The sequence below is a fragment of the Ascidiella aspersa genome, chromosome 7 (assembly GCF_963924565.1).
Source record: "Ascidiella aspersa chromosome 7, kaAscAspe10.2, whole genome shotgun sequence".
Lineage (NCBI taxonomy): Eukaryota > Metazoa > Chordata > Ascidiacea > Phlebobranchia > Ascidiidae > Ascidiella > Ascidiella aspersa.
The window spans coordinates 2487904-2559992 of record NC_139453.1 but is presented as its reverse complement, the minus strand read 5'-3'; the positions used below and the strand labels follow the sequence as shown (position 1 = coordinate 2559992).

The following is a 72089-nucleotide window of genomic DNA, read 5'->3' as shown; positions in this document are numbered from 1 at the left end:
TAGCAGCTACTGGAAGTTGTACTGGAAGTAAACCATCCATATTTAGTTTGTGGCCGTCAGCATTGGCGAATGACAGGGTCTCGGGGCACTTCGACAAGTTACGTTTAACTTTAGCCTTTAAACAGTTCCATACTTTTCCCGTAATGATGGTAACTGCTGAACCCGTATCAACAAGGGCGCATACTGGCAGGTTCTCGATCATAATATTTATGAAGGAATGAGGCCTTTGACCAGATGCGATTTGTACGATAGACTGTTTAGTTAAATCACCAAGGTCAAACCTGCTGACGTCCCTGTCCAGTTGTTGGTATTGGCCGGAGCAAAGGTCGGCTACCTCTTGTCGTAGATGGTCGATAGTTTCCATAAAATCACCCATTGGCGTTGGAATTCCATTTGGAAAGCTGCAAACGGAGTCTGCAGCGACACTCTCCGTCGTAGCATTACTGCTAATGTGGCCTACATCCTGTGAGGGCTGGCACGCAATGCTGGCGTGGACAGCTATCTTCGCAGATTTAGTGAAGTCGCGCTTTATTGACGCGTCCTTACTCATTGCAGTTGCGAGTGTTCTGTCGCTCAAGCCGCGCAGTAGAGCCAGATACAAAACCTCATTTTTTATAGGCTTGTCGCCGCCGTCTGGGTAAGCTTGTTCGCCAAGGATTTGCAAACTATAAACGTATTCCCTTATGCTTTCTTTAACCATTTGACCCCTTTCTAGGAACTGGTCACGTTTATCATAGCCACATTTTTTGCCGTTGGCCGTTGAAGCAAGTTCAATTATAGCGCTAGACGATAGTTCGTACAGGCTACTTGCGCCATCACTAATATCAAACAAAAAATCACGGTCGAGACATGTCAATAATAAATGTCTCTTAACAACTTCATTGGCTGCGATGCTCTTACAATACGATTCAAAAACTGGTAAAATCGATTTAAAATTGTCGCCTGATCTATAAAAAGGCGGTGGCAACGTAAAAGACATGCTGCATGTAGCGCTTCTCCCCTCGGCTGTAGAGTCCTGGCGTGCTCGCCATTTTGTTACGCCAAACTAATCCAGAACTCTACTTAACGGCCTGCCGACTGCCAAGCGCTACAACGCGTGTCTTTTACTTGTATTAAAATAAGCGACAGTGAAATGCTAAAACACTGAAACAACGAAAAGCGGCCAACGCCTAAAAAGGTGACTTAAACGTTAATTCCCAGGGTTTTCTACAATGCAATGAACTCAAGCTAGACCCCAAACGCGACTGCCCACATTAGATTTCGTGCACCCATTCACTACAACCAGAGAAAAAAGATGTGCGTGTCAAACGAGGTGCCAACCGAAAACGTGATAAGATAAGAAATCAAGCGTGAAAGGTGAGGTGCAAAAGTGGAAAAGCGATATAATTTATGTGAGTGAGAAAGAAAGAGGAAAACGAAAACACGCGTTCAGACGATAAAACAGAGAAACAATAACACACATAGAAGATATAAATAATCGGTGCAACAATAATAATTCATTATAACCGAAAAACCATAAATCATTTCGACGAATGTACTAACGTTTGCTTCGCTCAGTACAAAACAAAGCCGAATATAAACAAATACCTTTCCATCATCAAGCTTTGTAATCACTAAATATATTCACTTAAATTAAAATAAGTGATATGTTAAATTTTGGAGAAACTAAGTGCATTGATGCGTTGATTAATGGCTGTATTTCTTAATAACGTGGAGAAGTAAAACAAGAAAAACACGCAGAAACAATGCTAAATATTTTAAAAGCATGGGGGCCACGAGGGTTGGGAGCCTTTTAAAGGGGGCCACGAAGCATAAAAGGTTGAGAACCACTGATCTAAGGTATAACGGCCATTTTTAATTGCAATTTTACTAACTTAGAGATATACGATAAAATTCATCCACCGTTAGATCTATTTTTTAATCATATTTTATATAACAGGCTAGCATCAGGGGGACTCGAACTTTTATCGCGATCGATGTTTTTTTGCAATTTTGCCGTTGTATTGTATGTCGTCACATCTTTTGAAACACGATAACGCAATGTTTAATTTTTTCGCTTGACTATTTTATTTGCGCTCGACATCACAGCCTTACAACTGTGGAGTAAACTCACAACACGTTTGTCAAACACAACACGTTTGTCAAAATCAGCTCGTGCACGAGCAATTTGTTGTGTGCCCAATGAGAAAAGCCTCCTGAATTTACAGTTTAGCTCCAATTCAACCAATTAAACTCAATTTTTGTCGCGCTTTTAATATTTTCAAGTTGTCTCAATGATATTTCATTATAAAAGACCCAATTGCGTTTCGTAGGGGGTGTAGGGCATAGGAAATTTACCAAAGGGGCGCGGCTGATAAAAGGTAAAGAACCACTGGTCTATGCCATATACAGGTGGTTCTCAGCAGATGCTTTCATTTTTCTTTATTATTCTTTACGTTTAGATAACCATAAGGCGAAATAAGCTATAAACTATAATGCCGAAGAGAAAAACTCTGTTTACTGATGTTTTACTGCTACGCCAAAAGTATCCTTGTTTCAGAAAACGACGTATTAATTTCGAAGCTGAATGCATTACCTTTGGATATGGCACGTTTTTCTCAAACGTAACAGTTCTACTTTCGTTTTACTTGCAGGCAAACAATGTCCTCTTTTTGGGTGCTGAAAATATGGTAGCCCTATATTTACTGAGCTTGGATTTGTCATAGATTTAGATGAAAACTATACACTTGGCTCGCTGTGTTGTTAGGTCATATACCACAATTCATCATTGGAAAAGTACAAACTGAAAAGACACAGAGACGCAAGCATTTTGAACACAAAAACAAGTCGAAATCCTTTTTCAAACATCAAACACGACATTTCGCTAAGCAAAAGCAAAAATTTGATCAATTAATGAAGGCATTCTCTTATCAAACCTCTGTATGCATAACTAAAAATAGCTCATGTCCTTATGTCTCAAAGGCAGCCCATTTACTTTGGCAGTAACCGTTGTTAAACCGTGTTTAGAGGTAGCAGCACAAGAGATTCATGGAAGAGCTAAAGATGTGGCCAAAGTGCAAAAGCTAGCATTGTCCGATAATACGATGCAAAGGAGATGTTCAATGATTGCTGCATCACTAAAAAATGTTCGCTTTCCAAACACAGAACGCAAGAAAATTTTAGATCACTATCTGTTTTGTCTTTCTACTGGCATAGACACTACTGCTTTAAGTATATTTTCAAAAGTAAACAATTACTTCTCCGAACATGCAGTAATGTGGTGCAAGTACAAGGCTGTATCCACCGACGGCGCCAGGCTATGGTCAAAGTGCGTAACGGGGTAGTTGCTCTCATAAAGCAAGTCACAACGGAGGTTGTGTATATTTCAACAGGTAGACATGACCACCGTGCTATCTGAACTCCACTATATCGAAACTAAACAAACCGTCATTGCATTCCAAAAGGTATAGTGTCAGGTCGCTTATAGATTTAATGTACGTTCAAATAATTCAGCATAGCTCGCTTTAAATGAAATAGCTTACAGCGCAGTAAAAACACGTGTTGCCAGTAAGGAGTACATCGTTGACTGGATTGCAGTACAATTCGGATACGACTAACGTCCAGGAAAAACGAATGCGTTGGGGATTAAAACTGGCCAGTTAACGAGCAGGATGCAGGGAAAAGAAAATGTGACAGAAAGACTTTAGCAGAATTTTAGCACACGCACGACGAACACAGTAAATAACAAATACAGACGCTGGCTCCTCTACAGTTGTATGTATTCACTGCATTTTACACCGCGAAGCATTGATAGCCAAAAAACTTGGCAATGAAGATGAAAACTGTCAACTCGCGATTTCTAATGTCATGAAAATTGTGACCACAATACTAAAAACAAAATCGTATCGCGCTTTTAATGAACTTGTCAGCGAAATGGAAGATGATGGGCGTCTTGTTAATTATTCCAAAGTTAGGTGGCTCTCTCGTGGAAGAGTAATGGAAAGAGTTTAGAAACTGCGAGGGGAACTTGTTGTTTGGTTCAATGTACAAGACGACAATAGAGCTAATTTGTTTCAAGATTTGTTTTGGCTAGATATGCTAGCTTGTCTTGTTAAAATATTCGATATGCTTAATGAGCTCAATACCACTTTACAAGGAAAAGGAATTGATAAATTCAAAGCTACCTCCAAAATCGCATCATTCAAGCAAAAGTTCAATGTTTGGAAAAAGAAATTTCTAGTAACAACCTGAACAGTTTGAAAACCCTGCAGACCTTCGTGTCTGCATGTAAATGAAAAAACAGAGAATAAGCTGGAGCGACGTATCATCAAGGCGGCGAGCTCTCATTTGTACACACTGCTCGAGAGGTTTGAAACTTATTTTCCAAGTCATCAGGCAACAGAAATAAAATCAGAGCTGTGGATTTTGAACCCCTTTGGCGAACAGCAGCCTCCGGGAACTTTAGATCATATTCTTGAAAAAGGCTTACCATATGTTCTCTTTTAGGAGGATTTGTCTTCTTTTTTCAAAAAAAGTGAACGGTCCTCCGAGGACGCTTATACATGCCCAAATGCCCTTTTTTGTCATTTCGAGTTAGTTGCCTATACTTTCAACAGGACGTTTAGGCGAGACGTATTTATTTCCAAAAAATACTGCAGCCATGAAACATGCTAAATTGCTTGTTTTAAAAGGTTTTACAACAAATTACCCTACTAGCCCTACCTTCCTAATTGTTATTGCAAACATTGCGCCAAAAGAATTGCAACAGAACCTCACATGTAAAAACAGCTTCTCACATGTTTTGTACCTTTCTTTGCTTTGTTTTTGTAACTTTTGCCTCCAACTACTAAGGAACTGAAAACATCATCAAAGTCAAAGATAACAATTTTACTTACGTTTTACTTGTCGTCAAAAACGTCATTTTTGGGTGCTGAAAATCTGGTAGCCCCATCTTAAAAACGATTTCCGTCAACAAGCGTTTTTTAATCGTGAAAAACACTCTGAATGCTTTTGTTCCCAATTGGGCTGAAATTTTCACAAATAAGCAGCAGCAAACGAGTCATTAATCACGTACATTAATGACTGCTAATTCTCTTTGTGTATAAATGGTCGTTGTTATTCTTGTCGTTGTTAATTAAGGTAAATCTATTGCAGAATATGCTATCTATATTTATATCGGTAAAGGCTCACGGTTTTAATACACAAATACTTTCATTGTTATTTTACAATTAGGGGAAACTAAAGGGTGCAAACTTACTGTGCTTGTTTCGTGCGGATGAAACTTTTCCAAAAATAAAGTGCGGACAGTTCTTTTAAAGATTGAAAAGCGCTACACTAGGAAACAGTCATTCGTTTTTCTGGCATGCGATACTGATGAGCTTGTATAGCACAGTTACCTTGGACATAACCTTTGTAGTTTTGCCATAAAAAATTTAAAATAACAATAATAGAGAATTACTTTCTGCTCTTAAAACCATATTAAATTGGCTTTTAATTTACACATTATATCTCTGTTTAATTACATTATTTATTTGGTCTTTTATTTAAAGCTGTTTTAGGTAAAAAGCAGTTTCAAAAGTAAAATAAATCAAATATATGTGTTGTTTTAAGTAAAATAAATGCTAAAAATGACCCGAAACTATTTGTGTTAAAATGTTATATCGCAATTAAATTAAAATTGAACATCAACGTATTTAAACAGGGTGGAAATGCACCTCAGCTTCCACCAGCAAACAACCAGCCAATCAATGTGCTACCTGTAAACATTGGTGATGTTTACGGTCATCAAGGTCCCATACAAAACCTCCAAGGCGACGTTCATATATATGGCCAGCTACAGGGACCTGGAGTAGCTTCCGACTCAACAGCGACCTCATCTGACAACGGTTGGTGATAACTTCGATTTAAAACTAATGGCCAAGTGTGGGTTGCACTACAGCAGGGCTGCGGGTCGGACTCGGGACTCGAGTAAGACCACGTTAAACTACTATGAGTCCCGAGTCGGACGTGCGCATGCGCAGTACCATATTACAAAACTGAAATGGTTACCAAATGTAAATCGTAAAGGCTGAATAGCATATGGTGTATATTTTCCAACCATGTGTTGTGAGTGGATGAAGTATATGAACCCCTATAAGTGGTTGCAGAAGAACCAGCATATTTAATTACGTAATGGGTGAAATAAAGGCTGTAGAGTCAGGGCTGGACTCGGGACGAAATCTCACGCTTAAACGGACTCGGGTTTACTTTATTGGCCGGTGTCGGACTCGGGTTATTTTTAACCGACTCCGCAGCCCTGCACAACAGTAGTGATATCTTTGCGTGCATTGAGCCCAACCCCTTAAACGCGACTGTTTTTGCGAGTTATCATTATGGAATTGAAAAATATTTATTTTGATAGATTTTGTTGACATTAAAAGCGGCTACAATAGAGCAGCGTAACCACATAGTGACATCTTTGCGTGTAATTAACCCAACCTCTTAAACGCGACTGTATTTCAAGTTGCTTGTGTTGAACTTCAAACACATTTGGTTTTGATCGGCCTTTCTTAAAGTTTGAAAGCGTCTAGAATGAAGCAGTGTGTTTAGCCAGGTTGTATTTCACCGTGCGTACGAATTGACGTCAGTCGGCAATACCTTTATGACTTATCATGAATACAAACTGATAAAACACAATCATCATATACTAGTAATTAGGCCTAAAATTATGATTCGCATGTAGCTTTAAATCGCCTTAGCAGCTGGACAGCAATGGTTGCGTTGTTTGGAATACAAAAATTAAAAAAAAAATCCCAATTTTAAACAATATAATAGTATCCCCATTTTAAACAATATAATAGTATCCCCATTTTAAACAATATAATAGTATCCCCATCTTAAACAATATAGTGGCATCCCCATTTTAAACAATATAGTGGCATCCCCATTTCAAACAATATAATGGCATCCCCGTTTTAATCTTTTTCCCGACAAAAATAAGTGTTTTTTAACCGATTAGTGTCATTTTAAGGGTTTTTGCATTTACCTATAATTAACGGCAAAAAGTAAGTCATGGGGGAGGGGTATTCCCTCGTTTCATTTAAATTGTAATACGATGGCGTTAAATTAGTCCCATAATGATGGTAATGTCGTTTGCTACAACGATTTCCGATATTGCTGATCCCAGTATAAGCCTTTTGCTTGTTAAAGAGTTTTTAAGTTGGAGATACATCAAAAGTGATTAGCGATTATACAATAAATAAAATAGTGTAGGTAACTTGGTATAGGCCCTAAAGCAGAATCAGTTGCTGACAAAATAACACACATTAATTTTGGAAATAAAAAAACGCGCTTACTAATAACTGAGCAAAGCCAGCCTACGCTTACAGAAGGCATTTCTAGCTTATCGCTTGCTCGCGATTCGAGTTGAAGTAAATTAAACACTAGGCGTTAACCATTTACTAACTGTTCGGTGGCTGGGATAAGCTAAGCGTGCAGAGCAAAATGTTACGCTACATATTCTACCAAGAAAGTTATACATTCATATGTGCTAGTTAACTCACGTCATAAAACAAAATGTTATATATTCGTTTTATTCCTGCCTGGTTAGCGTTCATCTTCAAAGAATAGTTTTTTTCAGCAACATCATGGCAAGAAAAGTCCCAGGAAGCAGCTGAAAAGGTCATCGGAACTCTACCAAGAAACCCAGTTCCTCTTGACATCATTCGGGATTCGCAAGCACCATTGGAGGAGTTTGGTTTAAAAGGACTGAAGCAACTCAGAGAAAAACAGGTCAACTCAACCATGCTTCAACTCAACCAACTATTTACTGCTGCAAAACAAGAAGCAATCGATGAAGCCAAAAGTAAGAAATTTAGAAATAAAGCAGCAAATGACGATTACGTGGAGAGGCATGGCAATGTGGTCGGTATGACTGGAATAGCTGGAATTGGAAAAACTACAGCTATTATACAGACACTAACGGAGCTTGCAGGTAAATTACCTGCAGATGAAAAGGGATATTGGCTTTTTAAATACCTAAAGACTTTAGATCTGAACAAAGAAATGGGCGTTTTGGAATTGCTGTCATCCAACCCAAACTTGAAACACACAAAGGAAATAGATGATCAAATACTGGAAAGACTTTCCAAATCCAACAAGCTGTTTATCTTCCTGGATGGTTTGGACGAACCTAGGTTCAAGGATCTTGACTTGGATGCTCCAGTGATCGGATTGTACGATCGCGCAACGCCGGTTGTCATTTTGCAAAACCTACTCCGTGGCGACATTCTTGCCAATGCTCACAAGTTGCTTACCTCACGACCGGGAGCTTTTCTCAAGCTACACCCAAGCTGCAAGCCCCACTTTGTAGTCAAGGTAATCGGCTTCAACGAAAGCTCTCAAGATTTGTATTTCCGACAAATTTGCCCGAAGCAAGAAGATTATGAAAAGGTCACTAAGTCACTTGATAAAAACCCACATGCAAAGGCTTTGTGTTTTCTTCCTATATTTGCCAAAACCGTCGCACCTTACATCATAAAGCATGGCACTAAAGATGGCACTTTTACGCTCACAGATGTGTTTGCGGCTTTTGTGGCTGATTGCATTCGCTCGCCTAAGTTTAAGGAACATCCAAGAATTTTGCGCAAACTTTCAGACTTGGCTTTATACGGAATGCTCAATGACAAGATCTCATTCGACGAAGAAGACTTTGATGAAGTCGGACTTGATGCTGAAGGAATGGAGGACTTTCTCAACATGCAAGCTGTCTCCAGCGACCTCAACCTTCGTATACTGGAAGGGGATAAAGTATTCTTCTTCATTCATCTTCTGTGGCAAGAATTTTATACATCACTCAAGCTGTTGTTCGATACAGACCTGGCTACATTTTCTGGGCAGCTGCAAAGCATGGAAAGTAATACGTGGGAAATGGTTCTTCGGTTTCTTTTCGGGTTGCTAAACACGGGACTCCACCGTAAGCTAAAGCCTATTTTTAAAATCTCTTCCACCGATGTTGCTAGCAAGAGAGGTTTGCTAAAAGGTCTGATTGATTCGCTTGGATCTCAACTTTTATCAAACGATGGCGAGAGCTTTAACTCCAATTTGTTTAAGCTTTGCAGTTTGGCGCAGGAATCAAAAGATGAAGAAATCACCGCGAAAGTGGCCGATTCCCTCCCTGGAGAGCTTCATATAAAGAGGGGAACGATCCTTCCCAGTGAAGTATCAAGTCTCTGTCACGTGCTTCGAGCAACACAAAGAGAGCTGGTCATCAGCATCTACTCAGTCACATTTACCGGCAACGGTTTAGAAATGTTGATGGAGACAATGGCGAGAACCAAACACAGGGTTTGTGAAGTTTTACTGTTGTTTTAAGTTTTAATTTTTATACACTATTTTCAAATAAATGCAACAAAGCAGCGGTAAACGCTAAACGAACCCTGCACCGTTTTGAAGCCACACAACATTTAACTTTCTGAAGAAGGAGTCGGTAACCTTTTCTAGTCGCGGACCTGACCAAAATTTAAAAAGGGCTCGGCGAGCCGTAATAAATATAAACTTAAATTTTTCCTAAAATGTTGAGTCTTCAGCGTTTCATTATAATAACTGTTAATCAGTGGCGACCTAGTTTTTTTTTAGTTGAAAATCAGCTTTTATCTAACGCTAGACGAAATGCCCGGCGTTTCCCATGTTAAATAGAATATTTACCGGTTATTCTCACTGGTTAAAAAATAATTACATCTACAATAACCATCATAATGTACGAAGTCTACCTAAATTTAATCTAGTTAAACAAAATGAAACAATCCATCCTACTTTGGCTCTTTATTACTATTGCACATTACGTTGTACCATGTTAAACTGACAGCCTCATGTTATAGCCTATAATTATGGAATCAGCAAATAACCCGAAAGTTATGTTACGGATAGCGTATAAGTTCTTAAGAGGCATAAATAATGCAAACATATTTTTGTAATGTCATAACAAATTTGCTTATGCCTAAACGTTTGTACTGCGTGTCACTAAATAGAAAATTCAAATCATGTCATATCGTATGTCTAAAATCATTTAACCTAATGCTTTTCCACAGTCAGAGTAACACCCCACAGCCTGTGTGAAAGCGGCATTAATAGAATGTCGTGTTTAATTATATGACTTATCTGCGTGGCTCTAAAGATCTAATTCTTTGTCTCCGTAATTTCCCAATACTTTTTTAATTTGTTTAACACAATCTAAAGACTAAAAATTAACGTAGGCCTGTAACCTAAAAAGCAGTATCTAAAATTTTGTGTTTGAAATAGGTCACTAAAGAAAAGTCGCGCTGTGGCCATATAATTACTAATTCACGTGTTACCAGCATAGTATAAGCTTTCTGAAGCCGCAAAATATAGCCGATGATTTAAAAAAAATATTAGGGTATTTAACATCAAACCAAACTGCAACGGTGTGTGTTTGTTTTAATTGAGGTACTAAACACACAGGGACGCCGGAGAGGGTGGGCGCGTTTGGGGGGGGGGGGGGGGGAGAGTGGGGGCCAAAAAGTGCCCTTTTCATAAAAAGTGATATATTGCTTTCACAACGTTAAATATTATGCGACGGAAATCACAAAGGGGGTAAGGATTGAGCTACGGAATAATGCAAAAAAATTCGTAAAATGACATGCTTGACATTTGTTAAAACATTTTTAGTACCATTTTAAGCCAATCTAGAGGGCGTGGCTGCAATAATTTTGCCGGGGGAATACCCCCGCACCCCCCAATATTCGCAATATTTTACCTAACGAAAACCCGTGACATATATCGATGGAAAATCGCTTAAAAAGTAGTAGCAGCAATTATTCAAATTGGCGAAATTCAAGCAAATACGTAAAACCCATACTGCGTCAAACGAAAGAAAATCCTCTTTTAAAAGTAAATTTGCTTAAAGTTCAAACCGCTACAATAAACGCGATATAAACTTTTCCACATGAAACTTTATTTTTACCAAGGCAATTTACTTCACGCAGGTTATTGCCTTATAAATGTGTGAAAAGGTTTAACCCGTTTCGTCATAAGGTTTTGCAAGTCGCACGCCCGCCCTTTCAAGGTAACATGCAACCAATGTTGTGTGATGTTTTTGAAATGGTATAAAAATTGCTCACCCGTGACCGGTTCGCGACGGCGTTCGCTTGAGATGCGAGACTTTCTCTCATAGAAAGAAACGAATTTTTTTCTGTCTGGGAGCACACGAGTTTCCTTCTATTTTACCGACTTGCCAGGCGACTCGCTTAAGAGGAGCAATAGGAGCCATACGTTTCTCTGTCTGTTTCCCTAAAACGCGAACATGCTGACCCACAAACTTTTCCATTTTATATATTAGATTTGAAAAAACGACGGTAAAGCGTTTGCGCCAAGCGCGAAGAAAAGCTATTGTGCAAATATTTGATGTTCCCCTGGGGTAGCGAAAGGACGTGAGGTTCATCGAGTGTGCTGCCGCCGATAAACATAGTTTAATCATAACCAACAATAAAAGTGAAAAAAAAGATATGCGGAAAATTTAATCGTTAATCTATGATGTAATTTGAATAGGATATGATGTAATTTAAATAGAACCGTTAAAATGTCGATATAGTTTATTTTTATATTTAAACCACACAAGAACTATAGTGTGCAGCACCATAAAATACAATCAGACATACTAAGACCCAGCAAACAAAATTACGTTTATTAAACGTTTTTTTTAAGACTTTTCTAACTACCAAAAACGTTCAAAGATGAGGTTGTGCGGACGTGATTTTGTGAACAACCAGCTACGACTTTAAAACGTAGATTAAAACGTTAGAAATACACGTTGTATAAACGTTCAGATGTAACATTTGAAAAGTAGGTTCGTTGAACGTTGGACTTCTAGGTTGCCTAAACGTTTAAAGATAAGGTTGTGCGGACGTGATTTTGTGAACAACCAGCTACGACTTTAAAACGTAGATTCAAACGTTATAAATTTAGGTTGTATAAACGTTGATTTCTTATGCTACCTAAACGTTTTGCTAAAAGGTTGTACGGACGTGATTTTGTGAACAACCAGCTACGACTTTAAAACGTAGATTCAAACGTTATAAATTTAGGTTGTATAAACGTTGATTTCTTATGCTACCTAAACGTTTTGCTAAAAGGTTGTACGGACGTGATTTTGTGAACAACCAGCTACGACTTTAAAACGTAGATTCAAACGTTATAAATTTAGGTTGTATAAACGTTGATTTCTTATGCTACCTAAACGTTTTGCTAAAAGGTTGTACGGACGTGATTTTGTGAACAACCAGTTACGACTTTAATACGTAGTTTCAAACGTAACGAATATAGGTTGTATAAACGTTTAGAAGTAACATTTGAAAAGAAGGTTCGTTGAACGTTGATTTCTTATGTTGCCTATTGGAAAAGCAAACGGGTGTCTGCTACTACAGTCCGTCATAAACTTTCCTTGGGTGAATCAAGAAGCCTCAAAATTGTCTCTAGTTAAGTTGCCGACGCTGTTAAAAAAGGCGACTACAAAAGAAAATTTTGGATTTGTTCCAACTTCTTTTTATTTCAATCAACAAATGCACATTAATCATAAAATGAAATCTGCTTCACTTTCGAAGAAGGTCTGTATGAAAAAACATAAATATAGTTAACAATCAAATGTTATTTGAATATAACTAAAGCAGCACCATTAATTTCACAGCACATTACAGCTAAACAAAACACATTATTTTGGGCATCCTATACAGCAGTGTTTCCCAAACTTTTTTTCTCGCGTACCATTTTGAGCTTTTGTACAGTGTCCATGTACCACCTAAGTAACATCCGACTAGAATATTTCAAACTATAACTATTTTAGCATATAGATAAGAAAACTAGCATGTAGCTGTATTAAAGTTTAACAAACGTCATTCCAGATAGACATAAAAGCCATAAATTAAACAGCTGGTCAATGCATACGAGCGACAATACTATACTGCTGCTATCAGTTCATGCATACTAAACCAGCTAACAATTAGGGTTTTATTATCTTGAACAAGATAAGTGTTACGTCATAAACGTGTAAAACCTCAAATTAAAGGTAACCAAAACGCAACATTACAAATTACCCAATCTTAAAGTTTTAAAAGTTGAAAGTTTTCGCAAATTTATACGTATGCTGAAGTTAGTCGCGTACCACCTAAAAGCCTCTCGCGTACCACAGTTTGGGAACCACTGCTATACAGTATAGGCAGCACCGTTTGAAGTCACGTATTCAATATTCAACAAAACTATAGTTCAAGGTAATGCAAATTATACATACCCTAATCCGAAGAGGATGAGAGATATGTTTCCGTTTCAAACGAACTGTTGGATGACGAAGCAGACTTAGTTTTCTGCAAAATCAAGCAATAGTATATTTAAAACTGTATTACAACTAACAGTATCAAATTTGAAAAAATTAAATTTTAATAGTCGGACTTCAAAAATTAAAATTTTTAACCTTGTAACAGGATCCGCCAGGCTTGTATGGCGCATGCTTTAAAAATTCTTGCACTTCCTTTTCAATGGCCATTACAGTATTTGCCTTGTTCTGAGCATGACAGCCTCCTAAAACAACAAGGTTCTTTTTAATCACCAAAATTACCACACAAGCTTTAACTTTGTAGGTAAAAAGTATTAACAAAAACCTACTTAAAATAACTTTGCACAATGTATACTGACAGAGTGCTGTCTTCCCCTTTCTTCCCCTGTAGCTAAAATTTGACCAAAGTCCAGCTGTGCCAATAGATTTCATTATTCTTCGCACGGTGTCGCCTAATGTTCCTCCACCGATTCCTGTTAAAAACCTTACCTGCAAACATCAAAATAAAAACGTACTTTTACTATGGATCAATTTAAGTTGGTTTACACACACATATATGTGTGTAACTTTAGCCCTTCTGAAAGATATCTTTGACCAACGATTACGGCTTACGTACTAGTACACTGAAAGTCATCGCAGACTAACGGAATCTGTCGATCAATGATGCGGCTAGTTGTTTCTCTAGCCTGCCTTGCTTGCATCATTGATCGACCAATTCTGTAATCTGCAAAATCTTTCGGTGTAATTTATATAGCATCATAATTTTTAAACTGCTGATAACACCCTGTGCTCACCATGTTTTGACGAAGAGTTTTGTTTTCTTTTATACTTTCTTCTAATTGATTCAATTGTGACATGCTATCCATCGGCTCTTCAAGTAAATCAAATTCTAGAGGTTGGTCTGTTTTGGGAATATTTACTAAAGCTCTTCTAACTTGCTTGTCCAGTTCTTTTTGCATTTCCAGAAGAAGATCAATTTTGACTGTAAAAGGAGAAAACAGTTACCCAACGTATATTTTTTTCTAGAATGACAACTTGAAAAGGGTTCATCCCATAAAAGAATATAAGTTTACAGAAATTTAAAAGGAGACCATTTCTTAAGTTGTTGGGTGGCATGGACGCGCTTAGTAATTCTTCCCAATTTCTATGTTTTTGTCAAGGAAATAGTAACAGAATTACATTTTAAGGTGTGTATCTAAGCACTTACAGCTTAATATATAACTGCAATTTGCAACAATGGACTGAATCACTAGGGGGGAATTTGTGTTATGTGTTATTGCTGCATTCGCTATATATGAGCTAAAAAAATGAAAGTTCTTGTATAATTGATTTAAAGTGGATACTCAAAGAAATTTCGAGAAAAGAAAAAAGATAAAGCTTTGCACTTGTTTACGAATTATTAATTTGCAAGTCTAGGTCACTTGATGATTTGTGACGTCATATCTAGAGATACAATCAAGAGTTTAATTTCTGTTGTAAGAATTACATTAAAATATTAATGTAAACAATATTTTAGCAAACTTAATTTGTAAGGGGGAATTATATTTGAATATCGACTAAAATGGTGCACAGGAGAAAAAGGTTTGTAACCACTGCACTAAGCTGTATAAAAAATTACATTTTCCTTAAAAGTGTTATACAAACAATAAATTTACCATTTAGTCTTTCCTCTTGAGTAGTTGCCTTTTGTTGTGACGCACAACTATCATCCATTTCTGATTTAAAATAACTCTAAATTAGCAATTTAACATTAGAAAATAACATGAAAAATTTTTAATCCAGAGTGCAAAAACATTCAACCTAATTTAAATATCAAGAAAACCAACATGGAAAAATTGATGCAGGAGTGAAAGGCCAAATTGGCACACAGTTTTTGGATATAGAAACACTTCTAGTAGACAGATCTGTTGTATTCGTGTTATTTCAATGACATACCAATGCATAAATTTTGGATAAAAGGTACAGCGGTCTGAGATCTGGTTACAAATTGAATTATTACTCTGGGGTTTCCACATATTTTTATGAAATAAATTTACAAGTAGAGACTTAAAAAAAATAATGATCACTGGCCATGTTATGAAAAAATAAAAGATAAGAGTGCAAATGCCGATGGTCAACACAATTAAAAATAGTTTTTTTTACTGTTAAAGTTATTCAAGTTAAATGGCTACATAGGGGCATCGCTAAATGCCTATTTTAATTTGGTATCGGACAAGTACCACCAATACTACTATGATTTGGCATAGAATATTGGTTCCAATCCTTCATTATCATACATCTTATTTTATGGTACCCAATTCTTAAAAAAGTCAACCTATCATGGTTAAAAAAAATTGTAAAAACTTAAATTTTATATTTCTACTGACCATTATTTTCATCTTCTGGTATTTCTTTTTGTTTGTCAAATTCCACTACAAAAAGTAAGCAAAAGATTATGGATTTATATAAATATAAACACACCTTAAAATTCTATAACACAATGTACATATTTTGTGTTTATCAAAACATTTTCAAAGTGTTTATCAAAACATTTTCAAAGTGTTTATCAAAACATTTTCAACCAAATTTGTTATTGATAAAATATTTTATTCATGTTACAACACAGGCAAAAGCATAAAGCAAAACTATTAATACCTTCTAGAAAACTAATTGGACTTTGTACTCTTAAACGCCTACTTGGGACTTCATCATCACTTTCTAAATTTGACGTCTCTACAGCCTTAGTGCACAATTTTTGAGCTTTTTCAAAGCTATCTGTGGAAAAAAGTAATATTATTGAAATCTGAGGTTACACAGCAATATGATAATGCTTGTACACCCTTTTCAAATAAATGGACTAGTTTCAAAAATTACAGAAAGGGTCTAAAATGCACACTTGAGAATCTATAGTTACCCACAGTTTTATAAACCACTAATCACAATGAAAAATATAATGGTAAAGACTCAAAACAAAATTATGCAAAAATTATTATTTGACATGTATAAAAACAGGTATTTAAAATAAACAAATGCTGAAATAATAACTTTCACACCACGGTCAGGCATCAATGATACATCAAACATACAAACTAATAATTTACCTGCAAACTTAAAAATTCGAACATTGAACAACTTCCAATTAGGGTCTGGTGTTTCCAATCGTTTTGCTTTTTGCCTAGGAGAGCTGTTTGGCCAGTAGGATTTAAACTAAAATGTTTGCATAATTTAAAATCCACTAATATTAGCTAAAATAGATATTTAGGTGTAAAACTGTACTAAAAAGTATATAAATTATTCTACACAAATCTTATGGTGTCAAAATCATGCAACATCTCCGTCAACTACCAAAAACTTTACCTACATTTCACCTTTGAATGTGTATGTGATTTAACAGTTATCTAAGTAAAACTTAAAACAGAAAAAAAACCTGCTCATTTCTTTGCACAATCCAAGTTGATGGCACAATGTCTACGCTTCCTTCTTCAATAAACTCTACAACCGAAAAGGGCAGCTCCATTTTCAAGTTAATTTTACCTGGTATTGATTAAAGGTTGCACATTAGTGTGAGTAAGATTAATTCAAGGTTTAATTATAATGTTATTGATTTATAGGTATACTAAAACACAAGCATTGATATTTAAGGAACGTACAGTTTTGTTATTAGGGCTTGAATGATTACACAAGTGATCCTCACAACTTACAGCAGACTAACATTAACAACATAACATAACAATAAAAATACAATTATAAATTTTAATATTATACGCAAGAAGTTAATTACTATAATATTGGCAGTTAACCTGTAGTGTATATTTAGGCATAGTATGCTTGAATATCTAATTGTAAAACATTATTTTATAAAGTTATTGAAAGTTTCATGACACATTGTGTAAATGGGTACACTATGCTCAGATCTGTAATGTAGCTTGATAATAAATTGCAAAGCCAAAAAGGTAAAGTTGATCGCGATCTTATTGATTATTAAGACGTTTCGATACAAGCTTGTATCATCTTCAGTTAATGTGACTGAGAAGCAATTGACAAGGGTCAAAGAACACAGAGCCAATGAGAAATCAGAGGTCTACAGCCATCTTCTGCAACATTCCGATCATAAGGTTGATTTTTGCAAACCCAAAGTTCTCTGATGATGTCGATCTACTCAACCTTTTTGGCTTTGCAATTTATTATCATGCTACATTGTGTAAAGTTTGAGAACAATATGCTTTTGTCACAAAAATAGAATGGTTTATCTAAGCTTCGTCATGAAGTATGGCTAAAAAATATAGTTTTTTGTTGTTCTTAAAACAAATAGCTTTGCACTTTAAGACATCTGAAGGAAAATATTCAATATAAGTGTTTCAAAAATAACCACAGTAAGCACCTATCACAGAAGAGTCACACGGATAAGTGAAGATTGACTGCAAATTAGTATACACCCTGCACTTATAATTTTGAACTTTATCAGAATTATATATATCGATTATTTCAACACAACGGTTATTTGAACTAGTGATTATAATAAATGTATTGTCAGGATAAAACTGAGACAAACAGTTTAACTTGGAAACGTTAGGAATAGTAAAGATTTTTTCTTCTTTTATTCGTTTTATGACTTGAATAAGTGGACTCTTTTCTGAACGAATCAACTTTTTTAGCTTCTGCATATAATTTTCAAATTTAAAAGCACTGCACATTTCCAAAGATTTAAAGTTCCTGGCTTCCACTGCCAAGTGGGTCAAACTATGTACATTGTATACATAGAATTCATCACCATAAATTGAAGAACATTTCGAAACAAAATTAACTAAAAGCTTGTGTGCAAAGTGACAACCATAATAACCAGAAAAACTTTTCGTACATTTAACCATACAGCGTGCTGGTGCATCACATACGACACTGTGCAAAACAACCCCAATATGACACTTATTAACAGTGATACCATTTGTAATGAGTAATTTTAAATCATCTATAGTTTCCAATAAAAAGTCCAGATTAGTAGGTTTAGAACAGTGGTTCCCAAACTGTGGTACGCGTACCACCGGTGGTACGCGAGAGTCTTTCAGGTGGTACGCGACTACGTATAAAATTTTCAAAGCATCTGTATACATTTCCGAAAACTTTCAACTTTGAAAACTTTCAGATTGGGTAATTTGCAATCTTGCGTTTTAGTTACCTTTAAGTTGAGGTTTCGCTTGTTTATGACGTAACACTTATGTTGTTCAGGAAAATAAAACGTTAATTGTTAGCAGCTGGTGGAGAAAAAACAACTACATAAATCGCATTAAAACTATTTGCTGTGTTTTGTTTAATTTATGGCTTTTATGTCTTCTTGGAATGACATATGTCAAACTTTAATACAGCTACATGCTCATTTTCTTATATGCTAAAATAGCTATAGTTTGAGATATTCTAGTCAGATGTAGGCTTAACTTAAGTGGTACATGAACACTGTACAAAAGCTCAAAATGGTATGCGAGAGAAAAAGTTTGGGAATCACTGGTTTAGAAGAACCATAGGCAATAGCAATTGGAAAAACGGTTGCTTTACCTATATTTACAATCGAACAAAGTATTGGCCAGAAACACTTGTTTTAAAAATAGGTAACCCATCTTTTAAAAATAGGTAACCCATCTATGTTTAAAGACAGTTCAACTACATTCAGGCAACTCGATTGTAAATCAACATGCTGCTTAAATCACTTCTGTTAATTGAAAATCCAGTCCAAAATAAAAGTATTCCATTCCAGACCTACGCACAACATTTATCTCTTTTGGTGTAGTCATCAGGGTCCGACAAGTCTGTGGCAGTTTTTCTAGGCCATGCTTTGACAACAGTTTTAAGAGAGAATCTACCGCATTTTGCTTTACTTGAAATTTATTAACCCAGTCAATCAAATCACATGTTACATTACAGTCATTATTCTCTGCATCAGAAGATGCGGAAGTATCAGATAATTCCCTTGTTTTGTATTCTGGTGACCATAAAAATGACTGATTGTCTAATGCTTCAGTATTGGAATTCAGCAAGGTTGTAGCACATCTTGAAGTATTGAATTTAGAATCTAAACTTGTCAAATCAACTACATTAGAAGTACAATGCCTTTTATTGGGAGATAAAACTATACTGAGTAAAGGACACTTTTTGAAAAATGGGTTGAATTTCGAAATCTTTTTGCTCTCATCCAGTGACGCCTATAGGCAGTTCGATCCATGCTATTTTACAGAAATTATAAACAACAAAACTATGCAAAATTCTAAAAAAAAATATTAAAGATATTCATGGATGTTCATTGCTTAAGATTATTCTAAGCCGCTGTTCTAGAATCCTACCACAATTAATAGAGCAATGCACAATATTTGGACTAGGCCCTAGGTCAGTGGTTCTTAACCAAGGTTCGATCAAACCCTTGTGGTAAGTTTGGGCAATTTAACCTAAATGCGAGTTTATAATTTGATTCTACTCAGTTTCTGCTGCTAGGAGGAAGAAACGAATACTGTGCAAAAATTAGGGGTTCTACGAACGCTTGCACAATAACATAGGTGTTCGACAAGTTACCAAAGGTTAAGAACCACTGCCCTAGGGTGTCAGTTAGGGTCGGTTTAAGGGTGGGTCAAGTATTATAATATTTTATAATAATACTTGACCCACCCTAACCTAAACACTAACCCGCATCCTTATTCCAAGTTTGTGCGCTGTGTTAGGATACTAGAACAGCGCCTTATTCGAATATTGATAACAGACACCTTTTAAAAAAAAGTACAGGTGTCAGTCTGGGTGTAACTATACAATAAACTGCGTATTACAAAAAGACATATTAAATCGTTTTAAACTTGTTAAAAGGCTTTTAAATAAATAACGGATGTTGGTGTTTTACCAAACTTTACACAATAAGCTATTTACCCAGCTTAGAAAGCTAAATTTTGACCTAACATGTAAATTGCGACTTCTTTTGTGAAGTCAAAAAATGTTAGCAAAATAAATCCCGAAACAAAATGTGGTAGGATTCTGGACTAACGCTAATAAATCTAGTGAATAACGCAAACTGAATTAACCGTCCCTGATACCACTTAACCCCAAACGCAAAGTCCAACCCTAAGCTAAAACGCAAACAGAACTGTTTAAATTCAATCCAACAAAAACATATTTTAAACCTTTTTTAACTTAATGCATTAATTAACATAAACAGTTACAAGAAGATTTATGTTTCAATTAATAAGATTATTTCGGATAAGTTATAAACCAACAACGAGAAAATCCTACTCACCATGCGACAGCCGCGCTGAAGAGAAAGGAATTCATCATCATCGTCCAGTTTTTGGCAATATTACAGCTAGAGGGCGCAACGTTACAAATATTTTTGTAAGGTTGAAAACCAAACAATTGTGGTTCATATTTATTGCCAATTCCATATTCCTTTCTAAATAAATTTTATTAAAGCAAAATTCTAATTTATAAAATTTCTTCAATTCAGATTTAATGTTTATGTTACTAAATCTAATATGTTTTGGCCTAACCAGTATTCAGGGTAAAACTAACTTATAAATCCATATACTGTATTTATTGTGTTATTTTTACCAGGAAAGTGAACTGAACGATATATACTACCTTTTGGAATCAACGTTTTTTTTAAACGCATTCTACAAACTTTGCCGTTGCTCAGTGTTACTTTTAGGTCCACACAGTTTATGTGTCACATAAGTATTTTTGCAATGTTTGCTTAACGTTACAACTTACCTTTTGGAACCAACGTTTTACAAACGTACTTTACAAACTTTTCGATAGAGTTGTTTTTAGGTTATTACAGCTAAGTATTCTTACCATGTAGGCTATGTTTAATGTTATACCTTACCTTGTCCAACGTTTTTAAACGTACTTTATAAACGTTGTGACAGTGTTATTTAACAACGTTGGTTTAACGTTACACCTTACCTTTTAGAGCCAACGTCTTCTAAACATACTTTACAAACTTTTCGATAGAGTTGCTTTCAGGTTATCACAGTTAACGTTTTACATAAGTATTCTTACAATGTAGGCTATTCTTAACGTTATACCTTACCTTAACTAACGTTTTTTAAACGTACTTTACAAACATTTTGGTAGTGTTGCATTTAGGGTTTTACATTTAACGTGTCATATAAGCATTTTAACAACGTATCTTAAGCGTTACACCTTACCGATTAGAGCCAACGTTTTATAAACGTACTTTACAAGCGTTTTGGCAGTGTTGCATTTAGGGTTTTACAGTTAACGTGTCATATAAGTAACTTTACAACGCTGGTTTAACGTTATGATTGACCCTTTGAGACCAACGTTTTATAAACGTACTCTACAAACGTTGTGGCAGTGTTGCATTTAAGGTTTTACAGTTAAAGTGTCATATAAGTAACTTTACAACGTTGGTTTAACGTTATGATTGACCCTTTGCGACCAACGTTTTATAAACGTACTCTACAAACGTTGTGTCAGTGTTGCATTTAGGGTTTTACAGTTAACGTGTCATATAAGTAACTTTACAACGTTGGTTTAACGTTATGATTGACCCTTTGCGACCAACGTTTTATAAACGTACTCTACAAACGTTGTGGCAGTGTTGCATTTAGGGTTTTACAGTTAAAGTGTCATATAAGTAACTTTACAACGTTGGTTTAACGTTATGATTGACCCTTTGCGACCAACGTTTTATAAACGTACTCTACAAACGTTGTGGCAGTGTTGCATTTAAGGCTTTACAGTTAACGTGCCATATAAGTAACTTTACAACGTTGGTTTAACGTTATGATTAACCCTTTGAGACCAACGTTTTATAAACGTACTCTACAAACGTTGTGGCAGTGTTGCATTTAGGGTTTTACAGTTAAAGTGTCATATAAGTAACTTTACAACGTTGGTTTAACGTTATGATTGACCCTTTGCGACCAACGTTTTATAAACGTACTCTACAAATGTTGTGGCAGTGTTGCATTTAGGGTTTTACAGTTAAAGTGTCATATAAGTAACTTTACAACGTTGGTTTAACGTTATGATTGACCCTTTGCGACCAACGTTTTATAAACGTACTCTACAAACGTTGTGGCAGTGTTGCATTTAAGGTTTTACAGTTAACGTGTCATATAAGTAACTTTACAACGTTGGTTTAACGTTATGATTGACCCTTTGCGACCAACGTTTTATAAACGTACTCTACAAATGTTGTGGCAGTGTTGCATTTAGGGTTTTACAGTTAAAGTGTCATATAAGTAACTTTACAACGTTGGTTTAACGTTATGATTGACCCTTTGCGACCAACGTTTTATAAACGTACTCTACAAACGTTGTGGCAGTGTTGCATTTAGGGTTTTACAGTTAACGTGTCATATAAGTAACTTTACAACGTTGGTTTAACGTTATGATTGACCCTTTGCGACCAACGTTTTATAAACGTACTCTACAAACGTTGTGGCAGTGTTGCATTTAGGGTTTTACAGTTAAAGTGTCATATAAGTAACTTTACAACGTTGGTTTAACGTTATGATTAACCCTTTGCGACCAACGTTTTATAAACGTACTCTACAAACGTTGTGGCAGTGTTGCATTTAAGGCTTTACAGTTAACGTGTCATATAAGTAACTTTACAACGTTGGTTTAACGTTATGATTGACCCTTTGCGACCAACGTTTTTTAAACGTACTCTACAAACGTTGTGGCAGTGTTGCATTTAAGGTTTTACAGTTAAAGTGTCATATAAGTAACTTTACAACGCTGGTTTAACGTTATGATTGACCCTTTGCGACCAACGTTTTATAAACGTACTCTACAAACGTTGTGGCAGTGTTGCATTTAGGGTTTTACAGTTAACGTGTCATATAAGTAACTTTACAACGTTGGTTTAACGTTATGATTGACCCTTTGCGACCAACGTTTTATAAACGTACTCTACAAACGTTGTGGCAGTGTTGCATTTAGGGTTTTACAGTTAACGTGTCATATAAGTAACTTTACAACGTTGGTTTAACGTTATGATTGACCCTTTGCGACCAACGTTTTATAAACGTACTCTACAAACGTTGTGGCAGTGTTGCATTTAGGGTTTTACAGTTAACGTGTCATATAAGTATCTTTACAACGTTGGTTTAACGTTATGATTGACCCTTTGCGACCAACGTTTTATAAACGTACTCTACAAACGTTGTGGCAGTGTTGCATTTAGGGTTTTACAGTTAACGTGTCATATAAGTAACTTTACAACGTTGGTTTAACGTTATGATTGACCCTTTGCGACCAACGTTTTATAAACGTACTCTACAAACGTTGTGGCAGTGTTGCATTTAGGGTTTTACAGTTAACGTGTCATATAAGTAACTTTACAACGTTGGTTTAACGTTATGATTGACCCTTTGCGACCAACGTTTTATAAACGTACTCTACAAACGTTGTGGCAGTGTTGCGTTTAGGATTTTACAGTTAACGTGTCATATAAGTATTTTAACAACGTATGTTTGGCGTTACAACTTACCTTTTAGACCCAACGTTTTTTAAACGTACTCTACAAACGTTGTGGCAGTGTTGCATTTAGGGTTTTACAGTTAACGTGTCATATAAGTATCTTTACAACGTTGGTTTAACGTTATGATTGACCCTTTGCGACCAACGTTTTATAAACGTACTCTACAAACGTTGTGGCAGTGTTGCATTTAGGGTTTTACAGTTAAAGTGTCATATAAGTAACTTTACAACGTTGGTTTAACGTTATGATTGACCCTTTGCGACCAACGTTTTATAAACGTACTCTACAAACGTTGTGGCAGTGTTGCATTTAGGGTTTTACAGTTAACGTGTCATATAAGTAACTTTACAACGTTGGTTTAACGTTATGATTGACCCTTTGCGACCAACGTTTTATAAACGTACTCTACAAACGTTGTGGCAGTGTTGCATTTAGGGTTTTACAGTTAACGTGTCATATAAGTAACTTTACAACGTTGGTTTAACGTTATGATTGACCCTTTGCGACCAACGTTTTATAAACGTACTCTACAAACGTTGTGGCAGTGTTGCGTTTAGGATTTTACAGTTAACGTGTCATATAAGTAACTTTACAACGTTGGTTTAACGTTATGATTGACCCTTTGCGACCAACGTTTTATAAACGTACTCTACAAACGTTGTGGCAGTGTTGCGTTTAGGATTTTACAGTTAACGTGTCATATAAGTATTTTAACAACGTATGTTTGGCGTTACAACTTACCTTTTAGACCCAACGTTTTTTAAACGTACTTCATAAACGTTGTGGCAGTGTCCTGTTTAGGGTTTTACAGTTAACGTGTCATATAAGTATTTCTACAACGTTTGTTAAACGAAATGCAAAACCAGAATGCTAGACGTCGTTTAAATGTTCCATTGGGGACATCAGCAACGTTATTTTAAGGTTGTAGAAGCAAACGTTCTCCAACACTGTTGTATAAACGTTGTAAATAACTTTGGTAAAACGATATTTTTGACGTTGGTTGGTTGACGTTTTATTCACATTATATTAAGACCGCTGTACAACGTAATATACTCAACGTTGGTCAAAACCTTTCCAACAACTTTTAGATAGAAAATATTTTGTCAAAAACTTCTGTAGCACCAACATACAACGTTGCGAAAGTTGTCTAAACGTTTTGTGTTTGCTGGGAGTAAGCAAAAAAGAAAAACATAGTTCGGTTGCTTTAGTCTAAAACTAAGTTGTAAGTGATAAACAAACAAAATAAAACTCTTAACTTACCTTTTCAAAGTAGACTTGCAGCTTTCATCAGCAGCAAACTAAAACACAACACAACTAGCTCAACTGATGATCAAATACTTTTTCGTGTGATTGCTTACGGCTCATTCTGCACCAAACTGATTGCGCTTGCTTCGGCGCCTTTAATTCATTTAGCTCAACATAAATCGGCCAGTTTAAATGGCCGCTTTCAAATCAGCCGTTTTTTTTCACCAGGTCTTGCGGTTTTATATAAGGCACAAAACGCGGCTGAAATAATGTAGTCGGCCGATTGCATTGCAAGCCGCGACTCCAAGTAGGACAGGAAAGTATAATAGCAATTATTACAAAACTCAAAATAGAAATTTGAGAGACTGTGATTTAAACGCCTCCTGTGCAAGGCCAAAAGTAATATAACTTAAAATGCATGGAAGTTTTCGAGATGACGTAAGAACAGGACGTCTAAAACAAGCAACGTTCGGAAACTGGACGTTGTGGTTCGATGCAGTGCACAAATATGCAACGCAGACCTAGTTTAGAATATTCAGGCAGATGGTGGGATAGCGTGATAAAAATTTTCTTACTAACGCAGTTCCGACTTTCATCACTGCTCGGGTTAGGGGGTGCAACCAAAGGCGTAGGGGGGCGGAGGGGTATATATGTCCCCGGGCGCAAAAATGAGGCTAACAAATGCCAAAATGAGGCTGCTTGTTCTTTAAATACAATGTTCTATTTAAATTGGAATTGTTTTGCCGTATAAAGCAAGGTGTATTATGTTAATGTAATAAAAAATATGATTAAATATGAAGGAGGGGCCGCCAATTTTATAGTTTGCCCCCGGGCGCAAAATACCCTGGCTATACGTCTCTGGGTACAAGCAAGCCCTTATAAGGTGTCAATAAAAATCAGCATTTTATCCTGATTGTGTTATTTCGGTGTTTCTCAACAAACCTTGGCTCAAGTGCTACGTAATATCGTAAATGCCAATGGAACGCGAGGAATTTTAAGTTTTATGCGTGAGTTTAGCAAAATTAACGCAAATGTATTAATATTGCAATTGCCGTGAGTTGTATCCTCTATCTGCCACAATAACTTGGCCTTTAATATAAAATCGGATGTCACTGGAAGCTAGGTTTTTCAATTTGTTACTTTGGTCTTGTGTTAATTCAGGGGTTCCCAACCTTGTTACGATCTCGTACCACTTGGACGCTCTGTACTGTCACGCGTACCACTTTAGCAGTAAAATAATCTAATTGAATCATATTTTTATCCATTTTTAGCTTACAAGTAGCATTATTCAACGCTATTTGTAGCTTAAGGCTTAATCTATAAAACAGTAGATTATATCTATCAAAAAAGCAATCATTTTTTCAACCTACGCGTACCATTTGTGGTTCACGTACCACAGGTTGGGAACCCCTGTGTTGATTGGATCAGAATGGCTTGCTGTGAAACCCGGCGGTACGCAGCAAAACTAAAAGCCACTATGCGTTGAACACTGCCGGAAAAACGCACAAAAACGAGACAGTGACTTAAATGTACGCCAAGGCTACCAGGCGCGGATCTAGGATGTTTGTTTGGGGGGCAATGAATTGTTTCGAATATGACGTCACACAGCTGCACAACTAACCTCAAGAAAACCAAACAGTTGGTTTATTTCTAGGTTGTAGAAGTGGTGCTTTTAATACAAAAGTCACATTACAAAGCTGTAGCACGAAGCGAAAAATTGCCTTTATATCGTTTAAGTTGTCAAAAGCATTTATATGGGATGATGAGAGTAACGATGCCTTTAAGCTAAAGCAACTTAAATAAAGCGGGCCAAGAGATATACAAGAAGCTTAATTTTGAGATTCGCGAATATTTTGCATTTTATAGTTATCCTAGTGACAAAAATACCGTTTTTTTGGAAGCCATTTTGTGGTAACCAGAAAAGTACCAGAATATTACAGCTATTAATTCCAGTATAATATGAAAAGCAACTAAACCATAACACATGCCTAAAAATCGGCTGTATTTACAAATACGATGCGTTTCTACAAAGTATTAAAATCGTTGTGATTTTTACAGTTACCTACATTTGGGAGGCATTGAAATAGAAAAACAAAGTTTATGTTAACATTAAAGAACAAGTATAAAGTAAAGTGTAAGCTTTGAAACAGAACAATAACGAAGAAATAATTACACAGTAAAAATGGAAAAGTTAGCATTTGCGCAAATGGATGACAACACTAAAATATTTGTTCTTCCTGTACAACATACCTTCTGCATAGCTGTGCAAGCCCAGAATACAAAGAGCTCTATTGCGATGAGATTCGAACCAAACGAAATCTTTACACGCGGCAAAATAAAACCGCTCAATGCTTCTTTGTAAGCCCCGAGAGAATGTCAAGTGAGCCTCGAAACTTTTTGTAATATTGGAAAAGAAATTATTTGTATTACCAATATGCATAGACACAATCGTTTTAGACTTAAATACGCACTATCCATGAAAAATTATTAATATTGAGACATTTAGATACAGTTTGTCGTGGATTTAGGTTTTTGCATGCCATAAAGGTAAAACCCACTTTAGGTTTTGCAAGTCGTGGCTTATGTAGAACACAATGAATCGTGTTGCGATAAAATCGAACGCAAAGAGAATACTTGTGAAGTTATAGAAGGGCGAGTGAGTCGCCGATGAACTCTGTGAGTTGCCAGAGCGAACTCGTCAATCCACTTGCAACGGCGAGTCCGCAAACTCCTAAGGCAGCTCCCGAGTAGAAGCACTTCTCAACCAAACGCAATCTGAACAAATTAAACACAAGGTTAAAACGGGCTCAGCCATCTAATCGCATTTTAAGATAAAACGCATATATAAACTTTGTTTATTTAAACTTTTTGTGTAATACTTTCTAATAAGACCTCAAAAAAAGCTTAAATGGACACATTTTGGCGCCGATACTACGTCAGTATCGGACCAGTAGCGATACGATAAATCTGATAATCGGACAGACAAAAGTAAAAGCATAAAAAACGGATCCAACCATCCAATAGAGTTTTAGATAAAAAGGAAATTCGGTGATGAATCGGCGAAACTAGGATATGAACAAATATGAAGGCAGATTCTAGGGATTTCAATATTTTGGCGAAAAAAGTGTGATTTAATGAAACCACTACGAATTCTAGGGCAGTGGTCAGCAAACTTTTTTTGTCGCGGCCCAAAGTATTTTTTTCAGAGCTATTGTAGGCCCACTACTAAAACCACTACGAAGCAGTGTCGGATTCTGAATATTTGATTTTTAGGTGAAATATTACACGGCGCCTTTATGCCCAAAACTCTGCCATACCATATTATAAAACATACTATACAACGAAGAATATACGCGCATAGCGAGAAAATTTTTTTAATTACACATAGTTAAAGTTGACAAAAATATATTTCGACAGGCATTTAGGACCACATTGGCCACGCGAGTCTTTTCAAACTGAGCCAAATTAAAAATTCTATGCCACACCAATATTTACAATAAAGTGCAATGAATGTAGGGCTATCACGCGGCCCACAACTACATGATATCACTCAGCTGCTCAAAAGTAACTCGCGGCAGACATCTGGGCCGCGGCCCATAGTTTGCCGACCACTGTTCTGGGGATTTCGATTTCGATATTATGGCGAAAAAAGTGTATAATGAAGTCACTACGAATCTTCTTTAGAAAAATGCATTGTTTTACGTTTACAGTGTCATGTCACAAATAAACATGAAAGTATTTATAAGATCACAATTTCTGGTTTTAAACAAAAGCTCCACAAGCATAAAGTTCCTTACTTGGTTAGTTTTTGTTTCGATTGTAGATCGTTGTTCTTCTGCTTTAGAATGAACTGGTTGCAACCGGCGATGTAAGTTGTGAAGTAATCTTCCCACTGATAAACCCCACAATCAAGGTTGTAAGCCTGAGAAACAATTAACAAATAGCTTGATAATGAGTTTTAATGCCAAAAAGTTCGAGTAAATCCACATCATCTTGATTAAGACGTTTCGATTCACACTTGTATCATCGTCAGTTAATCTCATTGTTTTTCAACAGCACTTTCTGAACACATTACTTATACTGAGCATAAAATTAATTCAAAGACTGTTCGAAAAACGTTGGAAAATAAGGTTCCACAAAATCTAGGGCTTTTTTCAAAAACTGATGATGCCAGATTGGCGAAATATATTTCTCTATTAACAAATAGTCTAGAACTTATAAATGACTAATTATGACTCGGACAAGAAAGTCTATAGTAAGTTGCTACCATCCACTTGAAGTTATTGTCGTCACTAACGTGTATTAGGGCGAGGAGATATCTTCTTTTTTACATATTCAATTTGCGTTCTACAAGACTTTTCAACACTCAAATCAATTCAAAGGCATTTAAACGCTTTTAAAGATTCAAATAATTTGTAACAAACGTACAACACACAAATTTAACCCTATGATTAGATGCTCTGAACTAGAAGACCTTGTAATATTTCACCTTTTGATCTTCAGCATTCAGTGAGGAACGCAGTTGATCGACATTCGTGTTGCTGAACTTGAAGTTCGTCGTGAAAAAGAATTCCATCACTTCCATGGCGCTCATGATCTTTTCATTGAGTCTTGCCATTCTGAAAAAATAAAGAAATATTGAAGTCTTTGCCATTCTGAAATTAAACATTATATTTTGTAGGATTAGCGTAGCATTGGGTTCAGAATAAAGTATATTTGTGAACTGGGACCAATAATTTCAAGCTAAAAAAAATCCTATATTCTTGCCTAAATGGTGATAGTCATTCAAACGAGTAATCCAGAAAAAAACCGACAATTGTTATAACATAATAAAGGAAGTTTAAATCCTAACAGTTTGAGAGGTGTAAAGACAGGTTGACAAAAAGCTAGATATTGAATGATAAAATAAAGTTCCACCTAGACCATTGCCTTTAATATTAAAAAAAACTAAAAAAAAAACTAGACAAAACATTGCACGATTCAACAAACGAAAATTTCAAGAAAAGCAAAAATTTCAAAACTGTTCAATCCACAATAAAGCATAGGTGGCAAACTAGAGTTTTTAGCACCTGCTTGGACTTTATTTGAAAGTATAACTCACTTTTGTTATTTTCTCATAAGAGCTAGACCGGCATCCATCGCATGGGCAGGAATAGTTTGCGAATAAAAGGTGGTGAGCTCGTACAGCTTTCTGCATATAAATAAATAAAATGTTTAAATCCATGAACACGCCTTTGCCGAAAGTGTTGCAATAATGAAAACTATATTTCTTCAAGTTGAATAGAGTAATCAGATGGTACTATATAAAAAAATTGTATTTAATAGCTTTCGCACAAGAAACTCTTTTTTGGAAAACTATATTTAGCATTTTTGATAAATTGTGACAATCACTAAAGCAAAACTAAAAAATCTATTTTACCTGTTATTCGTGCATAACACCCAAGGGGCACGGAATGGGTCGCTTGGATTGTCTGCCACATTGTTGATTGCAAGCGAAACTGAAAACAAAAATAAAAATTGTAAATGATGAATTTAAGCCAGGGTTGTGGAGTCGGGACTCAACAGAGTCGGTTTATTTTGCTGGAGTAGAGAACACGGGGCTTAAGTTAGAAGTTAGACTACCTTATAGGTTAATAAATTATATGACACACTACGAGTGGCATGTTAAACATACCTACCTAGTTTTCGTTTAATAAATGTGTGAAATACAGGCTGTAGAGTCGGATCCGGACTGGGGACTCGCAGAAACAGGACATTTGGTCAGAGTCGGACTCCGGATTGAGTAAGACTACGCTAAACTAAGACTACACAAACATAAGAGTCCCGAGCCAGACGTGCACAGCACCAAATTTCAAAACTGATAATGTCACAAACTGTGAAGTGCAAAGGTGAAATACCATAAGGTAGATAAAGTCAATTTTTTTTTTTTTTTTTTGTTTATAAGATCCATATCTTTGACTTTGCCTTAAATTTTCCCTTCGGCAAAACTTTGCCCAACTTAACTGAAAAATTTTAGATATGTGAACTTCTGCAGCCTGGAACCCAACAAAATCAACATGGCAACACAATTTTTCCCATTGGTTAAGAAACACTAAAACCTACATTTACTGATGTAACACTTTTAGTTAAAGTTGTCCATTCTTACTCAAGCGGTCCATAGCAAGGCCATTTTTGATGCCAGAGTTGACGTGGTAGATGGGAAGTGATCCATTGACCCTCGGAACTCGGTCGCAAGTAAAGGAACTGGTGCTTTCATTGTCCGAAGATGAATCCCCTGGAAATTCATGTTTAACCGGTTAAGTTTTAAATTGATCAACAATAAATATAGGTGGAATTAGTTCTTCATAGTAAACAGCCTGAAAACCTCTTGGTAATATAGAATGACTACATTAGAGTAAAAATGCAGTTTTGGAACAGATTTTTTATACAGGACTCAAAATACAAAAAGAACACAACAACAATGAAGTAAAAAAAATTTACATGTTTTCGAACAGGGGTTTATTTATCAAATTAATACAAAATTAGTGGTAATAAATGCAAACACTGGCTAGATACAAGCGTTTTTTTCTCAAGCATAAAATAGTTTTGTACAAATTAAAACAAAGTAAATTGTAGAATGAATATCAAGGCACGTGGATAAGTAAGTAGCATTTTGTGGAAATTTAAAAAAATTCTTTGTTGATTTTCACATGGTCAGATGACAAAATGCAACCTACTTCTGTATGGGCTTTGATATTCATTCTACATCTAACTACAACAAAAGCGGATATGAACAAAAACGCCAACTTTTTGGTAATCTATCTGTATTTACAACCTTGTAAGCCAATTTCCCCAAGCGATGAAACTGCACTGTCACTCTCGTAGCCGAGCGAGCACCTTCTTTCTGCTGAGTCACAAGCGGTCTTCATCGCCGCGCAAATCACGCCGTTGACAACAAAGTCGACCGGTATGAGGTCACAGGTTATGGAGTTGTAAACAATCACAGAACGAAGCACACCCTTGGCGTATGCTATTATGAAAGCGGTGGGTCCGTACACGTTTGTACACCAACCCTGGAGAAAAAGCAGAAATTTTTGATATCAAAGACTATAATGCAGTGAAATTTGAAACACTATTAAGCAGTACACTGGTAGCCTTAAGTAACCCAGTGGTTTTGGGGTGCAATTTCAAAGCTTGAAGTTGAAATTTTTTAAGAACATAGTTTTTTTTCTATTTGAAAGCCTCCTAATACAACTTTGTGTATGATTTGGGTACAATAAATCAAATGACATTTTCCTACATGCATAGAGTTGATTGCGATGTCCCAGTTCCGTTTTTAGTGACACTACAGAAATCCACTCAACAGAAATTCAAGTCGGTATTTTATAGTTTCTTTGTAAACCATAAAACGTTGGGAACCACTGGACTAACCGATTCAGTCAATCCACTAAGGATTTTTGTGCAAACCAGAGGTCAGGCTAGAACCATTTGTGTTATTTCTGGACTGAAACCATCAAACTTATACTTACACTAGAAACTTACCGGCAAAGGTTCTTTGTAAGCTGGTATTATCATGCTGGGCCTGACGATGCAGATTGGAAGATGAGATCCTTCTCTTGCAACGACGTCCTCAGCAAGCGCCTTCGTCAGCGTGTAAGTGTTCGGTCTGAAGCAAAAACGCAACGTTTATGTACAACTTCAAACCAGTAATTCTATTACACCAGAAGCCTTTGTCAGCGTGTATGTGTACGGTCTATAAAACCAAAACGCAGCATGTTGTATAAAAGTCACGAGAGGAATTTTGATACAAAATTAGTCTTTTTTGAGAACTTTTGGCTTAGTTATTTTAGAAAAATGTTGTATTTGTGTGATGTGATATGTATAAATTGTTTATTGGAAAGTTTGTATGGTCCCTGTTCTGAGGCAAATTTTTTTTTTTTAGATTTTCGTTTGCTTAACAGTTTTCAAGTTACGTCAAAATATGACTTAATAAAACAATAAATTTATAAAAAAAAGTTTTTCCAGCGAACTTGTGCGCAAATATGCAGCTGAACAATAGTTTAATTGTAAAGGGTGAAAAAATTTTGTATTTACATAGCAAAAGAACTTGACAAAAATATAGTTATGGGGGGAAATTTGCCAAGTAGTCTCTGCTAGAAACTAGAGAAAAGTGTTATGAAGGTCTAATGGCCAAGGTATCTCAGGCAGTGCATATTAAATATGTGTAAAACATTCTAGCTTGTGGCACATTAAGTATAAAGTATTAGGCATTGTTTTCTCCTAGCAACACTTTTAAAACTTGGTAATTGTCATTAATATATTGGCAAGAACACGGTTTAAAGCAGGGGTGACGAACCTATTTGCTGTCGCGGCTTTGTCAGTTACCGCTGACGGCGCTGAGTACAACTGTTTACTTATACTATGATCAAACCAAACTAATCGACCCATGCGAACCATACAGCTGAAATTATATAACGCAATATGGAAAAATAAAATAATAAAAAATAACAAATAAACATTTAATGAATTTTGTTGCTCAATGAGAAATTTGGAACATTTTTGCTTTGCTGAGCGCTTGATATTAGGACAAACTGCGATGTGGCAACTCTCAACTGCATACTAAGATTTTCATCTGTTAGCCTTGACCTGTAACAACTTTTTGTGATGTTAATTTTAGAAAAAAAATGATCCCACAGATATGTGCCAAAAACCTGCGGGCCACGTTTTCGTCACCCCTAGTTTAAAGGATTAAAATAAAAACTTAAGCAGTGTAAAAACGAAATAATGCAAGAGTTCTTAACTTCTTAGGCCACTTCCAGGTTAAACAAACATTTATTTCAAAGTGACCTTTTGTCAAAATGTCCTGATAACTAACCTAATGAATTTAATTTCGCTTCGAATCAGCAAATATGGTCGCCTACCTCTTGCCAAGAAGTTGCGGCGTGACCTTGGTTATAAGGTCATCGTCAATCCGCCGGAGGGAGCCCTCAAGGTCGAGGTAATCGATTCCAACATCGTAAAGCTTTTCATCGGTTTCTTGTCGGTTGCAATGGCTGGACAAAAATTCTCTAGATATTAAACAATACAATGGTTTACATATAGATAAAAAAGTTAGAGTTGAAAAAAAAACTTTTTTTTATAAAATATATATTATAGTTTACACAAAAAAAGTGTATGACAATAGCACTTTATAAAGTAGTTACAACGTCAAAACAATTTTCTGGCTTTTTAATTAAATATATTTAACCTTATCCTTAAACAAAAATATATAAGAAAAAATGAAGGTTTAAATTACAATTTCTTGCGACAAAATTCCATGGATGGGGGAGAAGTTAAATCGGTAGTTTCTAAACTTTTCAGCTTGCGGCACAATAAAAAAATAAAACTTTTTTTCATGCCACACCATGTACAAAATTTATTTTATTTCATGCCACACCATGTACAAAAAACAACAAGTTTAACAGATAAATGTTTAAAAAAGGTCTATGAAATAAAATGTCTATCTTTGCTCTTTTATTTTTGATACATAGAATTTCGGAATCTTTGTAACTGTTTTTTAAAGTATTGTCAGTAGTGAATGAAATTTATAACTCTACGACAATTTTTAGCTTGCTACATGATTATTTAACTTTCCTCATTTAAAGATAATTTAATAAAGTTAATAAATATTGACAAAAGAGTTACACCTGGTCTGCGCTCGTACATCCTAACAGTTAAACGACCTGCGATGGTCAGGCCCAACAGTTACCCACCCTTCAGAAAAAAAAAATGGTAACCCTCGGCCTAGTGTGTGGAATATGGGTATATTTACCCTATAATAGAGTAACCTTAGCACAAATTTACAAAGTTAATCACATAAAGCATTTGAAAAAAATGTGATTTTGAAAGCTTTATCATTTAATAAAACAGCAAAATTGAAATTATTTGTGTAACACTGCATATTGCTAATACACACCTGTGGAGATGTGAACGAATGCTTGGAGGTTGTTTTGTTCAGGTCAAAATATTTTGAGAAGCCTCCTCACACACTGGACGTTTATCTCGAAGGCCACCTGTAGAAATTGATAAAGAAACCAGTGGTTAACAAGCTTTTTTAGACGGCAGGAGACTAAACAGACAAAAAACAAATTATGGGTATACTTTAAAACCATCATGTAATTAACACTTAACAAGCATGCGGGGCATTATGAATTACACATAATTTAATTCAGTAACTGTGATATTAAAATGTACATACGATTTTATATAAGTAGACATTTATATACAAATCAATATCATTGCATTAGTAACTTAGCAAAACTGAGTGACTACATATGAAGCAACAAAATTTAAAACAATAATAATAATCGCATTTTTTTTATTCCAGACCGGGGGTAACTCCTTGGTAGCGCCCATGCACACTTAAGAATCAGATGTATGCGCTGGTCTACAATCCTACCACAGCGTTCAAACAATTAAAGCAACGCAAAATATTTGGGTTAGGGTGCAGGTTAGTGTGTGGGTGGGGGTGGGTCAAGTATTATTTTTATTAGTGCCTTAACCTACCCAAACCCAAACGCTAAGCTGCACCAGTGTTGTAATGACTTAAGTCAATGACTTAAGTTACTGTTTTCAAATGACTTGACTTGACTTGAGTCTTTTGGACTAATGACTTGACCTGACTTAAGTCATTTGGGAAAAATGACTTGACTTGACTTAAGTCTTTCGGACAAATGACTTGACTTGACTTAAGTCATTTGGACAAATGACTTCGGTTAAAATGAAGCATTTTTTTCAAGTATTTTTTATAAAATTGAGCTATTTATCCAAATTTTAGCACATAAAACAAATTGCTTGCAATATGTTGCGTTTTTTCTTATTTTTTAGTTCAGTTGTTGCTCATAATCATACAAATTTAAAAATGGACATGACTTGAAATTGACTTGCTCTAATTATGACTTGACTTGGACTTAAGTTGTTTTACAAATGACTTGACTGGGACTCAATTTAAAATGACTTGTTTACAACACTGAGCTGCACCGACCCTAACTCAAATAATGTTAGTTGTGGGATCCTAGACCAGCGCCCAGTAGCTTGATTATTTGGCGCTCTTTTACTATTGTACGCAAAAATTAATAAAAAAAAAAGTTTCTTCAAATGCCGCATACCACAACACATATTGTTTGGGTTAGGGTGCAGGTTAGCTTTTGGTTGAGGGTGGGTCAAGTTATTATTAATAATAAACATAATATTACTTGACCCACCCTCACCCAAACGCTAACCCGCACCCTAACCCAAACAAAATGCGTTGTGGTATGCGGTATTATTATTATTTTTTTTTTTGCATAACTTTTCACGTACAATAGTGAAACAGCGCCGATTATTTTGAAAGCGTAATACTTTTGCCGAACATAACAAATAACAACAGTAGATCGTAATTAAATACAAAGTATCGGAAATCCTGAGACGTTGTGTATACTTAAGTGCCCTAACCCGAGGTGTTCATTGAACTTAAGTGCCCTAACCTGAGGTGTTCGTTGAACTTGAGTGTTGCAGCGCAGTGGATGAAAACCTGGCACTTCTTCTGTAGAATCTCCCTCGAAGCTTGATCCAAACCAAGATCTTCAGCGCCAAGGTCGCACGAAACAAATTCGAGCTTCGACGCAAAATTCGGCTGCAGCTCATGAAGAACGTCGAAAGCCTGGAAGGGTAAAAGGTTTTAACGTCAAATGACTCAAAGAGATTTAAACCAATGAGTGGAAGGTGGAGAAAATGGCGAATTTGTTTGGTCGTCTGTCACGCTATGGTGCATATGAAGAAACAACAAAGTTTAGAGTAGACTCGTTTACTCGTAGTTCTGTTTGTGCCATCAACAGCCTCTGATTGGTACAGGGTTAAGCACCTTTTTGCCTCGGATCGCCAAAAAAATGGTTGAACAGATTGGCATGGCTTTTCAACTCTGATTTGAGTTCAGGCTAAGTAATTTAGCCGCGGTATATAATACTACCACAACGAACATTATTTGGGTTAGGGTGTGGTGCGGGTTAGCGTTTGGGTTTTGGTAGGTTAATCAGCAATATTGTTAATGAATATCAATAATACTTGATACGCCATCAACCAAACACTAACCAACACCCGGATCAAAATATTGTGCTTTGCTTTAATAGTTGTTTTAACGCTGTGGTTGGATTCTAGAACAAAATCGTACCACAACGAAGCGAGCCAAAATTAAAATATTCAAAGAAGAATTCTGTAGTAATCTGTAGTATATTTATGGATTCCTTAGGCCTTGCAATTAAAAGCAAGTCCGCTTGTGAGAAGCTGAGGCAATCTGGCTTACTTTGTTTGCCAAGTTCTCGTCTTTTAAATGATTACAGGTCCCATATTAAATTATATATTTTTAGTTTAAGAAAAATATATAAATATTTTGTAAACAAAAGCGAAGGTGGTGTAGAATCCTAACCCAGATGTCTCTTTCAATGACTAAAAAGGTAAAAGTTGTTAACGTAAAATCCTGGAATGGTTAAAGTTTTAACTTTAAACACCAAAATCCTTTAAAGGATAGAGGCTTTAACGTCAAAATCAAGAAAGGGTAATAGTTTAAACGTCAAAATTCTAAAAGGGTAGGCATTTCAACTAATATCAACTCTTGGAGAGATAGATGAAAAAACGTCAAAATTCTGGAAGATTAGGGGTTCATCCCCAGGGTTTAAGTTTTTAACGGCTAAAATGCGACCCCGAAAAAACACTGCGACTAAGATATACAAACGTCGCAAACATGAAAAGGGAAAGAGCTAACGTCAAACTCTTGGAAACGTAAAGACTTAACATCAAAACCTGGAAGCGTAAGGGTCTTACGATTTGTTCGCTTTGAGCTTAAAACAGTTGAGTGAAGAGAAATTAGGTCGCCAAAGCTTCGATGTTTTACTTATGCCTATAGTATTTGGGTCGCAACCACAAAAAAGGTTCAGAAACACTGTTGATCACAAGAACAACTGAACATTTAACCCAGGGGCTCTTGAACTTTGAAACGCGGACTCATGGGGGTACGTGGACCAATTTTCGAGGTCTAAGCATGCCGAGGTAAAATCGTAGTGTATAATAAAAATAATAGAATAACGAAAAATTTAGTTAAGAAAAATTATTCCTTAGTTTCACATTTGCTGAGCCGAATACGCAACCAATTATTTTTAGTGGACTGCTTTAAAAAAGTTAAAGAACTCCGGTTCTTTGCCGAACAGCAACGCAATTGATATGACCGAATCGTAAAAAGTCTCTTTCTAATAATACCACCGACTTGAAAATCTAAACCAAAGTCTGATGGACACAACCATAACTCAGGGGTGGCGGTGGGGTACATATGTCCCCGGGCGCCAATGTTCAGGGGCGCCGAAATGAGGCTTTCAAATGCCAAAATGAGGCTGCTTCTTCTTTAAATACAATGTTCTATTAAAATTTGAATTGTTTTGCCGTATGAAGTAAGGTATATTATGTTAACGTAATAGATAATGTGATTAAACATGAAGTAGGGGGCGCCAATTATAAAGTGTGCACCCGGGCGCAAAATACCCTAGCTACCAATCTGCTTGGAGTTGGAGAATAGAAAACCAGGGATAAAAAACAAGAATGCATAGAGTTACTTTCTTAAGACGAGGTTTTTGGGTAAACGAAATCCGTAAGATGAGGTTAGTTAGCCTACTTCCCGCATTTCATTAACGTAATGCTGGTCCATATGCTATTGCTCATTGCTAAATTTGCAAGAATTCAATAAATTCATTTGGACACTTTTTGAAACTTGGGTGAAGTAAGCATTGGGTACTTAAGGTATTATATTTAAATATCCTTGCAAACTATTGATCGCGTGGGCTCCAGAAAACGATTGGTGTTGAAAGTCTGTAAAAACACTTTTACATTTGTAAAAAAAAGTGCGTTTAGCGGATACATTGGTGGCAATCAGGTATAACTTAGTTTCTTTAACGTTTTTATTGGATCGAACGAATTTCGTAAGAAGATCCTCGGCATGATTTTAATCAGGGCTTTCCAAAATGTTCTCTCTGCAAGTAATTTTACTCGAAATAACTTAAGTCTTGACTTAAGGGCACCAGCATCGGCCGAACTCGTTGCGCGCTTTGTCGCCACCCGGCGGCACCGCCATAAGAAATTACCTGGAAAAAAGCGGTCACTTGAAGCGTGAGTGAGCGCACGAGGTGCTCGTATCGCGTGACCCGATCAATCGGCGGCCGCCAAAGTTATTCAAGTTCTTAAACGCATTTAAAAGCATTGACTTGGGTCATTGCAACACTGGTTATTTATCTTAATTTTGGAAGATAAAACAATTCAATTGCTATATGTTGCGTTTATGTTATTTTTTCCTTAAGATTTTGCTCATATTCGCACGAGTTTACCAGTTTTGTGGTTTAATGTTTACTTTTTAGACAAAGAATTATATTCAATTTGACATGCCTTAATCATAACTTGACTGAGAATTGAGTTGCTATTTATTCTAAAATACTTTATTTAGATAAAAACGTAAAGGTGTAACGGCGGGAAACTAAATAGGACAAAAAGTGAAGAGCAGTGAAGCAAATTGAACAAACAAAAGGAAACTTAAAAAACAAATTTAACTGCATTTTGACGTAATACAAAGGCAGAAATGATCGCGATCTAGTTAAAAGCAACAACATCCTGAAAATAGAACTTAGGGCAAACGGGGCATAGGCGTAGCCAGGGTTGAGCCTCAGAGGGCATGGCCCTTCCAAAAAACTTTATAAATATTTTACTCTTAATAATTTGTTATTTTAGCATTTATGAGCAGTACAACCTTCAATTGTCATGCTCTGTTACGTCACAAACAATGTAGTAAATATAACGTTTGCTATACGTTAATGCAGTGTTTCTCAACCTTTTTAACCCCAGGGCGCACTTGTAAACCTTTCAAAACGCGGCGGCGCACCTTACGGTCGAGGCGACTGCAAACTTTGTTTGGATATTTTGTTTTTTGCTGGCAGTTTTTATTACATCAGGCTCCTAATTTTATTATCTATAAAGAAGCCTGCGGAGTCGGTTAAAAAACATAATCCAACTCCCGAGTCCGACTCCGGTCAAATGTGTGATTTCGTCAAATTCCGAGTGCTTCTGCCTCCCTACAGCATTTATTTTTCCCATTTACGTAACTAAATTAAGGTGGATTTTCAACAATCCCCTCATAGGGGTGTCATATATGTCATCCAACCACAATACGTTGCTGGAAAATATCCACCATATGCTATTTCGCCTTTTTAATTTGCATTTGGCGGCATTGTCAGTTTTAAAATTGTTACTGCGCACGTCGGACTCGGGACTCAGGCAGTCCGACTTCAGCAAAACAAATCGACTACGGTACGTCGAGTCTCAAATTTGACTCCCGACTCCACAGCCCTGCTTTAAAATACGATGAGCTCAATAATACATGCCTAAAGAGAAAGAAAATAAATGAAATAGGCCTTTCGTGTTGTAAATTATGAAAACACACGGTATGTTAGTTAAAGTTCGATGGAAACACAGAATAAGCCCCAAGAGCAACAACATCTAACTCGGAATAAATCAAAAATGTAACGGAAAAAAACCTAAATGGACAAAATAACGCCCAAAACTGTAAAAAAAACATGGTATGGGACGATTAAAGGACATATTCTTGGCATCGGCCGTTTTGGTGTCAACGTTTGGGTGCCATAGTGTTTTGGCACAGGATTGTTTGCCTCTGTTTGGGGTTAGGCACGAGTAATGGGTAAAATTAGAATTTGGGTTATGGTAAAAATTACTAGGTGAGTTTGTGTTGAAGTTATGGGTGGGGTTTGGGGTTAAGTAATAGGTTGCAAAGGCCTTATTCTTGCAATTTAGGCCTTATTCAGACTAATTTAGGTCTTATTTTGATTTAAACGCTATTACGAGTATTAGGTAGTAGTCCTATTTTGGTCTTACTCCGAACTGTTTTTTATGCCGAAGTTGCTTTTGTTTTAATTTTGGTCTTATGGCGGAAGCCTCGCTAGATTGCAATAGTTTCTCTTTCTTTGTTAGCGAAGAGCCAACATCAACCATTGGGACTTTAATAGGGGCTACGAATCCAGTCATATTGCTCAGTGTTTATTCACAGAAAATAGTGACTAGAGTTTATTCTAAAATTATTCGCAAATTCTACAAATAGGCCTCATACAGAATTTTTGTAACATTTTTTCCCCATTTTCTCGCGGCGCACCTGGCCACCTTCGACGGCGCACCGGTTGAGAAACGCTGCGTTAATGTATAGTTTTACTAATTTTAGACAGTTTTTGCTCTTTGAACGGATTTTGAATATTGCTTTAACACTCATTCAGTTGTTGCTTAAAACGGTTTGCTAACTTTGTTATTTGTGTTCGTTACGGCAGTTAATACAAAGAATTCATACTTTTTGCTCCCCTTCCTCCTAATTTTCGGCTGGCTGCGCCACTGAAACGGGCAACTTGACCAAGTCGAAAGACGAAAAAAAAAGATTTGCTAAAATATACGTCTCACGCAACACCTATTTATTACTAGTGTCAAGTTTAGCGCGAATTTTAGGGAAATAATTCGTCATGCTGCAAGTATAGGGATGTCCGATAATATCGGATCAAAGTCGATACCCGATACCAAGTGGTGGTATCGTTGATACTCGTCCGATACTAGGGTTGTATCGGTGCCAATCCTAAACCAAATTACGGACATTCCTAAATGCAAGTAAGAAAGTCTAATGGAGTTATTATCATTGCGCCAGTGAAGCAACTAAACTAACTATAGAACAACAAGAATACGCATTTCTATGCAACCGAAATTGAAGCTGGGGATATTTTTACCTTAACAATAGCTCGCGTGATTTCCAGACAGGAAATGAGTGAAGGCGTTGGAGGCCAAACTAAATGGGTGGAGCCTTAACGTCATTTCCTTTAGAACAAGGAAATACGTTGGAGTCCGCCTTCAACAAAGAGCTTAGCGTTTGGTTGTTGCTTGCAGCTTGGTTCAATCGCCTTACTGCTGTACTGAGGTAAATGTGTAATGTTGTGTAGGTATATAAACAGGAATGTCAGGTTGGTTTATAACATCAAAACCTTAAATCAGTGGATCTCAACCTTTTCCTGCCGCACTCCAATCTGTGGTGTTTTTAATGTCACTTCGAGCTACCTGGTTTCAAAAGAAACCATTTTTACTCAAGTTTACTTAGATTTAATAAGCCAAATAAAGAATAAAAAACAATTATTTTCAACTCTAGCCGTAGATTTAAGATTATGGGTCGTCTTGCCGCAATGCACTTGCGTTCATTTCTATAAAACTTCGATTGCAGCCAGAAAGCTGTTCGCGTAAAATTGGTCCGTGTGCTAAAGGTTGACAATCACTATTTTCCAAACATGAAATTGTATGTACGAACAAGATCCAGCAGGCAACGCTGCTATAATTATCGTTTCACGACTTGCTCCCACTGAGCCTGCGTACCTCTGAACCTGGTATAATATTATGTGTATGCCAATCGTTGGTCAGTGTTACTTCAACAGTGCTAGATCACAGATATCACAGTATATACCCAAACTGTCATTTAACTTGGTATCTTGTTCCATTTTACAGACTATATTTGGTAAAAAAAAACTGTATCAACCAATCAAGCACAAGGAACAACATGGCCGATACTCCAAACCAAAACCAAGTAAGTTTTTGTCGTATAAAATAATAAACATCTTTGCTGCTTTGGATTTTTAATTCCACGCCAACCTCCTCATAAATCCGTCTAGCACTGGTATTTGTCAAAGTGAAACTTATCTTATTAACTTTATCACAATACACATATTGCATAGTGCCTGAAAAATGGAAAAATTGTTTTTCAACGTGCCTGTATAACATACGACCTTGTAATGCGTCTGTACTAACTCTTTCGGTTTATTAGTTTGATTTTAAATAATTTTAATGAATATAATACACTAATGTTAAACCAATTAGGTTAAAAAAATTATACTAAGTTTTATAGTGACCTTTTGGGAGGTTGGTTTATTCTTTAAAATCGGTCATTTTATTCAATTACTAGACGAAATACCCGGCGTTGCCCAAGTTATATATAGGGTACTTACTTGTACCAATAATATGCAGCCTTTTGCTATAAGCGCGATATATTATGCGCATTCGGGCAATGCCACGATTTTGCGTGGTTATAAAGTGCTGGGTCGAGTAAATACTTTCTCACAATTAAAGTAGGATGCGGCCCTTATGAAAGCAGCAACAGTATTAGGTCTCACTAATCTCGCAACTTTAGCAAAACAGCAGCAATTACCAAACAAACGATATCAAGTTTAAAAGTACGTAACCAAATAGCGATTCTGTCGCAGTGTTTAAACTGTACGGCAATATAAAGCCCGTAGTTCAGCTGCGCGTCTATATATACTGATAAGCAGCAAACATAACTGTCTTTAGTTTTACGGTTGTTACCGAACAGCGATCAACATTAATTTGAAACTTCGTATAATCCGACAAAATTTATTTTACAAAAATCAAGCATTATTAACAAACTGTTTTGAAAATTTGCAAATATTCGCACAGCGGGGTTATTATTTGTAATCTTGCGACTTTGTCAAAACCGCCGGCGCCACATCATTTTCGGGATACTTTAGTAAATAAGCGCTAACCTAATCGGCTCCAACTAAACGATATTTCGTGATGTGCATATCGATAGGAAATCACTAACATACCTAAACCTTATTTTTTTTAGAGAACCCTCACAAATGTAAAACCTTAAGTTGTAGCAGACAATGTTCGCATTGCGTGGTATACAAGCAAATAAGTAATCCCGGTACCATACTGCGTCCAACGTAAGTAAAATCTCGTCTAAAACTGAAAAGTGGTTACTATTAAACCCACCGCATTAAATGCGATATTTTGCGAACTCTATAAACCTAATTTTTCGCGGTAACATAGTTCAAGGAGTTCTTAATTACAAAATTCGCAAGTTGGAAACATAAAAATTTATTTTTATTAAACCAATATACTTCATTTGATTTTTATTTCCACGCAGGTAATTGCGCTTGAAAAAAAGTTTTGCACGGTTACGTTAGGACAGGGTTTCTCAACCGTGGCCCTCGGCCACCCTGGGGGGGCACGGAGTGGTAATTAGGGGGATCACGGTCATAGGCTTAGCCAGTGGAACACAGGGGCTATTTCTCTCAAGGAAATTATGAATATTTTACTCTTAATTATTTGTTTTGTAGCATTTATGAGCAGTACACGACTGTCGATTAAAAGCATGTCACACCTCCATTTGTCAAGTACTGTTACTACACAAACGATTTAGTTATTACGTTTGTTGTATACATTAATGTAGTTTTACTACTTTTAGTCATTTTGTTTTTTTCCTTTGAATGGCTTTTGAGTATTTCGTTAAAACTCAGTCAGTTGCTGCGCGAAACGGTTTGCTAGCAATTTTGTTTGTGTTCGATACGGCAGTTAATACCATGGCCAAAGCAATCAAGTTATAACGAGCCTCGCTGGCGGGAAGCGACTAATGGACTTTTAATCGTAGTGTCATTACTGATTCGTTGTAAATAGTTATTGTTTATGTTTTATATAAAGTCGATTTATCGCTGTGAGGTAACAGTTTTAGTGTCAAATTATTAAAGTTAATAGTTTGCCTACTCAGGGTGTCTAGTCTTTTTCTGCTTCAAGAAGCGGTGTTTCAAATGAAGTACTCTTACTAGTTCAAGTTCAAAATTTTCGCCCCTCAAATATTTCGGCTGCCGAAGCCACTGACCACGGGCAAAACTTTCTAGCTAGGTATTGCAAAACCAAAATGTCACCATTTGTTTGCCATTTAACCTAATTTTATGTTTTTCGTTATGACTGTAAAACTTTTTTGTAACGTTTTGTAACACATTTTTCTAAAACGTTCTTTGACGCGTCAGTAGAGTTGGTTGAAACTAGAAGAGTGAATCCTTTTTATTCGTTTATCGCGGAAAGTTGCGCCTAATTGTTCGTACGTGAGTGGCAAGTTTGGACAAATGCCTGTCGCTGTGACGAAGTAATTACTGTGCTGCTTTATATGTATCCATTCAATATCCATGTAATGAGGCGTCAGTGTTTTACGGGCGGCAGGTCGATTGCTTGCCGATAAATCATTAAGATTCCGTCAAATGCCATTGGGCGAGAAACTAACGACGAGATTTCGCAATTCCCTTAAGGGGCGTTAAGTTGCAAAAGAAACATTCCATTGTAAAACGCATAAGGTACGCTGTAAGGTTACTCAAGGTCATTTGAGGCCAATATTCAGCTACAGTATGTCAAGTAATAGTGTTACGCCAAACTAATCCAGAACTCTACTTAACGGCCTGCCGACTGCCAAGCGCTGCAACGCGTGTATTTTACTTGTATTAAAATAAGCGACAGTAAAATGCTAAAACACTGAAACAACGAAAAGCGGCCAACGCCTAAAAAGGTGACTTAAACGTTAATTCCCAGGGTTTTCTACAATGCAATGAACTCAAGCTAGACCCCAAACGCGACTGCCCACATTAGATTTCGTGTACCCATTCACTACAACCAGAGAAAAAAGGTGTGCGTGTCATTCAGTCGTTGGGTGCGGTTGTGCTTCAGGTGAACGTGGCGTTGTAGTCATGGTGAGGCGAAATCCGATGTCGGTGGGGGGCTCCGTTTTGGTTCTTCGGTGTTGTCTTCTTTGTCTTTTTTCTTTATCATATTGCGTGTGATGTCCGCGGCTACGCTTCAAACGGTTTCGCTGGACGTTCTGTTGTAGTCCGTTGGCCGCTTCTATTAAATAATTTACCGGTGGTCGCACTTGGATGACCTTGTACGGGCCTACATAGGGGAAATTAAATTTTCGGTTTGACCCTACAGGGACTACGTTATCCCTTAGTAAAACCGAGTCGCCGACGTTGAATGCGGTGTCATCTGCATTCCTGTTGAAATGCGCCTCCATTCGCTGGCGCTGCTTGACGAGGGTAGTCCGAACAACATCTTCGGCACGAACAAGTCGGTCGTGAAGGCTTTTGATGTTGTCGTTAATGAAATGCGACTCTTCGGATCCTGCTCCGACCAAATCCGCAGGTAGCCGCAATTGTCGACCTGTTAATAAGAAATGTGGTGAAAATCCCGTACTTTCGTGGGTACTTGCATTGTACGACGCCACAACAGCACACAGTGCTTCATCCCAGGAGCGTTTATCTTTTTGAACGTAATTTCGCATCATCGAGATTATTGTTCTGTTGTTTCGTTCAACACCTTTGTTTCCGGCGGGATGATAACCAGTCGTGCGTGACTTACCGCAACGAATCAGCTGAAGCAACTCCTTAAACATCTTGCTTTCGAAATTCCCGCCACGATCTGAATGGATGATGTCGGGAACTCCGTGAACAGTCATCCAGCGGTTGTACAATACGCTGGCCGTTTCGGTTGCTGTTTGCGTACGCAAGGGCCAAGCTCGGACATATTTAGTAAACACATCACAAGCAACAAGGACATATTGGTACCCGTGGCGTGTTAAAGGCAACGGCCCCATGATGTCCACTTCTACCCTTTTTAAAGGACCTTCTTCGCAAGATGGTACCAAGGGGGCTTTCGGTGTTTTTGAGGGTTTCTTGTTTAACTCGCACTCACGACATTCCATGCAATACCGCTCAGTCTCCTCGCGCCAGCCTGGCCAGAAGTGTCGTTCAGCGACCTTGGCGCATGTTTTACGAATCCCCAGGTGACCACCGCCTAACTTTGCATCATGAAGTAAATCGAAGATTTTGGGTTTTAGTTCACGCGGTGTTACAAGTCTTAAAAGTGTTTTATCCTGGTCTTAGAAATGAATGACCCCGTCTCTAAGTTTCAATTGACCAAAGTGACTCCATAAGTGCCTGGTCATACGCGATGTATTTGACACAGCGTTATATGGGGGTCTGTGTCCTAGGCTTAACCATTGGAAAGCTGGAGCTATTTATTGGTCTTGCTCCTGTGCTTGCGCAATCTCACCCATTGTCAAACCACTAGAGGCACGAACATCGATAGTGGCAACCTTCGGCGCATCGGTCAACTGGTCTTCGCCTATTCGACTAAGAGCGTCTGCATTTTTATGTTTGACACCCGGACGATGTATTAGATTAAAGTCGTATTGTGACAGGTGCTCGACCCATCGGGCACACTGGCCATAGAGGTCTTTAGACTGATATAGCCACTTAAGAGAAGCGTGGTCAGTGCGCAAAGTGAAAGCTTGGCCTAGGAGGTAGCAGCGAAATAACTTGGTGGCATGAACGACCGCTAATAATTTTTTGCGAGTGGTGGAATAATTTCGTTCTGTTTTGGTTAAAGTCCTGCTGCCATAGGCTATAACGTGTTCTTTTCCCTCGTGCCACTGCGCTAACATGCATCCAATGGCAAAATCAGACGCGTCGGTGTCTAATACGAAAGGCTTCTGGAAATCAGGGTAGCGAAGGACTGGTGATCGTATCAAAGAAGATTTTAGTTTTGGCGAAGCTTGTCTCGACTTTTCTGTTAGACGGTGAAGCGGCGCAGCTATTTTGGCATAATCACGTATGAACTTGCGGTAATACTAAGTTAAACCAACGAACTGTCGTACTTGCTTTGTATTCTTCGGGGCCGGCCATGATTTTACTGCAGCAATTTTTTCGGGGTCACATAAAACACCTTCGGCAGAAACAATGTGGCCTAAAAACTTTACCTCTTTCTTGAAAAAAGCGCACTTCTTGGGCTTAAGTGTCAGGCCCGCCTCGACAAGTCGTTGTAGCACGCCCTCCAATAGCTCCAGATGTTCCTGAAAGGTACGCCCATACACAATGATGTCATCCAAATATGCGAGTACTCCTTGCCATTCTATGCCATTTAAAACAATACGCATTAGTCGCTGGAAACTAGCAGCGGAATTGCAAAGACCCATTGGCATCACATTGAATTCGAACAGACCCATATGGCTCGCGAAAGCGGTCTTTTCTCGGGAACTCTTATCCATAGGAATTTGCCAATACCCAAATTTTAAATCGAGTGTACTAAAATAGGTGGAGTTAGACAAAAGATCGAGGCTTTCGTCTACTCGTGGTATAGGGTAGCTGTTTTTCTTTGTCACCTTATTAAGGCCCCGATAATCAATGTAAAAACGAGTTTCACCTGAATTTTTCCTCACAAGTACGATCGAGCTCGACCATGGGGATGATGATGGACGTATAAGACCCTGGGTCTTCATCTCGTGGACGATTTCCTCTACTTTCTTCTTTTCGGGTGGTGCCATCCGACGAAACGGTTGTCGCACTGGGCGAACATCTCCGGTGTTAATCACATGCTCGGCGAGATCCGTCCGTCCTATTTCTGTTGAGTGGGTCGCGAACGATCTGCGATATTGTTGCAGTAAGGCCTGAACCCGAGCGATCTCGCTTGTTGTAAGACCGCCACCAATTTCAATTGTTTTCTTCAGTTGGGTATACGGAGCTAACGCTCTGTTGGGTAGGACAAGAAAAGTCCACGCATCCCTGGTCATTACAATAACATGTGTGTGTTAACGACTCGACTGTGACACAAGTACCACTTTGAATACATGCGACATCCCCGGATGTTAGAATGGGCGAAAGTGTGGCAACCCGACTGCTTTCAGGCAGCTCGATAGCGTCGTCGGTAAAATTCGCTATTCGAGTCTGGACTAAACAACCTTTAGTTGTCGTTAAATATGACCCAACCATTGCACCATATTTATTCATTATTTCTGGTCTCCCTTCAATAAGTACAGCATGGGTAGGTAATGGACGACGTTCAGAATTATGAATAAAATAAGCTGGAACACAAACCTCTGTGGACGGTTGGATCAGGACTTTATCATCGAGAAAGACGTCTCGGCTGCCAAGCTTGAATGGCATATCGAGCAGAGGTACACTGCTGTTGTCGATTTTCAAGGTCTTGTTGCGGTAACAAACGGCGCACTCCTGCGTTTCTAGGAAATCTATTCCAAGAATGCAATCGAATGAAATAGAGTCACAAACGAAAACATTCATACGTAATTCTTTAGCAGCTACTGTAAGTTGTACTGGAAGTAAACCATCCATATTTAGTTTGTGGCCGTCAGCATTGGCCAATGACAGGGTCTCGGGCACTTCGACAAGTTACGTTTAACTTTAGCCTTTAAACAGTTCCATACTTTTCCCGTAATGATGGTAACTGCTGAACCCGTATCAACAAGGGCGCATACTGGCAGGTTCTCGATCATAATATTTATGAAGGAATGAGGCCTATGACCAGATGCGATTTGTACGATAGGCTGATTAGTTAAATCACCAAGGTCAAACCTGCTGACGTCCCTGTCCAGTTGTTGGTATTGGCTGGAGCGAAGGTCGGCCACCTCTTGTCGTAGATGGTCGATAGTTTCCATAAAATCACCCATTTGGCGTTGGAATTCCATTTGGAAAGCTGCAAACGGAGTCTGCAGCGACACTCTCCGTCGTAGCATTACTGCTAATGTGGCCTACATCCTGTGAGGGCTGGCACGCAATGCTGGCGTGGACAGCCATCTTCGCAGCTTTAGTGAAGTCGCGCTTTATTGACGCGTCCTTACTAATTGCAGTGGCGAGTGTTCTGTCGCTCAAGCCGCGCAGTAGAGCCAGATACATAACCTCATTTTTTATAGGCTTGTCGCCGCCGTCTGGGTAAGCTTGTTCGCCAAGGGTTTGCAAACTATAAACGTATTCCCTTATGCTTTCTTTAACCATTTGACCCCTTTCTAGTAACTGGTCACGTTTATCATAGCCACATTTTTTGCCTTTGGCCGCTGAAGCAAGTTCAATTATAGCGCTAGACGATAGTTCGTACAGGCTACTTGCGCCATCACTAATATCAAACAAAAAATCACGGTCGAGACATGTCAATAATAAATGTCTCTTAACATCTTCATTGGCTGCGATGCTCTTACAATACGATTCAAAAACTGGTAAAATCGATTTAAAATTGTCGCCTGATCTATAAAAAGGGCGGTGGCAACGTAAAAGACATGCTGCATGTAGCGCTTCTCCCCTCGGCTGTAGAGTCCTGGCGTGCTCGCCATTTTGTTACGCCAAACTAATCCAGAACTCTACTTAACGGCCTGCCGACTGCAAAGCGCTACAACGCGTGTGTTTTACTTGTATTAAAATAAGCGACAGTGAAATACTAAATCACTGAAACAACGAAAAGCGGCCAACGCCTAAAAAGGTGACTTAAACGTTAATTCCCAGGGTTTTCTACAATGCAATGAACTCAAGCTAGACCCCAAACGCGACTGCCCACATTAGATTTCGTGCACCCATTCACTACAACCAGAGAAAAAAGGTGTGCGTGTCAAACGAGGTGCCAACCGAAAACGTGATAAGATAAGAAATAAAGCGTGAAAGGCGAGGTGCAAAAGTGGAAAAGCGATATAATTTATGTGAGTGAGAAAGAAAGAGGAAAACGAAAACACGCGTTCAGACGATAAAACAGAGAAACAATAACACACATAGAAGATATAAATAATCGGTGCAACAATAATAATTCATTATAACCGAATAATCATAAATCATTTCGACGAATGTACTAACGTTTGCTTCGCTCAGTACAAAACAAAGCCGAATATAAACAAATACCTTTCCATCATCAAGCTTTGTAATCACTAAATATATTCACTTAAATTAAAATAAGTGATATGTTAAATTTTGGAGAAACTAAGTGCATTGATGCGTTGATTAATGGCTGTATTTCTTAATAACGTGGAGAAGTAAAACAAGAAAAAACACGCAGAAACAATGCTAAATATTTTAAAAGCATGGGGGCCACGAGGGTTGGGAGCCTTTTAAAGGGGGCCACGAAGCATAAAAGGTTGAGAACCACTGATTTAAGGTATAACGGCCATATTTAATTGCAATTTTACTAACTTAGAGATATACGATAAAATTCATATAGCGTTAGATCTATTTTTTAATCATATTTTATATAACAGGCTAGCATCAGGGGGACTCGAACTTTTATCGCGATCGATGTTTTTTTGCAATATTGCCGTTGTATTGTATGTCGTCACATAATTTTTTCGCTTAACTATTTTATTTGCGCTCGACATCACAGCCTTACAACTGTGGAGTAAATGCCCTCACAACACGTTTGTCAAAATCAGCTCGTGCACGAGCAATTTGTTGTGTGCCCAATGAGAAAAGCCTCCTGAATTTACAGTTTAGCCCCAATTCAACCAATTAAACCCAATTTTTTTCGCGCTTCGCGTGACCGAACCAATCTTTAATATTTTCAAGTTGTCTCAGTGATGTTTCATTATAAAAGGCCGAATTGCGTTTCGTAGGGGGGTGCAAGGCATAGGAAAATTGCCAAAGGGGCGCGGCTGATAATAGGTAAAGAACCACTATTTTTAGACAACCAATAGGCAAAATAAGCTATAAACTATAATGCCGAAGAGGAAAACTCTGTTTACTGATGTTTACTGCTACGCCAGAAGTATCATTGTTTCAGAAAACGACGTATTAATTTCGAAGCTGAATGCATTACCTTTGGATATGGCACGTTTTTCTCAAACGTAACAATTCTACTTTCGTTTTACTTGCAGGAAAAAAATGTCCTCTTTTTGGGTGCTGAAAATATGGTAGCCCTATATTTACTGAGCTTGGATTTGTCATAGATTTAGATGAAAACTATACACTTGGGCTCGCTGTGTTGTTAGGTCATATACCACAATTCATCATTGGAAAAGTACAAACTGAAAAGACACAGAGACGCAAGCATTTTGAACACAAAAACAAGTCGAAATCCTTTTTCAAACATCAAACACGACATTTCGCTAAGCAAAAGCAAAAATTTGATCAATTAATGAAGGCATTCTCTTATCAAACCTCTGTATGCATAACTAAAAATACCTCATGTCCTTATGTCTCAAAGGCAGCCCATTTACTTTGGCAGTAACCGTTGTTAAACCGTGTTTAGAGGTAGCAGCACAAGAGATTCATGGAAGAGCTAAAGATGTGGCCAAAGTGCAAAAGCTAGCATTGTCCGATAATACGATGCAAAGGAGATGTTCAATGATTGCTGCATCACTAAAAAATGTTCGCTTTCCAAACACAGAACGCAAGAAAATTTTAGATCACTATCTGTTTTGTCTTTCTACTGGCATAGACACTACTGCTTTAAGTATATTTTCAAAAGTAAACAATTACTTCTCCGAACATGCAGTAAACTGGTGCAAGTGCAAGGCTGTATTCACCGACGGCGCCAGGGCTATGGTCAAAGTGCGTAACGGGGTAGTTGCTCTCATAAAGCAAATCACAACGGAGGTTGTGTATATTTCAACAGGGGAGACATGACCACCGTGCTATCTGAACTCCGCTATATCGAAACTAAACAAACCGTCATTGCATTTCAAAAGGTATAGTGTCAGGTCGCTTATAGATTTAATGTACGTTCAAATAATTCAGCATAGCTCGCTTTAAATGAAATAGCTTACAGCGCAGTAAAAACACGTGTTGCCAGTAAGGAGTGCATCGTTGACTGGATTGCAGTACAATTCGGATACGACTAACGTCCAGGAAAAACGAATGCGTTGGGGATTAAAACTGGCCAGTTAACGAGCAGGATGCAGGGAAAAGAAAATGTGACAGAAAGACTTTAGCAGAATTTTAGCACACGCACAACGAACACAGTAAATAACAAATACAGACGCTGGTTCCTCTACAGTTGTATGTATTCACTGCATTTTACACCGTGAAGCATTGATAGCCAAAAAACTTGGCAATGAAGAAGAAAACTGCCAACTCGCGATTTCTAATGTCATTAAAATTGACCACAATACTAAAAACAAAATCGTATCGCGCTTTTAATGAACTTGTCAGCGAAATGGAAGATGATGGGCGTCTTGTTTATTGTTCCAAAGTTAGGTGGCTCTCTCGTAGAAGAGTAATGGAAAGAGTGTGGAAACGGCGAGGGGAACTTGTTGTGTGGTTCAATGGATAAGACGACAATAGAGGTAATTTGTTTCGAGATATGTTTTGGCTAGCTAGGCTAGCTTATCTTGTTAACATATTCGATATGCTTAATGAGCTCAATACCACTTTACAAGGAAAAGGAATTGATGAATTCAAAGCTACCTCCAAAATCGCATCATTCAAGCAAAAGTTCAATGTTTGGAAAAATAAATTTCTAGTAACAACCTGAACAGTTTGAAAACCCTGCAGACCTTCGTGTCTGCATGTAAATGAAAAAAACAGATAATAAGCTGGAGCGACGTATCATCAAGGCGGCGAGCTCTCATTTGCACACACTGCTTGAGAGGTTTGAAGCTTATTTTCCAAGTCATCAGGAAGCAGAAATAAAATCAGAGCTGTGGATTTTGAACCCCTTTGGCGAACAGCAGCCTCCGGGAACTTTAGATCATATTCTTGAAAAAGGCTTACCATATGTTCTCTTTTAGGAGGATTTGTCTTCTTTTTTCAAAAAAAGTGAACGGTCCTCCGAGGACGCTCAAAAATGCCCAAATGTCCTCTTTTTTTCATTTCGAGTTAGTTGCCTATACTTTCAACAGGACGCTTAGGCGAGACGTATTTATTTCCAAAAAAATACTGCAGTCATGAAACATGCTAAATTGCTTGCTTAAAAAGGTTTTACAACAAATTACCCTACTAGCCCTACCTTCTTAATTGTTATAGTAAACATTGCGCCAAAAGAATTGCAACAGAACCTCACATGTAAAAACAGCTTCTCACATGTTTTGCACCTTTCTTTGCTTTGTTTTTGTAACTTTTGCCTCCAACTACTAAGGAACTGTAAAACATCATCAAAGTCAAAGATAACAATTTTACTTTCATTTTACTCGTCGTCAAAAACGTCATTTTTGGGTGCTGAAAATCTGGTAGCCCCATCTTAAAAACGATTTCCGTCAACAAGTGTTTTTGAATCGTGAAAAACACTCTGAATGCTTTTGTTCCCAATTGGGCTGAAATTTTCACAAATATTCAGCAGCAAACGAGTGATTAATCACGTGCATTAATGACTGCTAATTATCTTTGTGTATAAATTGTCGTTGTTATTCTTGTGGTTGTTAATTAAGGTAAATCTATTGCAGCATAAGCTATCTATATTTATATCGGTAAAGGCTCACGGTTTCAATACACAAATTATTTCATTGTAATTTTAGAAATAGGGGAAACTAAAGGGTGCAAACTTACTGTGCTTGTTTCGTGCGGATAAAACTTTTCCAAAAATAAAGTGCGGACAGTTCTTTTAAAGATTGAAAAGCGCTACACTAGGGAACAGTCATTCGTTTTTCTGGCATGCGATACTGATGAGCTTGTATAGCACAGTTACCTTGGACATAATCTTTGTAGTTTTGCCATCAAAAATTTAAAATAACAACAAAAGAGAACTATTTTCTGCTCTTAAAACCATAAAAAAAATGTTAGATCGCAATTAAATTAAAATTGAACATCAACGTATTTATACAGGATGAAAATGCACCTCAGCTTCCACCGGCAAACAACCAGCCAATCAATGTCCTGCCTGTAAACATTGGTGATGTTTACGGTCATCAAGGTCCCATACAAAACCTCCATGGCGACGTTCATATATATGGCCAGCTACCGGGACCTGAAGTGGTTTCCGACTCAACAGCGACCTCATCTGACAAAGGTTGGTGATAACTTCAATTTAAAACTAATGACCAAGTGTGGGTGGCGCCACAGCAGGGCTGCGGAGTCGGAGTCGGGACTCGAGTAAGACCACGTAAGACTAGCCGAGTCCCGAGTTGTACGTGCGCATGCGCAGTACCATATTACAGAACTAATATAGTCACCAACTGTAAATCGTAAAGGCTAAATAGCATATGGTCAGGGGCGTATCTAGAAATTCAAAAAGGGGGGTTCCGAATTTTTAACTTAGGGAATTCCCCGTTGTTTTTTCGTCTGACGTTAATGACGTCATAAAATAGTGACGGATATAACGTCATAAAATAGCGGTGGTAATGACGTCACAATAAGGAAAAAAATCATTCAAAACAGCCAATTAACGTCCAGCAAAAGCGAACATTTAGACGCAAAGCGAACACGTGCGTTATCGACAATCCTGCCAGGCGCCAGCTGCGAAACCGCTTAGTGTGCAATCGTTAACTTCAGGCGAACATCTAAACCACTACCGTGAAATATATGTGATTGATTTTGGTGGATCCAAGTACGGGACCACGCTAAATTACAAGCAAGTCTGTCGCCACCTGCAATACTAAACGGAGATCGTTTTTCCCGGGTGTTTATCGATTAGCGCGACATATCAAACTACTTCGAATAAACGGTATAACTTTAATAGTTAGTTAATCTAGTTCAGCGTTTGATAACCGTTATAAGTTTGGGCGCACCTGGCGAGCCAAGCAAGCGCGATTTTTTTTGGTATAACGGCATTTCTTTTAAATTTCTTTTTTATTACATTGCCGAAAATAAAAATGTTAAAAAATATGTGTCAAATATTTTTGAATACGTTTTCGGTGTGTCCGCGACGCACTCGGCAGCTTTCCACGGCGTAACAGTAAAGAAGCGCTGATCTAGTTCAAAATGCAGCATGAAAACGTTAACAAACCGGACGTAGTGAAATCATTCGCGCAAAGCGCGAAAATTTTTCGCACTTACGTAGTTAAAATAGTCAAAAAGTAATTGAAATAAACTTGTATATAGTTTGTCAAAGAAGCGACGGGCCCGATGAATTACAGTAGGTTGCCGACCCCAGTCTTACACCAACATCTGATATTAACGCAGACAACTAACAGCGACCAACATCAGCACCGTCTAACTTGACGTTTTCAGAGAGAAAAACCGCTTGATTTATATTATTAATTGTCGAACACACACTTGCTGATCAGCCAACCCGAACGAATAACAATAGGCGTAAGAGAAAAACTATCGAGCCTTTACGGTCGACTAAACAAAAGACGAAAAATGGCGTTTTGCGTTTGATTTTGGTTTCGCATTTGGTCAAGACGCGTGACCCAATTCCATTAAAAAACACGCAGCTTCGGACGGTGAGTAAAACTCCGACAAAAACGAACAAAAAACGATGATGTCACTTACGAAAAGGGATACGCCACTGCATATGGTGTATATTTCCCAACCATGTATTGTGAATTATATGAACCCCTATAAGTCGTTGCAGAAGATCCACCATATTTAATTACGTAATGGGTGAAATAAAGGCTGTAGAGTCAGGGCTGGACTCGGGACGAAATGTCACATTTGACCGGAGTCGGACTCGGGTTTACTTTATTGGCCGGAGTCGGACTCGGGTTATTTTTAACCGACTCCGCAGCCCTGCACCACAGTAGTGATATCTTTGCGTGCATTGAGCCCAACCCCTTAAACGCGACTGTTTTTGCGAGTTATCATTATGGATTTGAAAAATATTTATTTTGATAGATTTTTGTTGACATTAAAAGCGGCTACAATAGAGCAGTGTGCGTAACCAGGGAATATTTCACCGTAGGTATAAATTGACGTCATTCGTACCACATAGTGACATCTTTGCGTGTAATTAACCCAACCCCTTAAACGCGACTGTATTTCAAGTTGCTTGTGTTGGACTTCAAACACATTTGGTTTTGATCGGCCTTTCTTAAAGTTTGAAAGCGTCTAGAATAAAGCAGTGTGTTTAGCCAGGTAATATTTCACCGTGGTACGAATTGACGTCAGTCGACAATACCTTTATGACTTATAATGAATACAAACTGATAAAACACAATCATCATATACTAGTAATTAGGCCTAAAATTATGATTCGCATGTGGCTTTAAAGCACATTAGCAGCTGGACAGCAATTGTTGCGTTGTTTGGAATACAAAAATTAAAAAAAAAAATCCCCATTTTAAACAATATAATAGTATCCCCATTTTAAACCTTTTCCGGACAAAATAAGCGTTTTTTAACCGATTAGTGTCATTTTAAGGGTTTTTGCATTTACCTATAATTAACGGCAAAATGTAAGTCATGGGGGAGGGGCATGGCTTCGTTTCATTTAAATTGTAATACGACGGCGTTCAATTAACCCCATAATGATGGTAATGTCGTTTGCTAGAACGATTTCCAATATTGCTGATCCCAGTATAAGCATTTTGCTTGTTAAAGAGTTCTTAAGTTGGAGATACATCAAAAGTGATTAGCGATTAGACAATAAATAAAACAGTGTAGGTAACTTGGTATAGGCCCTAAAGCAAAATCAGTTGCTGACAAAATAACACACATTTATTTTGGAAATAAAAAAACGTTTATTAATATAACTGAGCAAAGCCAGCCTACGCTTACAGAAGGCATTTCTAGCTTATCGTTTGCTCGTGATTCGCGTTGAAGTAAAATAAACACTAGGCGTTAACCATTTACTAACTGTTCGGTGGCTGGGTTAAGCTAAGCGTGCAGAGCAAAATGTTACGCTAGTTTATCAAGGAAGTTGTACATTCATATGTGTTAGTTAACTCACATCTCAAAACAAAATGGTGAACCAATTGGGTGCATTAATATTGCGGACACCATTTAACTTTCATTCGTTTTATTCCTGCCTTGGTAGCGTCCATCTTTAAAGAATAGTTCATACCTTTTCAGCAGCATCATGGCAAGAAAAGTCTCAGGAAGCAGCTGATAAGGTCATCGGGACTCTACCAAGCAACCCAGTTCCTCTTGACATCATTCGGGATTCGCAAGCACCATTGGAGGAGTTTGGTTTAAAAGGACTGAAGCAACTCAGAGAAAAACAGGTCAACTCAACCACGCTTAAACTCAACCAACTATTTACTGCTGCAAAACAAGAAGCAATCGATAAAGCCAAAATTAAGAAATTTAGAAATAAAGCAGCAAATGACGATTACGTGGAGAGGCATGGCAACGTAGTCGGTATGACAGGAATAGCTGGAATTGGAAAAACTACAGCTATTATACAGACACTAACGGAGCTTGTAGATGAATTACCAGCAGATCAAAAGGGATATTGGCTTTTTAAAAACCTAAAGACTTTAGGTCTTAACAAAGAAATGGGTGTTCTAGAATTGCTGTCATCCAACCCAAACTGGAAACACACAAAGGAAATGGATGATCAAATACTGGAAAGACTTTCCAAATCCAACAAGCTGTTTATCTTCCTGGATGGTTTGGACGAACCTAGGTTCAAAGATCTTGACTTGGATGCTCCAGTGATCGGATTGTACGATCGCGCAACGCCGATGGTCATTTTGCAAAACCTACTCCGTGGCGACATTCTTCCAAATGCTCACAAGCTGCTTACTTCACGACCGGGAGCTTTTCTCAAGCTACACCCAAGTTGCAAGCCCCACTTTGTAGTCAAGGTAATCGGCTTTAACGAACGCTCTCAAGATTTGTATTTTCAACAAATTTGCCCAAAGCAAGAAGATTATGAGAAGGTCACGAAGTCACTTGGTCAAAACCCACATGCAAAAGCTTTATGCTTTCTTCCTATATTTGCCAAAACCGTCGCTCCTTACATCATAAAGCATGGCACTAAAGATGGCACTTTTACGCTCACGGATGTGTTTGCGGCTTTTGTGTCCGATTGCATTCACTCCATTAAGTTTAAGGAACACCCCAGAATTTTGCGCAAACTTTCAGACCTGGCTTTACACGGAATGCTCGATGACAAGATCACATTCGACGAAGAAGACTTTGATGAAGTCGGACTTGATGCTGAAGGAATGGAGGACTTTCTCAACATGCAAGCTGTCTCCAGCGACCTCAACCTTCGTATACTGGAAGGGGAGAAAGTATTCTTCTTTATTCATCTTCTGTGGCAAGAATTTTTTGTATCACTCAAACTGTTGTTCGATACAGATCTGGCTACATTTTCTGGGCATCTGCAAAGCATGGAAAGTAATACGTGGGAAATGGTTCTTCGGTTTCTTTTCGGGTTGCTAAACGCGGGACTCCACCGTAAGCTAAAGCCTATTTTTAAAATCTCTTCCAACGATGTTGCTAGCAAGAGAGGTTTGCTGAAAGGTCTGATCGATTCGCTTGGATCTCAACTTTTATCAAACGATGGCGAAAGCTTTAACACCAAATTGTTTAGGCTTTGCAGTTTGGCGCAGGAATCAAACGATAAAGAAATCACCGCGAAAGTGGCCGATACCTTCCCTGGAGAGCTTCGTATAGAGGGTGGAACGATCCTTCCCAGTGAAGTGTCAAGCCTCTGTCACGTGCTTCGAGCAACACAAAGAGAGCTGGTCATCAGCATCGGGGGTTTCTTAAGTAGTGCCACATTTACCGGCAACGGTTTAGAAATGTTGATGGAGACTATGGCGAGAACCAAACACAAGGTTTGTGAAGTTTTACTGTTGTTTTAAGTTTTAATTTTTATTCACTATTTTCAAATAAATGCAATAAAGCAGCGGTAAACGCTAAACGAACCCTGCACCGTTTTGAAGCCACACAACATTTAACTTTCTGAAGCAGGAGTCGGTAACCTTTTTTAGTCGCGGACCTGACCAAAATTTAAAAAGGGCTCGGCGAGCCGTTATAAATATAAACTTAAAATTTTAGTAAAATGTTGAGTTTTGAGCGTTTTATTATAATAACTGTTAATCAGTGGCGACCTAGTTTTTTTTTAGTTGAAAATCAGCTTTTATCTAACACTAGACGAAATGCCCGGCGTTTCCCAGGTTAAATAGAATATTTATCAGTTAATCTTACTGATTAAAAAATAATTACACCTACAATAACCATCATAATGTACGAAGTCTACCTGAATTTAATCTGGTTAAACAAAATGTAACAATCCATCATACTTTGGCTCTTATACTTTAGCGCCCCTCCTGCCCTTTGCGAAGTGGGGCAAGAGGGGGGCAAAAGTGCCCTTTTCATAAAAAATGATATATTGCTTTCACAACGTTAAATATTATGCGACGGAAATCATAAAGGGGGTAGGGATTGAGCTACGGAATAATGCAAAAAAATTCGTAAAATGACATGCTTGACATTTGTTAAAACATTTTTGGTACCATTTTAAGCCAATCTAGAGGGCGTCGCTGCAAAAATTTTGCCGGGGGAATACCCCCGCACCCCCCAATATTTCGGCTCGCTACGCTCGCTTGCGGTCTATGTTGCCCTTACCAAAAAAGTCGCCACCCTTGCCCTGAAATCGCTCCGGCGTCCCTGTAAACACACAAACTTGGCTAAACACGTCTCGCATATATTTATTAACGAAAACCTGTGAAATTAGACTTTTACGTGGTTAAACAAACTGCAAAAAGCTATAAACGTTTGCACTGCGTGTCACTAAATAGAAATTTCAAATCATGTCATATCGTGTGTCTAAAATTTGTTAACCTAATGCTTCCCCACAATCAGAGTAACACCCCACAGACTGTGTAAAAGCGGTATTAATGTGAAAGCGGAATGGCGTGTTTAACTTTGTGACATATCTGCGTCTAATGCTTTGTTGCCGTAAATTTCCAGTAAATTGTTTATTTGGTTTAAACAGTGTAAAGATGAAAAATTAACTTATAACCTAAAAAGCAGTTTTGTGTCTGAAATAGGTCACAAAAAATCACTAATTCACGTGTTACCAACATTGTATAAGCTGGCTGAAGCCGTATATTATAGCCGATAATTACAAAAAAATTGCGGTATTTACAACAAACAAATTGCAACGTTGTGTGTTTTTTTAAATGGAGCTACTAAACACGACTCGCATATTTTACCTAACGAAAACCCGTGACATATATCGATGGAAAATCGCTTAAAAAGTAGTAGCAGCAATTATTCAAATTGGCGAAATTCAAGCAAATACGTAAAACCCATACTGCATCCAACGAAAGAAAATCCTCTTTTAAAAGTAAATTTGCTTAAAGTTCAAACCGCTACAATAAACGCAATATAAACTTTTCTACATGAAACTTTATTTTTACCAAGGCAATGTACTTCACGCAGGTTATTGCCTTATAAATGTGTGAAAATGTTTAACCCGTTTCGTCATAAGGTTTTGCAAGTCGCACGCCCGCTCTTTCAAGTTAACATGCAACGAATGTTGTGTGATGTTTTTGAAATGGTATAAAAATTGCTCACACGTGACCGGTTTGCGACGGCGTTTGCTTGAGATGCGAGACTTTCTCTCATAGAAAGAAACCAATTTTTTTCTGTCTAGGAGCGCACGAGTTTCCTTCTATTTACCGACTTGCTGGACGACTCGCTTAAGAGGAGCAATAGGAGCCATACGTTTCTCTGTCTGTTTCCCTAAAACGCGAACATGCTGACCAACAAACTTTTCCATTTTATATATTAGATTTGAAAAAAGGACGGTAAAGCGTTTGCGCCAAGCGCGAAGAAAAGCTATTGTGCAAATATTTGATGTTCCCCGTGGGTAGCGAAAGGACGTGAGGTTCATCGAGTGTGCTGCCGCCGATAAACATAGTCTAATCATAACCAACAATAAAAGTGAAAAAAAAAGTTATGCGGAAAATTTAATCGTTAATCTATGATGTAATTTGAATACGATATGATGTAATTTAAATAGAACCGTTAAAATGTCGATATAGTTTATTTTTATATTTAAACCACACAAGAACTATAGTGTGCAGCACCATAAAATACAATCAGACATACTAAGATAGCGTAACGTTCATTGTTGATAGTTCTAGTTCATGTACGTCGCATTTGGGCCGAAAAAATGCGCAAAAAGAGCGCATTATTTTTACAATTATGTAGTTAAAATAGACAACAAATTTCGGCAACGGCCTTTTGCCAAGTTGTAAAAGAGGTGGAGGGCCGGATGAACTATATTGGCGGGGTTGCCGACCCCTGCTCTTAAAGGTACTTTAAACTTCTATCGCCACATGATGGCAGTAGAGTGGCCCCGAGTTTTTTGACATTAGTGGACAACTTGTTTTTTCGCAACGGTTCGCTTTCTTGTTGTTCACCGAGAATTGATGGCACACATATTGCTGTATAGACGGCAAAAATTATTCATGGTCTGATGTTACGATGTTTAAATAGCGTTATTATGCCGAAAAACAGACCGCCATTGCTCGAATCTGAGATTAAACCGGTAAAATTAGAACAAATTACCAACGCGGTTTGTACAACTTTATTGCGTAATAACATGCGCGACTTTAATTGAGTCTATTTAGCTAAAAACGCAAAACGCATTTTTTTATACACTAATATTTTTCTGTTTTATTTTCTGATATAACACTCTTAATTGGCGCTACAAATTACGTTTTTCAGTTTGTTATTGGACATTAGTGTTTGGGATGTTATACTCCGCACTCCCCGACCCCTTCGTAGTCACTGTCGCCCTTAAGCGTTAAACGCTTCCACCTCCAGCAAGTATTTAAGTTTTTTAATTCAGTATCCATGTTTTATTATTTCGTCGACTAACTCGAAATTTTTCGTTTTTATTATTTTTACGATATCAAGATTTTAATATTTCGTTAATGATACTAACTGGAAACGTTTTAACGCGAGTTTCGTGTTTAATGAGGGGATAATTAATTTACAAACACAAAAACAAAGTTTTAAATAAAACACAGTTCAAAAAAGAGATGTCATGCTCAATAACTACAGTTTGACTTTAAAACTGTTCGCATCTCACGCTTTAACAATGTGCGTACTCTGCAGCTGAGTTAATAGGAATTTTAGTAAAATTGTTTTAGGCGCATAAATATTATGGCAATTTAACTTTAGGGACGACTCAATTAATTACAGTTTACAATTAAACGTCATATTGACCCGCATTTTTTCTGCAGCGACTTTACTTACACTTTTTAAACCACGTGATTGACTAAAGGTAGCCAACAATGGCGGGCAAGGCAAACTTATCGGCGCAAGTTTGAGAACCTCATCTATCTGGGACAGCTCACAGTCCAACATATCTTGTTGTTATTTTGTAGATGGATGAAGTACGTGTGTGGACAACTGGATCACGTGACTTCACTGCCTTGTCCACCTGCGTCCATAAGATAAACCGCCTTGTGTTGTACAATAGGAGCGATCTGTCCGGTTTCGAGGTTCTTACTGAAGCAATCGCACGCAGAGAAACACCTGTAAGTTAACTTACGTGCAACAATTGACATGGTTATGTCATAATGGTCATTATTGCGATGGGGCGGGCGCGATTCTCCAATCACACTATCGACAATCAAGCGGTTAGGGGAAGTCCCATGGGTGAAACGGGGACGCGTGAAACTGATAAGGGGCATCCCCGTGGGCCCATTGCACAGGGGAGAGTCCCACTAAGCATGGGTAGCTGGGACAAGTGCCTCGACACCAGGCTGGTTTAATAATTCAAACTTAAATAACTTCTTTTATAAATTGCGCGACAAATGCAATATTAGCGTATTACACTTTGTTAATGCACATTAGTGTTCGTGATGTTATACTCCGCAACCCCCGACCCCTTCATAGTCACTGTCTCCCCTAAAGCGTTAAACGTTTCCACACACTTTTGGATGTTTTCGAAACTGTTTTCTTTTTTTAATTTCACTCCTTTTTAATATTTCGTTGATGATACTAACTGGAAAAGTTTTGACGCGAGTTTCGTGTTTAATGAGGGAATAATTAACGTACAAATACTGAATCACGTGTCGTGTACGTTTGATGTGTTTGTTTCTTTATAGCAATTGATCGCGCAAATATTTATCGAGTAGAATCTAAATTCAACTTTTACGACGTTTTCCGGTTTACAATCAATTTGACCTCTGTCTGTATTTAGCAGTTTAAATAGGTTTTATCAGTAAGTTTGAAACTTTCGTTAACAAACCAAACTATATTTTTGTGTAGATGGAAGAATTATTAGTGTACAAGTTGGGGTCACGTGAGTTGAGTTGCCTGGCAACAAGTGCAACCAACATCAACAAGCTGACGTTGTTGTACTGCGACACTGCTGGGTCAAATCTGCAACCTCTAACTGACGCCATCTCACGCAGAACCCATCCCGTATGTTTGAGTTAGTGGTTACGAGTAAATACGTTGGCATTAACCGCACATGCATGAGTGTCTGCATATATTAGGGTGATGGGGGGCAAAAAATATTTTTTACGGACTGTTTATATTAAACATACCGAGATATATTAAACATACCGATGTAGGTTTGTCCTAAATACATCAGTGAGAATATAATACACGCTTCCAAACAACTTGTCAATTGCATTATTTCAGAAAAGTTGCATAACTAGACGTTTGTGTTTCACTTAAAAAAAACTCTTTGAAGGATGAAGTCGGCACTTGTTTTCACAAAATTACCCTCTCTTGTTTTGTCTAGTTAATAATTCAAACTGTTCTAACAGCCTTGTGCATATTGATAGATGTTTAAAAAGGTCTACAAACAAACACTCAAAAATGTCAGCCGAAGAGGGTTTGGAGACCTGGGACAAGCACATGGGACATTTACTCGGAAGCAATCTGTAAACCACAAACGTTCAAAAAAATGTTCATTTAGTTGGTTACACCCTATTTTGCGCGTTCAATGTTCACAATTAGGCTTATTTGCACCAATATCTGGATTTTTGTGCAAATGTTTGTAACACGACGAATAAGAAAAATTCAGTTTCGACAGCGGCTTTTGCTTTCACACAGACAATGATATATTCATTAAACACATTCGGTAGTGGCATGTTTTTCAGGCAAATGTTGACTTATTTCAGTACTTCAGTATTCAGACAATAATGCAAATTTCTAGCAAATTAATATTCTACCTAGGAAATTTAATTTTGCGTCATAGACACAACAGTTTCTTGTTTATTCCATAGTGCTCCAGATGTTCTACTTTAACACAGACAATGTGGTAGACCAGTGGTTCCTAACCCGGCGCCCAGCAAATATTGGGGGCTCGAGCGCTACTGTAATATTTCACTCTTTGTAGTGATTTTAATGGTTTCGTTTCGTGTTTATTCCGTTTTTAAGATATTAAAATTACACGTGTGTAGTTAAGTAACTGAAATGATAATTCATGGTTTTGGAAACTTTCTTAAATTTTGGACTAATTGCTACTTTTTACGAACGATTTGAATTATGTTTACTCTCTTGTTTTTCAACTTTATTTAAAACTGCATATTTTCTGCAAATTATCAACAGTTTTAGCTTTGTCAAAAATTCCCTGTGATTAGCCAACGATTGCATGTTTTCTGTCTAATAGCATATTTTATTTCTGAAATACACATATTATCGAACGATAACGGCCCTATTCAAGAACAGTTTGGCTGAGTTGCAGATAAACGATAAATGTTATCCTCCTATCGAACAATATTTGTTCATATTTCAATATAATAACACCTTAGTAACAGGGAGACTCCAACTATACTCCATAATGATTTTTGTATTGTGTGTCGTCACACCTTTTGAAACATGATAAACGCAATGGTTTATTTGCGCTGCAGGCGACATTGTTACGTGGTTTCTACGGAGCCTTGTTACTGCTGTGGAGTCAATGCCCTCACAACACAATTGTCAAAATCAGATTGATAAACTCAATTTTTCGCGCTTCGCGCCACCAACAGTAGATACTTTAGTTTTTTGAAATTGTCTCACTGATATGTAATTCAAAAAGACAGCTAATAGAGGGAAGATACATAACAATTAAAATTTCTTGTCATTGTAGATGGAATTGTTGGGACTGCGTGGAAGCAAGCTGGATTCACGTGGTTTGAGTTGCCTGGCAACAAGTGTAACCAACATCAACCAGCTGGAATTAACGTATTGTGAAATCACTGGTTCTGATCTGCACCCTCTAACTGGCGCCATATCACGAATGGATCGACCTGTAAGTGTGTGTTGTTGGAATGTAGGGTGTGTTGAATATTGATATAACATTGAGATGGATAAACCACGCAACAGCAATGCGTGTAAACTTTGGTAACTGAACCACTGTCTGGTGTACAAACGATTTTTTCGTAAACGGAATTTTTGTGACACTATTACTAAGTAATTACCGGCAGGGGCGAATGCCGGGTTTTTGTTTGAGGGGCATGAAAAAATTGCAGATATGATGTCACAATGTTACGTCATATCGTGACGTCACAAGTAACGGACATAGCGTTACGTCTAAACGTGAATATTTTTTATATTACGGTATAACGACGGAAAAGCACTCGCGTGCAGCGTGAAAAAATGTCTTCGTAAAGTATAAGTTTCCCAAACTTTAATTTTCGAGGGTGTGATAAGACGCACGGCCCCCATGGATAAACCGGTTTTCAAGGGAGCTAAGACACCCAGAAACATAACTAAGATTTGAGGGTATTCCGAAATACTTTTGCATTCACTTCGTTACAATAGGAATAATACAGATGGGGGGGAGTCATGGTCACGTGCACTCTGCTATGGATCCTCCCCTGATTAATGGCCTCCAAAATGAACCTGGCCTGGGTATGTTTATGGTGATAGCACCTTTTCTCAATGGACCTTTATTAACTATAGACATCGATTTTTGATTGGGTTTACTTATACATTCAATTTACCAACCAAAGCTTTTTACGATTATTAGCGCGATAAACATGTTCCTGATAAAATGATTGCACCACGAGAAAAGATCCTACTTTTGCGCAAAGAATATTTCTGGAATTTGGTAGCGACATTTAGTGTTTTTTTATTTGCTACATCGCTGATTGCATAGCTCAGTTGCTTGAGTGACTGTCCCGGTATGGCCGAGGTCATTAGTTCGAATTTCGCCGCATGTAATTTTGACTTGCCTTGCTTGCACGGAAATCCTTGCAAGACCAACCGAATACGTTTAGTCCTTCTCAATGAATAACATTCGGCGGTGGTTGTTTTTTTAAACGATAGGCCTAGGTCGTGGAGATATTTATTTTCGTGCATTCAGTGCAGCATTATACTTAGACTGAACTGTACAATTCTTTTTTTTGGCTACAATTCAAATTGTTTGCCCAAAATCGATGCAACAACATTTTAAAGTTAGACCGCAATAATATTGTTATTAGATTTGCAATTTTCATTTAATGCCAGTTTAATTCGTATAGCTTCAGTCTATCGCCAAGTGAATGGATAAGAAACACGAATAAAGTTAAGCGAGAGGGTTTACGTTAAAATACAAACGCCGGGTCCTTTCTGCATTTTAATTGTGTGATTTTGCAAAACCTAGGTAGAAATAATTAACCTGTTGTGCATTTTTTGAAAACTCGTACACGGATGTAATGACCAGGGGCCTGGCTTATTTTAGTGATTTAACGAAAAATAACAATTCATTTAATAATTTTAAGTTGCTAGAGTTCACTAAAACGACCCATAAAATTATTTTGTCCATCATATCCCCAATAGGTAATACATATCCCAGAGGTGATACCTGGCCTATTGATCGAAGGAAAGCGAGTCTTTGGATTTTACGTATTTGTTGCTTGACCTATTGTACAACCTTAGTATGTGGCCTGCCAAATTGTTTGTTTTTGCTTGTTGTGGCCCTTGCACCATTTTAATTTGTACAGGCCTGGTTTAAACTCATCTTCCTTGTACCGATACGCTGTGGACACGGAGTTTCGAGTTTATTAGATTTGGCATTTTCAACGAATTTCTCTGTAAAAAACAACACAAAAGCTATAGTTATGCGAAAGTTAAGCAGAGCATTTAACACTATAGGTTGTTTAAAGTGAAATATTAATATAGCTCTAATATTTTAAAATAAGTTTACTGCTTCAACCTTAATTTCCGTTAAGTTAAGCTCTCTGAAATTTATTTTTTCTTCTACAGTTATTATTTAAAAACAATACTCCTGACAATGTGCATTATAAGCAATGGTCAATCCTTGCACACCCAAATATACCGTATTTTACGGAACATAAGGCGCACTTGAAATCTTTTTTTTTTTCTCATAAATTGATCGTGCGCCTTATAAGGTGCGCCTAATATATGGATCAAGTACGGTAGAGTGCTTTATTGCCTACACTCAAAACCAGTATTGATACTAATATTATATAAAAAAAACACCGTCTTAGACAATAAACTGGTAAAAGCAACTGCAACCGTGATATTCACTAGCCTCATTTTTTCTATTGCTCATTGTACTATTGTGACTAGCTTACATTTATTACGTAACAAGTAAAAAAAAGGGTGCGTTCTATAGACCGGTGCGCCTTATGTATGAACAAAAAACTAATCACAGCAATTTATTGACAGTGCGCCTTATAATCGGGTGCGCCTTATGGTCCGTAAAATACAGTAGCCTAATTAAATTAATGCGGTTCAAGTCACCAGTTCTATATTCGTAAATGTTGTGTGAGTTTATAGAGTAGGCAAATCTACCAATTAACCTTTTTTATTGTCACAGTTGGAGAAACTGAATCTAAGTTTCAACGAGCTTGATTCACGTGGTGTGAGTTGCCTGGCAACAACTGTACACAACATCAACCAGCTGGAATTGAAGTATTGCGAAATCGCTGGTTATAATGTGCACCCTCTAACTGACGCCATATCACGAATGGATCGACCTGTAAGTGTGTGTTGTTGAAATAAAGGGTGTGTTGAATATTGGAATGACATTGAGGTGGATAAACCAGGCAACAGCACTGCGTGTAACATTTGGTAACTCAACCACTGTCTGTTGGACAAAAGATTTTTGATAAACGGCTTTTTTATGTCACCATTATTAATGCAATTGAATTAAATGGTGACCTCACAAGTAACGGACATAGCGTTTAAAAACTTTAATGTTCTATGTTGCGATATGACGCGGATAATTTGGTACATAATTTGGTAGGGATTTGCAATTAAGGCAACATATTTAACTTAAAAGGCATTTAACTTTAATAATGCAGTTGGTCGGTTTTTACAGTATTTTTTGCCCTTTACTCAATTGATCATTCAGATCACATTAAGCGCATCTAATTTATTAGCACAACTATGAGTAATCTTATTTGTTAAGCCTTGTATGCAAACAAATGTGCAGGCATCTGTGAACTGAAAGACAGGTCACATCATTGTGCTTAAAATGTTTGGTGGTTAAAATTGGAAGTCAATTTAGTCAATTTTCGCCGATGGATAAACCGGTTTTTAAGTGGGCTGAGACATACAAGAAACATACTTTAGATTCGCGGGTATTGCGAAATATTTTTGCTTTCACGTAGATACAATAGGAAAAAACAAGGTTGAGGAGAGCCATGGCCAAGTGTTTTATAAAGCTTATGTAGATTTAATTGAGCGGGTGTAGAAAACGCATAGCCGGAAGTAATGACCCGGGGTCTGGTTTATTTTAGACGCATGTTCACTTTACACAAATTGTGGATTTAATGAAAAATGACAATATTTACAACCACTATAGGCATTCAATAAATTTTCAGCTGCTATAGTTAACCAATGTACCAAAAATTGATTTTTTTCTACAATAGTCCCAATACATTTTATACATCCCAAAGTTGTTACCTGACCTGTTACGAATAGCAGTTTTTTGTTGGTATAAGTTGCAAATATGTATTGTTTAATTTGCTAGGACCTGTATGCAACACCTGCTTGTATCTTACATTATGTTGTGTTTATGTAGATGAGGGAGTTGGACCTGCGCTACAACGACTTGGGATCGCAAGGACTCGCTTTCCTCCGAACTTGTGCCCGCAATGTACAAGAGCTGGAGTTAGAAGGATGCGGCATCGATGAAGCTGATGTGGATTCTCTGCGCAAGGTAGGCACTCAAAATTTGGGAATATGTTGCCGGTGAAACGGTGCGACACTAGTGACGTAATGTTTAGATGTGTGACGTCATGATGCTTCCCGTTGCATCGAATGTACAACTTTAGTGGAATAACATGTCGATATTTACCAAATACCCATTTCCAGCTTGATGGTAGTTAGTGGCGTTCACGCGAATAATTTGTGAAGTAAGGCGCTTGGAGGTCTGACCTTTTTGCGATCGAATGCATTCGCTTGTTTCTCGCTGAGATCAAGTTTGCTTGGATCTGTCCAGGCCCGACTGAACTAAGAAGCAGAACTAAAAGCAGGAAAAGCTAAACACAAAGCTTCGGGTTAAGAACGAAATGACCTGGTTTGACTCGGGCGAGTAACGAGTAGAGCGAGTAGTGCAATTACGAATCCACGAGTATTCGGTTAATATGACTTTACTTGTATAATGACATTTCATGTATTTTTAAATAGTGTCAATTGCGTGTCAGATAAGCGCATGTTTTAATTTTAAATGTGATAACTTTTTTTTAGTCTGAGTGATGCCTAATGTTGTTACAGTGATACGCGTATATCCGCTATAGCAAGTTTTACTTTTATAAATAACCGACCAAACAAACAATACGAGTACTCAATGTACCGAGGTAATCTCTAAATTTTTGCGCATTCCCATGTACTGCATTTTTGTCGCCAAGAGTAACTCTTAGGTAGTTTGATCAAGCACTTAAACACAACATAGAATCGTTACATAATCGCGTCTTAAAAATCTGTCTCCACAGTTATATCAAGACAAGCAAGCGGAACTAGAAGCAAGTCAAAGCCAAGAAACATCCACTGAACAAGATGTGGACAATGGGTCAGAGACAGATCATGTAAGAACATTTCAACGTTAAAGTACCAATACATGCTTCTTACTGGTCATACCAAATGTTGTGTGAATACAAGAAACCCTAGTCGCGTATGTAAATAATATCAAAATAACTTGGGGTTTGTTTTGCTAAATTAGTGCGTTTCTTTACTTTAACAGGTATCAACAGAGAGTTCAACACAAAGGTCAACTCAGGGGTCAACGCAAAGGTCAACTCAGGGGTCAACGCAAAGGTCACCTCAGGGGTCAACGCAAAGGTCACCTCAGGGGTCAACACAAAGATCAACTCAGGAGTCAACGCAAAGGTTACCCCAGGGGTCAGCTCAGGGGTCAACAAAGGGAGGTCGGAGGTCCGTTGCGGATTTGGCAAAATTATTTGAACAACTATAACTTTATTTCAGATTAACTGCAATTGAGTTCTTTCTCATCCAATAGTTTTTTGCAATATTTTGTTTTATACAAGAGAGCGAATAACAACATTGTCTTTTCTATAGAATCAGTTATTTTTTTTTAAATGATCCAAATGATGTCGTAAGTCTCTCTAAACAACAACTGAATAAACCGATTTGCAACCAATAGTTACATACTGTAACAGAAATAGTTGACTTATTTAATAAAGCATAACTGTGGTAAAACGATTGGACCAAAGACAACTACACTACTCCACACATTTAATCAACGTTATATTCGTGTAATGTTTTAATTGTTATTACATTTTTATTACGCGCTGTGCCAACCTGTTTAGCTCTCCTGGAGCTTATTTATAGTATTCCTGTCTGAATTAAAGTGCCTTGGCAATTATTTAACATGTCGCCAACTTTTGGACAAACGTTGTATTTGCATAAAAATCACGAATGTTAACTAGTTGTTTACCACTGTCTAGTAAAGTAAAACAAAATGTTGTGTTGTCACACTTTTTCATTTTCGTTTTGGCTAAATATTATTAATTTTATTGTCGTTCTTGATTTTATTATTACGATTCACAAAGATTAAATGTGTTACATTTTTAATAAATCGTGGTTGATTGATGGATGCCTAACCTGAATACGCTGGTCGTTTTAAAATATTTTCTCGTTTTGAAATTACGAAATGTGTTAGGCCGAAGTGAAGCTTCATAATTGTTCGTTGCCCGTCTTTGTCACCCACCCTTTTAACTAGAGTCCACTTTAAATTTACGCCTCCTTACTTTTACTACTGGTCACATTGTGAACTAATTATGTGAGATAAATGTAAAATAACAAACAAAAACTTGAAAAGCACACTCTCTACAATGTCATTCTTGCCACAAATAACTGCAAAAAACATACATCCCCACTTGGCATAAAAAAAACTTGCCTTATACTTGTTAAAAGCCGCAATTGTTTTTATTTGATTACTTTCTAGCAACTTTTTTTCTTCGCCAATTCAAACTCATATACTGCTAAAATAGAAAGGGTCGGTCTCTTTGTATAACCACTTGTGGTTCAAGCCTGATCCTTCCCCAAATCCGGTAACGTTATTTACTTTTCTATTTTGCGTGTGTATTGTATAAAGCGTGTATTGTAGAAAAATAAAACTTGAAACTAAACAACTGCCACGAGATTTGTCAGGCAATAGAACGACAACATTTGCAGATAAAAACCTACATAACTGTAATAATTTCTCCACGCT

General features: G+C 37.5%; 4 protein-coding genes across 4 annotated transcripts; 2 read left to right on the top strand and 2 right to left on the bottom strand.

Annotated features, from left to right (window-relative positions):
• The first annotated feature begins 7887 nt into the window (after positions 1–7887).
• Positions 7888–9330, top strand: LOC146137268 (NACHT, LRR and PYD domains-containing protein 12-like). Its single transcript, XM_083393803.1, has one exon. The coding sequence runs from the start codon at positions 7888–7890 to the stop codon at positions 9328–9330; it is 1443 nt and encodes a 480-aa protein (XP_083249929.1).
• A 3175-nt stretch (positions 9331–12505) lies between these two features.
• LOC146137267 (uncharacterized) lies at positions 12506–20553 on the bottom strand. Its single transcript, XM_083394209.1, has 11 exons — positions 20544–20553; positions 16707–16813; positions 16381–16486; positions 15935–16054; positions 15667–15711; positions 14956–15015; positions 14095–14282; positions 13630–13789; positions 13439–13545; positions 13259–13331; positions 12506–12580 (listed from the first exon to the last, which is right to left on the bottom strand). Exons 2-10 carry the CDS (start codon positions 16794–16796, stop codon positions 13260–13262), a joined length of 948 nt encoding a protein of 315 aa, XP_083250335.1. The 5' UTR covers positions 16797–16813; positions 20544–20553; the 3' UTR covers positions 12506–12580; position 13259.
• Positions 20554–31132: 10579 nt separating this feature from the next.
• On the bottom strand, positions 31133–37349 carry LOC146137266 (fatty acyl-CoA reductase 1-like). The gene is made up of 6 exons (XM_083393802.1): positions 37341–37349; positions 36491–36666; positions 33908–34054; positions 32529–32652; positions 31822–32059; positions 31133–31281 (listed from the first exon to the last, which is right to left on the bottom strand). The coding sequence occupies exons 1-6, from the start codon at positions 37347–37349 to the stop codon at positions 31133–31135; spliced, it is 843 nt and encodes a 280-aa protein (XP_083249928.1).
• A 5246-nt stretch (positions 37350–42595) lies between these two features.
• On the top strand, positions 42596–63982 carry LOC146137265 (NACHT, LRR and PYD domains-containing protein 12-like). Its single transcript, XM_083393800.1, has 5 exons — positions 42596–42654; positions 54434–54617; positions 57560–59277; positions 62848–63000; positions 63737–63982. Exons 1-5 carry the CDS (start codon positions 42628–42630, stop codon positions 63905–63907), a joined length of 2253 nt encoding a protein of 750 aa, XP_083249926.1. The 5' UTR covers positions 42596–42627; the 3' UTR covers positions 63908–63982.
• Positions 63983–72089: the final 8107 nt, after the last annotated feature.

What these genes read in the sequence shown, in the direction of transcription:
- LOC146137268 (XM_083393803.1), top strand. Translation starts at nt 7,888, where the DNA reads ATGACTGGAATAGCTGGAATTGGAAAAACTACAGCTATTATACAGACA.
- LOC146137267 (XM_083394209.1), bottom strand. Translation starts at nt 16,796, where the DNA reads ATGGAGCTGCCCTTTTCGGTTGTAGAGTTTATTGAAGAAGGAAGCGTA. An exon ending in TCCAATTAGTTTTCTAGAAG is followed by an intron (nt 15,712 to 15,934) that starts GTATTAATAGTT and finishes TACTTTTTGTAG; the next exon opens with TGGAATTTGACAAACAAAAA. An exon ending in AAACTCTTCGTCAAAACATG is followed by an intron (nt 13,790 to 14,094) that starts GTGAGCACAGGG and finishes TGATGTTTGCAG; the next exon opens with GTAAGGTTTTTAACAGGAAT.
- LOC146137266 (XM_083393802.1), bottom strand. An exon ending in CCGCAACTTCTTGGCAAGAG is followed by an intron (nt 32,653 to 33,907) that starts GTAGGCGACCAT and finishes TTTTTGCTTCAG; the next exon opens with ACCGAACACTTACACGCTGA. An exon ending in TGGGGAAATTGGCTTACAAG is followed by an intron (nt 31,282 to 31,821) that starts GTTGTAAATACA and finishes ATGAATTTCCAG; the next exon opens with GGGATTCATCTTCGGACAAT.
- LOC146137265 (XM_083393800.1), top strand. Translation starts at nt 42,628, where the DNA reads ATGGCCGATACTCCAAACCAAAACCAA. An exon ending in AGCGACCTCATCTGACAAAG is followed by an intron (nt 54,618 to 57,559) that starts GTTGGTGATAAC and finishes ATACCTTTTCAG; the next exon opens with CAGCATCATGGCAAGAAAAG. An exon ending in TCGCACGCAGAGAAACACCT is followed by an intron (nt 63,001 to 63,736) that starts GTAAGTTAACTT and finishes ATTTTTGTGTAG; the next exon opens with ATGGAAGAATTATTAGTGTA.